The sequence below is a fragment of the Delphinapterus leucas genome, chromosome X, assembly GCF_059928025.1.
Source record: "Delphinapterus leucas isolate spDelLeu-1000000601 "Yukka" chromosome X, BTC_Dleu_Yukka2, whole genome shotgun sequence".
Classification (NCBI taxonomy): domain Eukaryota; kingdom Metazoa; phylum Chordata; class Mammalia; order Artiodactyla; family Monodontidae; genus Delphinapterus; species Delphinapterus leucas.
In genome coordinates this window covers 1,855,022-1,920,949 of record NC_143150.1, presented here as the reverse complement: position 1 = coordinate 1,920,949, position 65,928 = coordinate 1,855,022, and the positions used below count along the sequence as shown (strand labels likewise).

Genomic DNA, 65,928 nt, shown 5'->3' with positions numbered 1-65,928 from the left:
AAAAAACGGATTCTCCCTAGGCTTCTGTTTAGAATTTCTTCCCTAACCATGGTGGACAATTAAAGGGAGTCATATTGTATATGCATATCTTGTTGATAATTTAATTGCATATATATTGGGTAAGCTTTTGTCTGATTTCCACTGTTTGTGATAGTGAAAATTTAAAAAATCATAATTAACTGGACCACAAACTGAATTAATGATCTTAATACAAGACTTTCCCGGTGGCACAGTGGTTAAGAATCCGACTGCCAACGCAGGGCACACGGGTTCGAGCCCTGGTCCGGGAAGATCCCACATGCCGCGGAGCAACAGCCCTTGCGCCACAACTACTGAGCCTGCCTGCTGCAACTACTGAAGCCCGTGCGCCTAGAGCCGGTGATCTGCAACAAGAGAAGCCACCGCAATGAGAAGCTCCTGCTCTCCACAACTAGAGAAAGCCCACACGCAGCGACGAAGACCCAACGCAGCCAAAAATAAAATTAAAAAAAAATTTTTAATGATCTTAATACAAAAATGACAATGAAGACAGTGCTAATGTACTAATGCCACTGAATTGTACACTTAGAAACGGTTACGATGGTTAATCTTGTTATGGGTGTTTTACCACAATTTAAAACCTAATTTTTTAAAAAGGACAATGAAGAGATTTCTGGGTTCAGGTAGGAGTAGGGAGCAGCAAAAAATCCGAACTCCCCCACTTCTAAAAGCACAGAAACATAAAAACGCATGAAACTCCCTCCACCCCCAATTCACGTGTTTCGGGGAACCAGAAAGCACAGACAACTGGCAACCAGAAGAATCTGTACGACCAGAAGCCACTAGGGTGTGGCGGGGCAGCAGGGCGGCAGGAAGGGTCCCAGGCGTCCCCAGGACGCACCGCCTGGGATCCGGCCCATCGGGACACGGCCCACTGCCGCGCGGGGCAGCGGTGGGCAGATCCGAGGGGGCTCAGGACCGAGGCGGTGCGGGCGGAGGGATGGAGGAGGCTCAGAGAGCGGCACGGCCGCGCGGCGAGGTCTAGCTGGGCGCGCGGCACGACGAAGCCAGGAGAGGGCGCCCGAGAGCCGGCGCGCGGGCCCAGCGGAGTCCCCTCCCTCCCCCGCCCGCTCAGGGTCCCCGCGCCGAGAGCTGGCGGTTAGGAAAACCCGAGTCGCTTCACTCGCAGCGAAACCTTTTGCGCGCCAGCGTGGACTCAGAGGCGTGCACACACTGCACTGCTCTCAGGAATTCTGTTCGATGCTCAATGTGTCGCGAGTGTGGCCGGGGGCAGCCCCTCAAGCTGTCTCCCGTGTCCTCTAGCCGGTCCCCTCCCAGCGGAGCCTACCCCGGCTCAGCGCCCCATCGCCGCACGCGCTGCAGCGTGGATCCCCTCCCACGGGAGGTTCCTACAGACCAGATGGTGCCTCAGGTGTGCAGGGGCGGCTCCCAGAAACCCCAGGCGCTTAAGAAGTGACTGGCCCTGGCCCAATGCAGCTTCAAGCTCAAAGCCAAATGCGTGGTTGGCCTGTTTGGAGTGGACACCAATACTTGCGAAGGGACAACACCGCTGTCATAGACCCACACGTTCCCCTATCAGAGACTTCAGTGCCAACCGTTTAACAACTTCGTGTATTTTTAGTCGCAGGGGCCGATGGGGTACACCGTTGCCAAAGGTGACTTTTGCCATTTTAATTTTGTCCTGCAGGAACATACATTCACCATGGATGTGATGTCGCTGACAGTGTCATGGGAACTTAAACTCAATCATTTCTAGATGTACAGTTCAGTAGTGTTACACTTTGTGCAGCCAGGCTCCAGAAAGTTTTCATGAGGCAAAACCGAAACTCGGTCTCCACGAAACATTAACTCTACATCTCCCTTACCCCAGCCCCTGGCCCCTACCCCCCTACTTTCTCTGTCCTTTTGTAACTGGCTTTGAAGAATATCCCTCTTTGAAGGCTCTTTCTGTTCCAAAATAGATAGTTTAATTACAGTGGAAATTCTGTACAGTTTAAGACTTGGCTCTGAACTGGATTATAACTATGGATCAGATTGGAAATAAAACACATTTTTCCAAGTAAAAAGAAGAAAAATAACATTTAAAACACAAGGAAGAAGAAACAAAGAAAGAAAAAGCAACAAAACCCAACAGGTTTTTCTAGAGTAAAATTTCATAATATTGCAAACGAACGAAACTGTGTTTCTTCTCAGTGGTGATCATATGGGGGGTGCAGGCATGACAACTTTTAGTCCATTCAAATTTCGGATATTTGCAGCAAACGTTTTAAGCTATCACTTGTTAATTCTGATGTTGGGGCAGGAATAAAGACTTCTGGGGATGAGCTGCAAAGACGTGGGAATTACTGATGAAGATGATACAAAAAAGTCACAGTCCGGCCCAAAATTATCTGAAGCCTTGTGGGGAGGAGAAACAGAACAGAGGCAGTCCTTGTGGGCAGCTTTGAAGCTAGGGCTTCAATGTCTTCATAGATACAGAGCCCTTCAGATTTTCTATTTCTTCTCGGGCTCATTTGGTTACTTTGTGTTTCTCTAGGAGCTTGTCCATTTCATCCAAATGTTCACATTGATTTGAATCAAGTGATCAGCACGTCCTCTTTGGAATAACTTGGGTTGAGGTGCCGGCCCCTTCTCATTCCTCACATTGGACATTTATGCTTGGATTCCTGACAGTCACACCTTCCCTCCACCAGCCGCACCCCCATTGCCCTGACTTCTGGGCTGCAGACAACTCCATCCCTCTAGTTGCTCAGCTCCCAAGCTATCCCCCAATCCACACCGTTGCCAGGCCTGGGGTCCCTCCCTGCTGGGAGCCTTTACCCTCTTTCACCTGGATGCCCAAAGGGCCTGCCACCCGATACGATACCGCTGCTTCCTGCCTGGCCCCCACCACTCTCAGAACAGCAACCAGAGGGAGTTTGTTAGCATCTAAATCACACCGTGTCACTTTGCACTCAAAATCGTAAAATACTCTCCATTTCATTCATAGTGAAAGGTAATGCTGAAAACGGGCTCCGGACACACAGTCTCTGGCCCTCATCCCCTCTCTGACCTTCCCTTTCTTAGTCTCCACTGGCTCACTCTGCTTCAGCTCCCCTGGTCTCCTTACTGTTCCCCTAACACGCCAGGCACGCTCCTGCCCCAGGGCCTTTGCACTACTTCCTGGGCCCTCTCCTGGGATGCCCTCCTCAGTTCTCCACATGGCTCCCTCCCTCCTTTGAGTCTTTGCTCACATGTCCCTTTCTTGGAGAGGCCCAACAGGCTGCCCTATGAAAACGGGCATCCATTCCCTCCCCAGCCTCCACAACCCGTTCTCTTTCTCTCATTCTCCATCCTACTTATCACAGCTTATTTATTATGTCTAGTGTTCATGTTGTATTCTCCCTGCCCCCAACTAGAATGGCAGCTGCAAGAAAGCAGGGATCTCCATCTGTTTGTTCACCTGGAGCCTAGAACACAGCCTGGCCACCATAGGTGCTTGCTGGGTCGCTGTGGAATGAATCGCTAGAACTTTTCAAGGATGACCTCATTCAAGCTTTCCAGCAAGTAAATGTTATCCCCATCTTCCCGACGAGGACACACCCCCCAGAGATGGTGACTGATGTGCTCAAGGTCACAGAGCGTGGCAGGGGCAGCACTTCGGGAGGCCCGCAGCAGATGGATGGGGTGAAAGTGTGGGCCTGAGGTGAATGTCTGCAGACTAGACTGAGGAGGACCTCTCGGCCAGTTTGGGGGATCAGCCACCTGGACGGGTGAGGAAAATCTGATGCTTGTCGGTTCTGAGGTGAGTGATCGGGGACTTGGTGGGACCACCACAGAAACGGGGAAACAGCCCACCCCTTGTCTTTGGACTTCATATCTGTGGTGCCTGTTTGCAGATCTCCGAGAAGCTTAAGCTGGGAGAACTTTCCCAACAGAAACCAAAAGGGAAATGGAGTCATATTTGACCACATAAACATGAAAATTCAGTGTATATAAATCTTTTCCAAACACAAAGTCAAAGGCAATGGATGATCCTTGAAAATACTGTGCTAAGTGAGATAAGCCAGACACAAAGGACGGATACTGTAGGACTCCACTTGTGTGAGCTGCTTAGAGCCGTCGGGTTCCTAGGGACAGAAAGTAGAATGGGGGCGGGGCACGGGCTGGGGGAGGGGGAGGGGGGCTAGTGTCTAATGGGGACAGGGTTTCCCTTGGGGAAGATGAACAGTTCTAGAGATGGATGGTGGGGATGGCTGCACACCAACCTGAATGTACTTAATGCCGCCCAGCTGGGCGCTGAAAAACTGGTTAACGTGGTAAACTTGATGTTATGTATATTTTGTTACATTAAAAAAAAAAGGTCAGGGCTTCCCTGGTGGCGCAGTGGTTGAGAGTCCGCCTGCCGATGCAGGGGACACGGGTTCGTGCCCCGGTCCGGGAAGATCCCACATGCCGCGGAGCGGCTGCGCCTGTAAGCCGTGACCGCTGAGCCTGCGCGTCCGGAGCCTGTGCTCCGCAACGGGAGAGGCCATAAGCTCCGCATCAAAAAAAAAAAAAAAAAGGTCGAAGGCAAATGGCCAAAGGATTCCTTGCCCTGTAGCTGTAGCAGCCACCAGCTATTAAAGACAAAGCCCCTGGTCTACTGGCCACAGCCAAGAGCTGAATGAAGGTGACGGTCAGCTCCCAGGGCCCCTGATCAGCACCCCCATGTCGAGTAACTTCGGGGCAGTTGGATTAGAGACAAGGCTGACATCTCATCTTCCAGCCTGGGCAGGGCGCCCCAGCTGGAGCGAGGGCGGGTGACCCAGGGCCGAGTGGAGGGCCTGGCCTCTGCCCAGGGGGCCGCTGCCTGACGCACGCTAGCCTCCGGGCTGGGCCCTTTCTCCCCCGCCCCCCTCCTATCTCTCCTCACTCACATTTTGGCCCCACTCACTTTTCTTCATCTCCCTCTCGAGAGCCCCTCCCTTTTTCTCCACGCTTCGCCGGAGTGCAGGACCCGGTGAGCTTTCGCTGGGCCTCGGGAAGCACACGTGTGCGCCCAGGTGCCAGGGGACTTTCCAGGGCAGTAATCTGCTTTTGGCTAAAACTGGACCTGATCTTCTGTTAGCCCTAATCGTCAATTAGCACCCGACTCTGCAGACGGTCCAGGGGAGGGTCCAGGACCCACTGCCATCGCCACCTCGTCCCTTTGCCCTGTCCCCTCGTTCCCCAGGGTCTTGGGGCAGCCCTGCCGCTGAGCTCAGTCATTGGTGCCATGCTGGACAGGGGCAGGCTGGGCAAGCGGTGGGCCAGCTCTGGCTGGAGGCTTCACAAAGGGCTGCCAAAGGGCCCGTGGCAGCCCCGTGAGGGAGGGGGGTAGGCAGGGGCAGGCAGGATGGGTCCTCTCCCTTTAGACAGAAGGTGAACCTGGCCTGAGAGGGAGGGGTCACCCCACTCAAGGCCACCTGGCCAGTCCATGGCAGTGCTGGGAAGCCAGTGCTCAGAAGGGACCAGGTTGAGCAGGTGATCCCAGGGGGGGCCCACCTCCGGCTCTCACATTCTCAGGTGTGCTGATTCTTTGACTCTGGTGGCGGGGGGACAGGCAGAGCCCCCGGGGATCCAGGAAGAGGGAAAAGCATGGCCTTGGAAGTCAGAAGAACCTGGGCTTGAGCTCTAGGCATCTGACCTTGTGACATCGAGTGCCATCACACATGCCATGTTCGCATTGTGAGCCCCTCAAAACCCCTTTCAGTTCTTTTGGTTACGTACCCAGAAGGAGAATTGCTGAATCACGTGGTAATTCTATTTTTCAATCTTTGGAATTGCCAAACTGTTTTCCACAGTGGCTGCACCATCACCATCTAATTTTAGAATAGTTTCATCACCACCAAAGGCATCCCCATCCCCGTTAGCAGTCACTTTCCATCACCCCCAGCCCAGCCCCTGGCACCACCAGTCTGCTTTCTGTCTCTGTGGATTTATCTATTCTGGACATTTCATATACACAGAATCATAGTGTGAGGTCTTCTGTGTCTGGCTCCTTGCACCTAGCATCACGTTTTCAAGATTCACTCATGTTGGAACATGTGTCAGAATTCCATTCCTTGTTATGGCTGAATAATATTCCATTGCATGGATAGAGGGCATTTTGTTTATCTGTTCAGCTGTCGACTCACTTTTGACCTTTTGTGAATAGTGCTGCTCTGAGCATTCCTATTCACCTTGTGTGGAAACACGCAAGGCTGCGGAGTTGGGCAATTAGCAGAGCTTTGCTTTTGAAGGCAAGTCTAGAGCGAGGCTGTAGTCACGGGCAGGCCAAGGAAAGCTTGTCAACTCAGGGGAGGGAGAGTTGAGGTGGGGTCTGAGGGCTTCTGGGCACCCTCAGCTGCTTCGGGAGGGCTGTTGGGAGGGCCTGGCTGAGCTCCCTGGTGACGGAACGAGCTGCAGCCCACGGGGAGCAAGGCGGTGGGGTGAGGGAGAAGCAAGATGCACGGCGGAGTCTCTCCCACCCCAGGCCTGTCCATCCCTTCCCAGGGAAGGAGCCCCACTGGCACGACTTGCATCCATCTGGGCCCCTGAGATGGTCTGACCCACAGGGAGGTTCCAGTTCCAGGCCTCAGCCCCGCGACGTCACTCGGGGAGCAGCCGCTGGGAAAGGTGGGTCTGGGCTTCGGGCTGAAAAGCCCGACACTTGTGCCTGCCCGGCCTAGGAGCAGACGCTGGACGGTAGAAGGGAAGAGAGGACAGGGAAACAGCAGCGAGGGCCCACGGCAGCCTCCACAGCCACCCTGGCTCTGAGGCCAGCTCCCAGCAAATCCCTCTGAGCCGCCCTCGTGGGCTCGCCTTAGGAGCCAGGAGGCCCAGGGGTGGGGAAGTAGGAGGTCTAAGTCCCAGGCCCAATTAAGAGATCAGATGGCGAAAGGTTTGGGAGCTTTTAAGGTGAGGAGAGCTGGGCTGGTATAAAGCACCGTGACCGCCGGGCAGCGCCAGGTCCGCAGGCATCGGGGACAGGGTTTTCCAGAGCCATGGCCCAGCAGTGGGGCCCTCAAAGGTTTGCAGGTGGGCAGCCACAGACCAGCTTTGAGGACAGCACCCAGGGGAGCGTCTTCACCTACACCAACAGCAACTCCACCAGAGGTGAGCGAATAGGTGCCAAGGCTGGGTCACGCTGGCTAGAACGGCCCTCCTGGGACACAGGCCCGAGTGGCCTTCTCTCTTAGCCTTTATGATAACATGAATGGGGGGATCCTCTCTGAATGTAAAAGGACACCGTAATATCGAATATACACTTTCAAACCACATGGGCTTCCCAGACCCTCTGAGAATTCCTGTCCCAGGAAAGCTCATGAACTCTTCCCGTGTGGCCCCAGACTGCTAGTGAGCGCTCAATACACTCATCCCTGAGCTTCCAGGGAGGGAACTGGGCCTGACTCATCTTTGCATCTCCCAAAGCCAAATGGAGGCCACCAGCAGGAGTGACAGGCTGGGTTGGCCCGCAGGAGGGTGAGTGACTTCGAGAGTCTAAGGGGAGAAGAGACCGTGGTGGTGGTGGCCATCTTGTCCCAGTTCACGCCCAGAGCCCTTGGCCTCTGGCGGTACACGCTAGGGAAGAGGCTAGCTCGGCTCCCGGGGCAGCTGTTCTGCTCCGAGCTGTCCCAGTAGAGAGGGCTTTGGCCCAAAAGAAAGCCGAAAACTCCATCGAGGCAGCCCGAGTTCTGCCCTGGGCATGCCAGCCCATCAGAGACCTGAGGACTGTAATGACCCTCAGCCCCTGGCCCCCCTCTCCGGGTCCCTTCTTCAAACCAAAGACCTTCCGTTCCTTTAAGAATGTCTCACGTGCTGCAGTTTCCAGAAGCCACACCAGCTCCTTGACAGCCGTGAAGTTCACCTTGACCTGACTGCACCCCAGAATGTCCTCGATGTAGACACAGCAATGCTCTCCCTGGAGGCCCACGGGGCTTCATCGATGCACAAGATTCCTTATTGTAAAATTTTTTCAAAAGTTCAAGTGTCTACCAAAGTAGAGGGGAGAGTATAATGGCCCCCGGGTATCCATCACTTGTCTTATTTCATCTCTAACCCCCTCCACTAACCACTCCTGCCGATTTCTGGAAGCAGATCCAAGACATCACATCATTTCCTCTGTAAATCTTCGGTAGGTACCTGTAAGAAGAAAGGACTCTTTAAAAACACTACCACAAGGTCATACTTTTAGAGGTTCCCCCTCAACCTCCTTGCAATTTATTTGTTGAAGAAAGCGAGTCTGTTGTCCCCAATTAAGAGATCAGATGGCGAAAGGTTTGGGAGCTTTTAAGGTGAGGAGAGCTGGGCTGGTATAAAGCACCGTGAAGGTCTGCCGGGCAGCCAGGCGGATGTGTCCGGTGTTTGGGCGAGCCCGCTCCATTAGGAGGGGGTCCCTTTTTCCACAGTGTTGGCAGTTGCTGACACTCAATGCCAGGACCCATTAAACCACTGGGGATTTCGAAACGGTGACACTGGGATTCTTCTGACCCTGTCTTCATTTATTAGCTTCACTACTTTGATAAAGAGAAACAGGCTCTCACATGCCATCGGGTTGCCCAGGGATACGGTGTGCGTGGGAAAGGCAGAAGAGATGCTTGAGTCTCCTATTTCGCCCAGTTCCAAATAGTGACTTGGTTCCCCAATGGAGCCAGTTGGGTTTGACCTCTGCGTCTCCTTTCTCTCCCACTAAGAATCGTGTTCTTAAGGGCTGTGGGTAGAGTTGGAATTAGAATATCATTTCGTTACTCATTTGCTTTATCTCAAACACACTCAAAATGGTCTCAGAATGATGACGTCAACACTATCGCCAACAACATCATTACCCAAAGCTTAACCTTTGGACAGGTCTTTTCATCCTTTGGGAACATGCCACCAGGCTCGAATAGGCAAACTAGCGTCTTTTTGAGTCCCTGCGAGTAGCCCCTCTCTACGTGACCATGCCACCGAGTGCATATGCGGTCAGGTCCATTTGTTTTATTTTTGATTTTTCAGGGATTGCTTTTAAAATTTTAATGTTGTTTTATAATTATGGAATAAAATATTTACAAGGCTCCAAATTAAAATCTAGAAAGCAAGGTATACTGGAAGAAATCTTGCTTCCTGCCAGCCCCCATATCCAATTCCCTCCCGCCCTGTATTTCTCAGGAGACCCTTACCTGGGAGTTGACTGTGATACCCTTCTTGCACTCATTTCTTCACAGAACTAGACCTGAGACTTCCAGGAGAAGGGGGCAGGCTGGTGCACCTGCTTTTGCTTCCCATGTTCGGAGCGCTCCTGTCCCTTCTGTGCCACACACGGCCCTCGTCCCTGCCTGATCCAGACTCCATGGGTGGTCCAGGAAGGACGGTTGGGCTGCCTTGTTTCGAAACCGTCCCAGCCCCTCTCACTTGCCTGCACGCCGGAGCGCTCCACACACCTCCTAGTTCCAGATGCTCTGCTCACGCTAACCCATTGGACTTTCTGGGTCAGATGTGCTGGCAACTTGGGGGGTTGCTGTTCTCGGGCCCAGCAGCAGCCCCAGTGCCTTCCCTCTGCTCCCTTTTGCACAGAAACGGGCACTACACAGGTGTCACGTAGTCAAAGGCCTGTTCCTTGGGAGCCCGTGGTATCTAGCGTGGTCACAGATATTGTTGGCAGGTTTCTGGGAGCTCCCTGCGGTAGGGGCGAACGAGGCCCAGGCACAGAAGGGTTCGGGGGAGAGGACCAAGCCAGCCAACCACACTCCAGGAGGCCGACGTGGCATATGGCGGGGCGCAGATCAGACGGGGGCGCGGCACCCGGCAGCGATGATGAGGGGTGCTGCCTTGTTAAGTTCAAGGATGCCCGTGCAGGCATCTAGCAGGCCGTGGCCTCGAGCTTGAGAGACGGGTTGGAGGGAAGGTTGTCTGCAGGCGGGCAAAGCTAGAGGGTAAGACCAGTCGCAAAGGTGAGTGCGGCGGGCGGAAGGCAGGAGGGCTGAGGGGAGATTCTGATGGGGTGAGGGGGGCGGCACAGATGCAGCTGTGCCCTCTGTGTCTCCTGCCTCCAGACCCCTTCGACGGCCCCAATTACCACATCGCCCCCAGATGGGTGTACCACCTGACCAGCGTCTGGATGGTCTTCGTGCTCATCGCCTCCATCTTCACGAACGGGCCCGTGCTGGCAGCCACCATGAAGTTCAAGAAGCTGCGCCACCCTCTGAACTGGATGCTGGTGAACTTGGCCGTCGCTGACCTGGCGGAGACGGTCATTGCCAGCACCATCAGCGTTGTGAACCAGATGTACGGCTACTTTGTGCTGGGCCACCCCTTGTGCATCGTGGAGGGCTTCACTGTCTCCTTGTGTGGTAAGCCAGCCGGGGCCTGGGCACAGCCTCCCGTGCGTAAAGGAAACACTCACGCGGCAAAATCCGCAGGTGTGCCTCTGGGGCGTGTTCAAGGCACATCTCTGAACGGGGACAGACAGATCCACATAATCTCAGAACAGTGTGGGAGGGGAGGCCTCCGAGATATTGAAACTAGATCCTACCAGCCCCATTGCTAATATCTCCGTGGGTTGTGACCCTGTTCACGTCAACTTTGGCCATAAGCACCTGCGCTCCCGGCTCCGTGCTGTAAGGCATCTAGGATGCTGCACACAGGGTCCAAGGCCTGCGGGCCTCCCATCCAGACAGTGAGCACATGGCATCACCAGTAGCCTCAGAGGAGCGTGACTCGGAGGAGGCGGCGACGAGGGAGCCGAATGTCGACTCAGCGGGACAGGAAGGGGCACAGACAGCTGGGCTGGCTGGGTGGCCAGAGCGTGGGTGAGCACACAGCGGGCGGCAATAGGCCCCAGGACGGCACGCTGAGGAGCGGGGAGGAGGGGGCCCCGTGGGGAGACCGGGAGGAGGCTGGCTGACGGCGCGGAGGCTGAACAAGGGAGCGAGGGCTGAGCCAGGGAGAGCAGGGTGTGGGTCTGCACCGGGTGCCCGGCAAGGCCAGGGTGGCGGGGTTTCCTTGCCAAGGGCCCATGAAGAAGAGGAACACAGGCGGGCCTGACAAGGCCAAGGTCGCCTCAGAGGCCCTTGCACCACGTCCCCAGGACAGAACCAAGGGCTGTGGGGTTGCAGCTTGGTGTCCACCCGAGATGACAGGGAGCCCAAGGGCCACAGCACTCACCACGTGCAGCCTGTCTCCAGGCCCCCGGCCATCAAAGCAATGAAGGCTTGCAGCTGCCTTCCCATTTTTCAAGTTTCCCAGGGCCAGCTGGTCACAATGCCTGGGTCCTTAGCTTCCACATCTAACTTGGGTTTGTCTTGTTACCGCCTGAAGTGATCTCCAATTCAGATCCTGAGGAGACGAATGACAGAAAGACACTAGGACTAGAGGGACAGGGGAGCGGGGACCTGGTCAATGACTTGAATTACTAGTGGTGCCAGCTCCACCAGGTTACTTTACCAGGGAAGGTTAGGCAGAGAAAGTCCATCCCAAGTTCCAACACGCCATGCACCTCGGTAGCTGGTGCCTGGCGCCCCTGGGTGGCTCCTCGCTTACGCCTGTCTTGCCTTTGTAACTGCTCGAGGTCTGCTCTCGGGTCACCAGTTTTGGGGACACAGACACCCTCAGCCCTCTGGGGAAGCCCATGGACTCCTTCTTAGAAGAACGTTGGCAAATGTGCACAATGAGATCCATAGGATTACAAAGGAAGCCAATGATACTGAAATATAGTTATCAAAGTATTAAACACTAGTGACATACTCCTTCATTAAAAGTATTAGTATTGGGCTTCCCTGGTGGCGCAGTGGTTGAGAGTCCGCCTGCAGATGCAGGAGACGCGGGTTCGTGCCCCGGTCCAGAAAGATCCCACATGCCGCGGAGCGGCTGGGCCCGTGAGCCATGGCCGCTGAGCCTGCGCGTCCGGAGCCTGTGCTCCGCAACGGGAGAGGCCACAGCAGTGAGAGGCCCGCATACCACACATACAAAAGAAGTATTAGTATTAGCAGTATTTTTAGAAGTATTCGTGACGCCATTCTTTATTAAGGTATCAAATAACTGTATCTGGCCAGACAGTCACTGAAATGTCAAAGTAGTAATGAATATAGTCATATTGGGAAATGTCTGCCACCCCTGTAAAGTGACCAAGTCACGGGCACTGCTAATGCTACCACACCGCAATGGAAGTAAAGAAGGCCAAGTGTCCAGTAGAGCTTAGTGGAAACAAAGACATCATTTTCCCCACCCCAGCTCATGGAGCCCCGGATTCCATCCACAGACCGCTGCATGGTGGGCGGTGCTGAGAGGCCCGGGCTGAGGGGAGGCCTGCCCACTGGCAGGAGGGCACAGCTTCCTGCACACGTCCTGTTTCCTTGCTCTGGGCTGGGACTGCAGTACCTCAGTGTGGCCTCACGTGTGTACGTGGCCATCAGGAGTTGCACTGACCGCATCACAAGAAAGGCTGGTGGCCGAGTAAAAGAGAGATGGGAAGCGAGGTGGGCCATGAGGCCAAATCAGAGAAGGCAAGGGGAGGCGGGTGCAGGCCCAGTGGGGAAGGAGCCGGGAAAGCAGGGGTTAGAGAAAGAAACTGACCAAGAGACCCGCTGCTTCCCGGACCGGAAAACACTTTTTGGAGAATTAGCTTTTGCAGGTGGGGGGGGGGGTGTCCTCTTGATCTTGAAAAGCGTTGACTCAAAGCCCTCCTCTGTCTGCTTCTCCCCCTGCAGGGATCACCGGTCTCTGGTCCTTGGCCATCATTTCCTGGGAGAGGTGGATGGTGGTCTGCAAGCCCTTTGGCAACGTGAGATTTGATGCCAAGTTGGCCATTGCGGGCATTGCCTTCTCCTGGATCTGGGCTGCTGTGTGGACAGCTCCACCCATCTTTGGTTGGAGCAGGTAAGGGTGCCAGGGTGCCAGGAAGGCGATTCGTTTAGAGCAGAGCGGGGAGGGTCAAACTCGTGATTCCCTTTGTGACCTTGGGGCAAATCATTTCCAGTCCCTGGGCCTTTGTGGCTCCACGAGTAAACTGAGGATGGACCTGACTCTCGCTGAGACCCCTTGGAGCGCGCACTGTCTGTGAATGCGTGACTCTGCCTGGCTGCAACGTGGAAATGGGCCCTGTGGTCCCCAAGCCTCTGGAAAAGTCTGTTTCTCCCAAACAGGAGCAGCTCATGAGAACCCATAGAGAAACGCTGCTGGCTGAGGCCACAGGCACGTTTGGATTCCAGAGCCCTCTTGCCTACTCTGCCCCAGGCCTCTTTCTTGCACCTGCTGAGGGGCCCCCTTTCCGAGGCTCCTTGGGTCGTAGGTACACCTGGGCTGTCGGTTACAGTGTCCTCTCCAGGTGGATCCTTTGGGGGAAGTCCCGCATTTCCGAGGAAACGGCTCAGGTGTTTGAGGGGGCTGGACGGGACAAGGCCGTTGCATTTGTATCTTGCACTGCAGGCTGGTGAACAAGTTCTTGTGGTGCCTGGAGAGGGTGTGGTCTTTCTTTGGGAAGCTGCCATCAGTGCGAGGAACCAGGCCCTGTCTGTCCCCTCCTCATGCTCCCGTGCCCACAGTGGCTGCGACTGTTGAACACGTGCTCATTGAATCCTCAGGCACCCTCTTGTCTTAACACCTGTGAACCCCTGAGTAAAAAAAGAAGGGAACGTGAGACCAGAGACGGACAAGGATTTCCTAAGATCCTTCTGAAGGGCTTCCTTTGGGGGTGATGAAAACGTTCTGGAGCTACAGACAGAGGTGGCGGTTGCACAACGTTGCGAACGCACTAAATGCCTCCGAATTGTTCACTTCATGTAACGTGAATTTCACCTCAATAAAAAAGCCCAGCAACCTTACCCAAGTCAGTGGTGTGCTGGGGCGGGCAGGGGCTCGGGTCCCTGCCCACTTCAGGACGGGCTGCCGGCCCTTCTCCCCAGGTACTGGCCCCACGGCCTGAAGACTTCGTGCGGCCCGGATGTGTTCAGCGGCAGCTCTTACCCTGGGGTGCAGTCTTACATGATCACGCTCATGATCACCTGCTGCTTCATCCCGCTCAGCGTTATCGTGCTCTGCTACCTGCAAGTGTGGCTGGCCATCCGAGCGGTGAGCCCCACACCCCCCCAGCTTCACCCCTGCAGGCAGGCTCATGAACGCCAGGGAGGTCTAGGCTGGCACAGAGGACCGCCCAGTCCGCTCTCCAGCCCCAGAACCAGATATCTGGAATTGCCAGAATCTGCCAACGCCTTCGAGGTGGCAGGCGCAGCCCTGGCTCCCTCGGCCTCGCCCCTACAGGGTGGGAAGGGACTGCCCGCCTCCTCGTGGAGGGACCCAATAAGGGACCACAACTGCATTTCCTCCTGATCCCGGGGGTGGAAAGCCAGCCTCTGCCACGGAGTGGAGCACAGCCGGCCAGATCCAGAGGCTAAACTTGCCAGTCAAGGGGTGTTTTGCAAAGGCGGCTACCGGAGCGCTCGCGTCCCGTTCACGTGCCATCTGCCCCCCAGACCTGTACTCCCCCCTCCCCCCGGGAAGGTGATCCCCTGGTGTGGGAAATCAGAGCGAAGCAGGAGAATGAGATCGGGGTCCTGAGCACCGTGCGTACGTTGTCCCTCTGTCAATCAGCTTGCCTACAATCAGCCATCTGTCCCCGTTGGGCTCCTGCCTGGCACAGGGAATAAGAGGCCTCTGGGGCGGCACCTTTCCTCTACGAAGTGGCTTGTGCCCACAATCGGATCAGCATGTGCTTATGAGCTCTTTGTGGAGTGGAGGCCACGGGCTGGAGCTAAGCTCCCCCGACCTCACTGCCTTCAGTGTGTGACCTGTTCCCTCCTCGCTCCCCTCACCGCGTTGGCGGTCAGGGATCGGAAGCTACTTAGCCGACTCCCACAGGTATCCGCACACAGCTGGGTCCGAGTGAGCTCTGGGCTGCGCAGCCCAGGCTCCAGAATGCGCTCCAGCCCTCAGTCACCCCTCGTCCCCATTCAGCTGTCTGCCGCCGGTCCCTGCCCGCAGCAGGTGGCGGCCGCCCCTGTGTCTTCTCCTGCCCGGCCCCTCAGACCTGACCATGGGAGGGGACACTCTGGTAAGGGACCAGGTGAGGCTAGGCACAGCCTCCTTACCTCCTTCACAGACTCCTAACAGGAAGCAAGCTAAGCCAAGAACTCGGCGACGCAGCTCAGGGCTGTCTTAGCCAAGCCCAGCTGTGCCACCTCCAAGCCTGGAAGAGCTCCCACAAGGCTGGCCCCACTCGGGTGGCCCATCTGCTTCTCCCCGCTACCCTCCCTGACTAGCTACCCAAGCAGCAGCAACATGGAATCCCCTGGGGTACGGAGCCCTGAGGGGTCCTCCCACTCAATGTCCCCGGGGCCACTCTCTGTCCCCCCCAGGTGGCGAAGCAGCAGAAAGAATCCGAATCCACCCGGAAGGCGGAGAAGGAGGTAACCCGCATGGTGATGGTGATGATCTTTGCGTACTGCCTCTGCTGGGGGCCCTACACATTCTTTGCATGCTTCGCCGCTGCCCACCCTGGCTACGCCTTCCACCCTCTGGTGGCCGCCCTGCCATCCTACTTCGCCAAAAGTGCCACCATCTACAACCCCATTATCTACGTCTTTATGAACCGGCAGGTAAGGCACACAGTGGACAGAGCAAACTGGAAATGGACCCCGGAAGAGCCCAGGGATGGCCCCCACCTGGAAGCGTGTCTGTGGGAAGACTGACAATGACCCCCAGGACAATAACCGGGGAAGGCTGAGCATGCGACCCAGCCCCAGCCAGCCCTCCCTCTGGATCCCTTTATGATCTGGGCCTGAGGGTGGGCATTTCCTCCAGTGCACTGAGTGCTGTGTGCCCCTCCCCTCTGCTGGCCTTTGGGCGAGCCCGGAGCTCAGACAGCCTAGGATTGCCAAATCGTGTCTATATGTCCCCTAGGCATGCCCTCCTTGATTTCATAGGACACAACTCTTCTCTTGAACTTAATCTTTCCATCTTCAAACGCTAACAGTGACCAGGACACAAGGAGGCCCTTCTTGCCTGGGCTGATCTTTGGCTGCTGTGACTTCATGGGTTAGTTCAGGCAGGACACGCTGTGGTCCTGCTAGATGGCAGCCCACAAGTCCCAGGCCTCTTAGTAGGTTACGGGTGATTCAAGCTCACCATCTTCCAAGTGCAATTTGCCTGATTCGTCCTCGAATCCATCGCATCCACTTCACTAAGGTGCAGCTGTGACGTGACTTGAGGATGACCAGCAAGGTCTGCGGGTCAGAAATACCACCCCCTCAGGGGCGTCCCATCTCACCATGGTAACGTTTAAGTATCAAGTAGGACCGGCACCACAAAGGAGTCCCCAGGACTCCACTGTTGGCACCTCAACACCCAGAGCATAGCTCTACACCTGACCACTGTTTCCTGTCTTTCACATGGGTCTCTTTTTAGGTCTGGCTTTTGGTTGTGGAATCCTAGGCCATCTTGCCAAGTATTGTCTTTACTTGAGCCTTTCCATTCTCTCCTTCTGGAACTCCCCCTCCTCTACAATCATCTGAACTTCCAGACTCTCCAGACTTTCGAACTTTGCTTTCACCCTTTCCACACTGTTATCCCTTCCTGTTGCATTCAAGAGAGAATGTTCTGGAATTGAGCTCCACAAAGACGTGGAATTTTGCTCTTTTTGGTTTGCTGCTGATGCCCCGAGGACACAGTCTAGTACAGAGTGGGTGCCCAGTATGTAGATTGTATCTCCTATCATCACTGAGTTAAGAACAATGCTTTGAGGATACAAGGCAGAGGCATTTGCTGTATATTTCGGGCCTCTTCTCGACTACGTCCAGCTACCCCAACATCAAAGCTCTTAAAAAACCCCATAATTGCTGAAATCAATAACAAGAATGGGGCTGGACAGCAGAACTGACTCAGCTGAAGAGCTGAATTCCTCAGGCTCATCTGCCAGCTCTTCAGCTGAGTCAGTTCTGCTGTCCAGCCCCATTCTTGTTATTGATTTCAGCAATTATGGGTTTTTTTAAAAGAGTTTTGATGTTGGAGTAGCTGGATGTAGTCGAGAAGAGGCCCGAAATATACAGCAAATGCCTCTGCTTTGTATCCTCAAAGCATTGTTCTTAACTCAGTGACGACAGGAGATACAATCTGAGAAGTGAATACAGCCCACGTGCCTTTAGGGGTGGAGCAGTAAAGAGCAGAGCGCTCCTGATGCCAGAAGACTCTCTTGGCTGAAGAGATGATCGTTCTGGTGGCAAGAGATCTGAGATCAAGGTGTGGGCAGTGTTGGTTGTTTCTTAGAAAGAGTCTGTTCCAGGCCCCTCTCCTAGGTCCTGACAGGTACCCGTAACCTTTGGTGTTCCTTGGCTTGTAGACGAGTCTCCCCAATCTCTGCCTTTACCTTCCCTCTGGGTCTGATTCCAAATTCCCTCGTTTTCATGAGGACACCAGTCATTGGATTAGTGCCCACCCTACTCCAGCACGACCTCATGATAATATACATCTTAATCACATCTGCAGAGACTATTTCCAAATAAGGTCACAGTCACAGGCTCCAGGGGTCAGGACTTGAACATATCTCTGGGGGAGCACAATTGGGCCCACAACAGTCACCGTCAACTGCTAAATCAGATGACTTAGATAATCGAATACTCAGGAATAGGCCATCCCCACGTACAAGGAGTAACTGGAGGCTTCCCCCATTCTCCCTGTAGATTGTGAGTGTGTAAGCCATCAAGGTGACACTGAACGAGCGCTTTCCTCGGAGTGCCCCAGCATTACGTTTAGCCTAGCATGTTGGCCCTGCCTGCTCTGCTCAGTAACACTTTCTGTCCTGCAGTTTCGAAACTGCATCTTGCAGCTTTTTGGGAAGAAGGTGGATGATAGCTCTGAACTCTCCAGCGTTTCCAAAACAGAGGCCTCATCTGTCTCTTCGGTGTCACCTGCCTGAGTCGCCTGTCTCCCACCGGAAGACGTAACCGGTCCCACCCTCCGGGGCTTTGGCCACCCCGCCCCTGCCCCTTTTCTCCATCCCTGTGAAATAAATGTAGTTTCTCTTTGCCAAAAGCAACCGAGTCATAGAGGCTGCCACTGCAGTTTTGGGGCACTCGAGCCTCTGAGCGCTGGGTCACTGGGTCGTGAGAGAGCACGTGGGGGAGAGAGGGGCACAGCACCGTACTTTGGAGTTGCTCATCTTTTCTAAGCCTCGTGTCTACAGACGGGATAAAAGGGTCGCAAGAAAGGCGAGCGCGAGGCGGGCGGGCGTCCACGTACCTCTCATTGGGCTGCTGGTGATGGAACAAGAAAGGGAGAGCCGAGAAGCAGCTGCCTGGGGAGGCGGGAGGAACTAGCGAAGCCAGGCCCTTTAAGGCCCCTCTGGTAGAGGCTTGGAATCCCCGGAACACAGTCTCCATCTGGAGGGGACCTGGGCCTGCCAGTCTGCGGCGGGGACGGCACACTGCTTCTGCCAGGCCAGGGCCCCCAGCCCGATGAGCAGGAGCGCGGTGCCCGTGCGCAGGCGCGAGCTGAGCAGCGGCACTGGGCAGGCGCACGCGCTGGAGACCAGGACCCGGAGGACGGTGGCCAGCGTGAGCAGCAGGCGCGCCCAGCGGCACAGGCAGCCCCGGGGCCGGATACGCACGCTCTCTGTCACCTCCAGTTGGGTCACCTGCTGCAGAGCCTCCAACTTGGCTACACGGCTCTTGAACGTGTCCATAACCTCCTGCAGGAGGAAGAGAGTGACGCTGTCACGCCGACCTCCCGTCCCCCGGGGGTACCGGAGCCTCAGTGTGCGAGTTTCCAGATCGGCTAAGCCGGAGCCGGAGCCGGGGAAAGGGCGGCATGAACGGGAACACGGGATGCTGTGGGGCACAGCTTGAGGACCTGCCTCTTCCCTCGGTTCAGGGGTGTCAGAGCGGATTCACTCATCTGCTTCTCTCGTCCCCACGGCCTTCTCACTGGCCGCTTCTCACAAGGTCCCCCTGTGAGGTTCTCACCCGTATCTCCTTGGCTCTCTCGTAGGACAGATAGGCCATTCTCTCCTCGGTGCAGGCCAGATTCTGGTTGAGGTGGTAAATGTTGTCCAGGTGCCCCTGTAGGTGCTCATTCACCTGTCCTTCCAGCTGCACTTGTCTTGGGAGCAAAAGAGAAAGTAACACTCCCTGAGCGCCCGGCCCCAAGCTTGTTCTGGGGCTGAGCGGTCCTCCCTCAGGACTAGACTTGGGTTCAGAATCCACCTTCCTCCTCCTCCTCCAGGGCTGCCTCAGAACACCCCAGGTGCACGTCAGCCACACACCCACAGCGATATTCATGTATCTTTTATATATAGTCACTCTTTTGTAACGGCTTTACAAAAATAGCAATAAACTAGAAGTTGCACAAATCGAGATCTAAACTGTCCGTGAGTGCTGTTAAATTCCATACAGAGTCCCACACCAGTGTTCGGTATGCAGTAGTTCTTCCATAAAAGTCTGTTGATTATAGTGATGGAACAGTCACAAAAGACCACATATTGTATGATTCCTTTTATAAGAAATGTCCAGAATAGGCCAATCCACAAAGACAGAAATAAATCTGTGGTTTCTGGGGGCTGGACGGGGTAGGAGGTGGGGATTGACTGCTAGTGGGGATGGAATTTCTTTTGGAAGCGATGACAATGTTCTGGACTGAGACTGCTCTGTGAATATTTTGCTAAAAACCCTGAACTTTACACTTTAAGTGGCTGAATTGTATGGGATGTGAATTGTAGCTCAATAAAGCTGTTTAAAACAAAAACCAAAATCGGACTGTGGTAACGACTGCACAACTCAGTAAGTTTACTAAAGATCATCGAAACAGTTAAAATGGTGCATTTTATGGCACGTAAATTATATCTCAGTAGACCTGTTAAAAAAAACACAAATAAAACATCACTACCTGTTGTTTATGGCCTCCCAGCCCCAGCCACGCCTCAGTACCTGGCTCCTGGACCACATAGGCCATGCCACAGGAGCCATCCTTGCGGCCCTCGAAGGAGATCTCGGCCTTGCTGGGGCCCTCGACAGCAATGGCCAGGCCCCCGGCGCCAGCTTCCCTGGTCCAAATGCTGAATTCGGCTGCGGGAAGGTACAGTGTGTCCTCACGGAGGGCTGCTCCCCAGGCGAATCATCTTTTAAACTTTTATTTCTTAAAAAAAATTTTTGAAGCAAATATATTAAGACTTGAGAAAGCTGGGGGCGGTCATATAACCTTCATCATGTTCTTCTCTGTTTTTCTCTGCGTTTGGAATATTTCCAAACAGCAGCTCCTAGGTCTTTAGGGAAGAGCCAAGGAAGGCCTGACCTGAGCCAGGGGTGGTGAGGCTGGAGAACGGCTGGGGCCCGGGGCCCTGCAGAGAAGCACAGGCACCGACAGGGAATGGGAGGTGAGCGGGTCAACTAGGTCCTACTTCAGGGACTTGAATGGCGCCACGTGGAGATGGCCCCCAGGCAGCTGAGAATCTGAACATGCATTTGCTGGAGCCAATTAATTAAGAGCCAGTTCGTGATGGTATTTCAAGGACTATTCCATCAGTGTCTGCTTTGTTCCCTGTTGAGAAGAGATTGGTCTGACAATGTGGATGAGGCTACCACCCACAAAGACAGGGAGATGGTGGGGTGTCCGCCCCGAAAGCAGATTCCCCATGGCTGTCCTTCCATTTACATGAAGGATGGAGCTGCAAGGACATTTAAGATACTAACCACGTCCAAGTGTAAATTCATGAATATATTCTTTACAAGTATGAAGTCAACACGTAGATTCTTCATTAATATATATTTATAAGAATGTATGACTAGACTCTTTTTAAAAATTTTATGATTTTTTAAAAATTTATTTATTATTTATTTCGCTGTGTCGGGGCTTAGTTGTGGCACGCGGGATCTTTGTTGTGGCACGCGGGCTTCTCTCTAGTTGTGGCGCGTGGGCTCCAGGGCTCCAGAGCACGTGGGCTCTGTAGTTTGCAGCACACAGTCTCTCTAGTTGAGGCGCACGAGCTCAGTAGTTGCGGCCCACGGGCTTAGTTGCTACGCGGCATGTGGGATCTTAGTTTCCCGACCAGGGCTCGAACCCGCGTCCCCTGCATTGAAAGGCAGATTCTCAACCACTGGACCACCAGGGAAGTCCCATGACTACACTCTTTTTTTTTTTTTTTTTTTTTTGCGGTATGCAGGCCTCTCACTGATGTGGCCTCTCCCGTTGCGGAGCACAGGCTCCGGACGCGCAGGTTCAGCGGCCATGGCTCACAGGCCCACCCGCTCCACGGCATGTGGGATCTTCCCAGACCGGGGCACAAACACTTGTCCCCTGCATTGGCAGGCGGACTCTCAACCACTGCGCCACCAGGGAAGCCCCCATGACTATATTCTTAAACACATTCTTGAAGGGATTCCTAAATAAGAAGATGTTAATTTATAAGACTATTCCCTCCATCTCCCCTTCTCTCCAGCGCCCAGCCTCCTCGCCCTCTGCAAGGCAGCAGCACCGTCCTGGCTTGTGACATGGCTGACTCTCCTCTCTTGTCCCTCCCTTGGTCAAGGACCCCTCTCTGTCCATCTCCTACAGCCGTGGAGGCAAATGCACCACTGTGGAAAATGCTCTTACAAAGACAAAATCATGGTCAGTCAACCAAAATGCCCCCCAAATCTTCCAAAGCTGTTAAGGCCACCCTCTCCAATACAAGTGGTCTCAAACATTATTGTTGTTGCAGGAGAGTATATTCTTGTTCACATCTGAGGATGGGCTTTGACAAACTGAGCTAGAACCTAACAGCCTGAAACTTGGAGGAGAAGTCTGAGGTGGACAAAGAGGTACGAGGGGTGAGGCAGCATGGGTCAGATGGGGTTACATGGCAGGGACAGAGCAGTTCCTCCTGAGCATGTGTGCTATCACACGCATCCTTAGAAGATGGAACAGGCACGTGAAGACCGAGCAGAGGGAGAGGGGAAGATGCTGCCCTTGAAGACTGGAGTGACAAGGCCACAGGCTAAGGAAGCCAGCAGCCCCTAGAAGCTGCAAGAGGCCAGGAACAGATTGTCCCCTAGAGCTTCCACAGGGATACAGCCCTGCTGACACACTTTGCCCAAGGAAAACTGATTTCAGACTGCTCAACTCCAGAACCATGAGAGAATAAATTTCTGTTGTTTACAGCCACCAAGTTTGGCATACCTTGTTAGGACAGCCAGACGAAATCCCTCCAGGGTGCTACTGGCATCTAGTGTGTAGAGACCAGGGACACTGCTAAATATCCTGCAATGCACAGGACGGCCTCCTACAACAGAGAATCATCTGGTCAAAAATGTCAGTGGTGTTCAGGTTGAGAAAATCTGGGCTATGCTGACACAATCTGGAGCTTAGGGTCACCAAGTGACACCTGAATTTAAGGGGCTAAAGTTTCAAAGACTGACCATACCAAGTGTTGGCAAGAGCGTGGAGCAACCAGAACTCTCACACACTCCTGGTGGGAACATAAAATGGTACAACAATGTTGGAAAACAGCTTCTTTAAAAGTTGACTAGGGCTTCCCTGGTGGCGCAGTGGTTGAAAGTCCGCCTGCCGATGCAGGGCACACGGGTTCGTGCCCCAGTCCGGGAGGATCCCACGTGCTGAGGAGCAACTAAGCCTGCGTGCCACAACTACTGAGCCTGCACTCTAGAGCCCACGAGCCACAACTACTGAGCCTGTGTGCCGGAACTACTGAAGCCCGTGTGCCTAGAGCCTGTGCTCTGCAATAAGAGAAACCACCACAGTGAGAAGCCCATGCACCACCATGAAGAGTAGCCCCTGCTTGCCACAACTAGAGAAAGCCCATGTGTAGCAAATGAAGACCCAACACAGCCAAAAATAAATAAATAAAATTTTAAAAATTAAAAAAAAGTTGACTATACCTCTACCCTATCATCCAACAATTCCACATATGAAAGCATATGTTCACAAAAAGATGTGTAGAACAATGTTCATAGCAGCTCTATTCATAACAGCCCCAACTGGCAGCAGATGAATGGGTAACGCACTGCATTCACAGCACAGAGCACTGCTGAGCAAGAAGGAATGAATTGTTTCTGTGTGCAACGTGGATGAATCTCAAAATCATTACACTGGGTTGAAGAAGTAAGACACAAAGGCCTATATAACATATGCTTCCATTCACATGAAATGTCCCAGTATAGACAAATCCAGAGAGACAGAAAACAGATTGCTGGTTACCAGGGGCTGAGGGAAGGCGAATGGGTAGTGGCGGGGTCTCCTTCTAGAGTGATGAAAATGTTCTGGAACTAGATAGGGTGGTGGTTGCGCAACACTGTGAATGCACTTTAAAATGAATAATTTTATGTTTTGTGAATTTTGTCTCAATTGAAAAATTCAAAAGCCCTCTCGAAAGCAAACAGATATAACGTGTAAGAAGTGTCACAGAACTTTTCATTTTGAAACCTCAGTTTGTGACGCACCAGAGAAGACATGACAATTGCAGGGGCCTGGGTAGTGACCACACATTTGTGGACACTGGGTGACACTTCACTGAGCTGAAACTCTGTTTCCCTGTCTGTAAAGTGGGCGTTGAACGCTACAGGTGATCAATGCTACACGCTCCCTGTTGTCACTGTTACTACATTAAGTCTTCTTCAGCCCATTCTCCATTTCTCCTGGTAAATCCGAGTCGTACAGACCTGCTCTTTTGTTTCTAGTGTATATTAATCAGGGTAGGCTAACTGCTGTAGCCAACGACCAGAAAATGTCTGTGGCTAAAGACGATGAAAGCTTATTTCACACTCCCACCACAGTCCAATGCTGCTGGTGGTGGTGATGTGTGAGGAGGGTGGTGGCTTAGAAGTGCACGCTTGCAGAATTCATGCAGAGTCTTGCAGGGAGGGAGGTCTCTCTGCTCCCCTGCATGGCTGGCAGCTTCTGATTTGCTACGGGTTAAAAACTTACTAGAGCACAACAGTCCCATTGGCCTGGGCAGTATAGAAACGTATGAGGATATTCGTAACAGCCATCGAGCTCTGGTCTTTCTTTATATAAATCCGACCTTGGAAATCTTATTTGGACAAAGGGGCTTTTAGGAATCCCAAGATTTCCAATTTGGTTGTAGTGTCCTATGAAAATCACCTCCATAGATCCTGAAGAGATTGGAAAGGAAGGGCAGGGGCTGCAGAAGAGGCCACACATGAGGAGGAATTTCACAGTGAATCGACTGCTCCAGCTCCCGAGGTTACTGCTCCTCAATCTGAGGCCACAGACGCTGATAAAAGGTGCTCAGGAGCCCCCAGTGCCCATCCTGACACTCCCTGCTGAGGACCAACTGGGCCTCAGGCCTCTGCTGGAGTCAGGGCTGCAACTCCCAGTGCTCAGGGCTCTGAATGAATTCACATGTTGACCAGAGGGCAGACAGCAGAAGCAAGAACTACTACAGTCCTGCAGCTTGTGGAACAAAAACCACATTCACAGAAAGGCAGACAAGATGAAAAGGCAGAGGGCTATGTACCAGATGAAGGAACAAGGTAAAACCCCATAAAAACAACTAAATGAAATGGAGATAGGCAACGTTCCAGAAAAAGAATTCAGAATAATGATAGTGAAGATGATCCAGGACCTCGGGAAAAGAATGGAGGCAAAGATCGAGAAGATGCAAGAAATGTTTAACAAAGACCTAGAAGAATTAAAGAACAAACAACAGAGAAGAACAATACAATAACTGAAATGAAAAATACACTAGAAGGATTCAATAGCAGAATAACTGAAGCAGAAGAACGGATAAGTGACCTAGAAGACAGAACGGTGGAATTCACTGCTGTGGAACAGAATAAAGAAAAAAGAATGAAAAGAAATGAAGACAGCCTAAGAGACCTCTGGGACAACATTAAACGCAACAACATTCGCATTATAGGGGTCCCAGAAGGAGAAGAGAGAGAGAAAGGCCCCGAGAAAATACTTGAAGAGATTATAGTCGAAAACTTCCCTAACATGGGAAGGGAAACAGCCACGCAAGTCCAGGAAGTGCAGAGAGTCCCATGCAGGATAAACCCAAGGAGAAACACGCCGAGACACACAGTAATCTAATTGGCAAAAATTAAAGACAAAGAAAAATTATTATTGAAAGCAGCAAGGGAAAAACGAAAAATAACATACAAGGGAACTCCCATATGGTTAACAGCTGATTTCTCAGCAGAAACTCTACAAGCCAGAAGGGAGTGGCATGATGTACTTAAAGTGATGAAAGGGAAGAACCTACAACCAAGATTACTCTACCCAGCAAGGATCTCATTCAGATTCGAAGGAGAAATCAAAAGCTTTTCAGACAAGCAAAAGCTAAGAGAATTCAGCACCGCCAAACCAGCTCTACAACGAATGCTAAAGGAACTTCTCTAAGTGGGAAACACAAGAGAAGAAAAGGACCTACAAAAACAAACCCAAAACAATTAAGAAAATGGTAATAGGAACGTACATATCGATATTTACCTTAAAGGTGAATGGATTAAATGCTCCAACCAAAAGACACAGGCTCGCTGAATGGATACAAAAACAAGACCCATATATATGCTGTCCACAAGAGACCCACTTCACACCTAGGTACACATACAGACTGAAAGTGAGGGGATGGAAAAAGATACTCCATGCAAATGGAAATCAAAAGAAAGCTGGAGTAGCAATAGTGGGGGACTTTAATACCTCACTTACACCAATGGACAGATCATCTAAACAGGAAATTAATAAGGAAACACAAGCTTTAAATGACACAATAGACCAGATAGATTTAATTGATACTTATAGGACATTCAATCCAAAAACCGCAGATTACACTTTCTTCTCAAGTGCGCACGGAACATTCTCCAGGATAGATCACAGCTTGGGTCACAAATCAAGCCTCAGTAAATTTAAGAAAATTGAAATCATATCAAGCATCTTTTCTGACCACAGTGCTATGAGATTAGAAATGAATTACAGGGGAAGAAACGTAAAAAACACAAACACATGGAGGCTAAACAATATGTTACTAAATAACCAAGAGATCACTAAAGAAGTCAAAGAGGAAACCAAAAGATACCTAGAGAAAAATGACAACAAAAACATGACAATCCAAAACCTATGGGACACAGCAAAAGCAGTTCTAAGAGTGATATTTACAGCAATACAATCTTACCTCAGGAAACAAGAAAAATCTCAAATAAACAACCTAACCTTACACCTAAAGCAACTAGAGAAAAAAAAAAAAAACCCAAAGTTTGTAGAAGGAAAGAAATCAGAAAGATCAGAGCAGAAATAAATGAAATAGAGACTAAAATAAAATAAAAAGATCAATGAAACTAAAAGCTGGTTCTTTGAAAAGATAAACAAAATTGATAAACCTTTAGCCAGACTCATCAAGAAAAAGAGGGAGAGGACTCAAATCAATAAAATTAGAAATGAAAAAGGAGAAGTTACACCAGACAGCACAGAAATACAAAGCATCCTAAGAGACTACTACAAGCAACTCTATGCCAATAAAATGGACAACCTGGAAGAAATGGACAAATTCTTAGAAAGGTATAACCTTCCAAGACTGAACCAGGAAGAAATAGAAAGTATGAACAGACCAATCACAAGTAATGAAATTGAAACTGTGATTAAAAATCTTCCAACAAACAAAAGTCCAGGACCAGATGGCTTCACAGGTGAATTCTATCAAACATTTAGAGAAGAGCTAACACCCATCCTTCTCAAACTCTTCCAAAATACAGCAGAGGGAGGAACACTCCCAAACTCATTCTATGAGGCCACCATCACCCTGATACCAAAACCAGACAAAGATACTACAAAAAAAGAAAATTACAGACCAATATCACTCATGAATATAGTTGCAAAAATCCTCAACAAAATACTAGCAAACAGAATCCAACAACATATTAAAAGCATCATACACCATGATCAAGTGGGATTTATCCCAGGGATGCAAGGATTCTTCAATATATGCAAAACAATCGATGTGATACACCATATTAACAAATTGAAGAAAAACAACATATGACCATCTCAATAGAGGCGGGAAAAGCTTTTGACAAAATTCAACACCCATTTATGATAAAAAAAATCTCCAGAAAGTGGGCATAGAGGGAACCTACCTCAACATAATAAAGGCCATATACGACAAACCCACAGCAAACATCATTCTAAATGGAGAAAAACTGAAAGCATTTCCTCTAAGATCAGGAGCAAGAAAAGGAAGTCCACTCTCACCACTGTTATTCAACATAGTTTTGGAAGTCCTAGCCACGGCAATCAGAGAAGAAAGAGAAATAAAAGGAATCCAAACTGGAAAAGAAGAAGTAAAACTGTCATTGTTTGTAGCTGACATGATACTATACATAGAGAATCCTAAAGATGCCACCAGAAAACTACTAGAACTAATCAATTAACTTGGTAAAGTAGCAGGATACAAAATTAATGCACAGAAATCTCTGGCATTCCTATACACTAATGATGAAAAATCTGAAAGAGAAATGAAGGAAACACTCCCATTTACCATTGCAACAAAAAGAATAAAATGTCTAGGAATAAACCTACCTAGGGAGACAAAAGACCTGTATGCAGAAAACTGTAAGACACTGATGAAAGAAATTAAAGATGATACAAACAGATGGAGAGATATACCATGTTCCTGGATTGGAAGAATCAATATTGTGAAAATGACTATACTACCCAAAGCAATCTACAGATTCAAAGCAATCCCTATCAAATTACCAATGGCATTTTTTACAGAACTAGAACAAAAAATCTTAAAATTTGTACAGAGAAACAGAAAACCCTGAATAGCCAAAGCAGTCTTGAGGGAAAAAAATGGAGCTGGAGGAATCAGACTCCCTGACTTCACACTATACTGCAAAGCTACAGTAATCAAGACAGTATGGTACTGGGAAAAAAACAGAAATATAGATCAATGGAACAGGATAGAAAACCCAGAGCTAAACCCATGACCTATGGTCAACTAATCTATGATAAAGGAGGCAAGGGTATACAATGGAGAAAAGACAGCCTCTTCAATAAATGGTGCTGGGAAAACTGGACAGCTACATGTAAAAGAATGAAATTAGAACACTCCCTAACACCATACACAAAAGTAAACTCAAAATGGATTAAAAACCTAAAAGTAAGACCGGACACTATAAAACTCTTAGAGGAAAACATAGGAAGAACACACTTTGACATAAATCACAGCAGATCTTTTTGATCCACCTCTTAGAGTAATGGAAGTAAAAACAAAAATAAACAAATGGGACCTAAGGTAATTTAAAAGCATTTGCAAAGCAAAGGAAACTACAAACAAGACAAAAGGACAACCCTCAGAATGGGAGAAAATATTTCCAAATGAATCAACGGACATATGATTTATCTCCAAAATATATAAACAGCCCATGCAGCTCAATATTAAAAAAAACAAACACCCCAATCCAAAAATGGGCAGAAGACCTAAATAGACATTTCTCCAAAGAAGATATACAGATTGCCAGCAAACACTTGAAAGAATGCTCAAGGTCATTAATCATTAGAGAATTGCAAAACAAAACTGGAATGAGGTATCACCTCACACCAGTCAGAATGGCCATCATCAAAAAATCTAGAAACAATAAATGCTGGAGAGGGTGTGGAGAAAAGGGAACCCTCTTGCACTGTTGGTGGGAATGTAAATTGATACAACCACTATGGAGAACAGTATGAGGGTTCCTTAAAAAAGTAAAAATAGAGCTAGCACACAACCCAGCAATCCCACTACTGGGCATATACCCTGAAAAGACCATAATTCAAAAAGACACATATACCCCAGTGTTCATTGCAGCACTATTTACAAGAGCCAGGACATGGAAAAAACCTAAGTGTCCATTGATAGACGAATGGATAAAGAAGATGTGGTACATATATACAATGAAATATAACTCAGCCATAAAAAGGAACGAAATTGGGTCATTTGTAGAGACGTGGGTGGATCTAGAAACCGTCACACAGAGTGAAGGAAGTCAGAAAGAGAAAAACAAATATCGTATATTAATGCATATATGTGGAACTTAGAAAAATGGAACAGATGAACTGATTTGCAGGGCAGAAATAGAGACACAGATGTAGAGCACAAACGTATGGAAACCAACGTCGGAAAGTGTTGGGGGCAGGGGTGTGGTGGTGTGATGAATTGGGAGATTGGGATTGACATATGTACGTTAATAGGTATAAAATGGATAACTAATAAGAACCTGCTGTATAAAAAAATACATTAAATAAAATTTAAAAAATAAGAAAAAGAAAAAAGAATAGCTTGATGACATTATCAATCACAGTAGACACCCACCTGTAAAGACAGATTAACCGATGTGCCCCCATGGGCTCTGCATTGCCAAGTTTGCTCCCCCAACTCCGCAGCCTTGCAGGGAGGCCTTCCTATTGGTGGAAGGCCAATGGGCGTGTCTTTTGCTTCCGGAGGCGCCAAGCCTTGGGACCTCAGGCCCTCAGTGCGCATGGCTATTGGTGCTTCCGTAGCAAAGCGCCTCCTCACGTGCTCTTCTGATCCAACCACTTTCTCTGTAAAGAGACGTCTAGAACTTTCTCCCTCATCTTCCTGGGGCTTCCGGGAGCACCCGGAAACCCACGTGGCGTTCGCACAGAGTGCCTGGGACAGTCGGCTGCACAGTTCCTGGCTGCTCTGCTGAGACGAGCTCTTCAGCCCCTCGTGAGCGGGACTCCGGAGCCATCCACAGAGTCAGAGCAAGTCAGGAGACAGGCGGGGGCTTTGCCGGGGGCTGGACTCCGCAGGTACCGGGGGCCCTGGGAAGGAGTGGAGGTCGGGGGAGGGCTACGGGCTGCTCGGTTGGGAGTGGGGGAGCGGCGGCGGAGGGTAGCGGGCTGAAGGGGGGCTGAGGGAAGGGTCCCCCAGTGAGCGGGTCAGAGGGGAGGACCAATGGCTTCTGGGGTGGCAGGTGGGGGGCGTTCTGGAGTCGGGGTGCAGAGGGTGGGGCTAATGGCTAAGCGTGGGGGGGGCCGGAGCGGAGGGCTTCCTGCCGGTCGGGTGGGGCCGGCTTTGGGGGCCAGAGGAGAGGACGACTGGCTGCGGGGGTGGGGAGGACGGCCCGGGCGGGCCCCACCCCCGGGGCCGAGACCGGAGGGGAGGGCTAACGGCTGCTGCGTGTGGCGGGAGGAAGGGGGAGCTACTCCTGGCTGAGGCGGGGGTCGATGGGGAGGACTCCCGGGCGCGGGTGCGGTAGGCATTAGGGGAGCTCCCGCCGGGGCGGGGCGTGGGGTGGGGGGGGCGGGCGCTCGTGGCAGTTAGGGGGCTCCAGCTCCCGGGTGGGCGGGGGCAAGACGGGTGGGCTGTGCGTCTGGGGTACGAGAAGCGAGAGCCTCCGGCGCTGAGTGTGCTCGGGGGAGGACTCCCCGGTGTGGGGAGGTGAGAGAGGCAGTCTGACCTGTATGCATGGCGGGGCGCCCGGCTTCCAGGGCCCAGAGCGGAGCGCCACCAGCTGGTGGGTGGGGGAGGGTGTATGGAGGGGATGTAGTGCGAGGGGCCGGGGAGGAGCCTCCTGGCCACTGGGCGCGTAAGTGATGCTGAGAGGGGGAGGCGCTGGGGCTGCTGTGATCTGGTGGAGGCTGTTGGCCATGGCAGATGGATTTGTGGGGGTCCAGGGAGGGGCTCTGGCCCACTGCATGAGGCACCGAGAGCTTCAGGTCGCCTCTGTCCGGGTGGCACAGGAATTGCAGAGGTGGGTGGGCAGGACAAGGCCCTGGCCTCCGCACAGAGTACACAGATTCTTTACGAGGGTGCTTTGCACATTCACCCGGACACGCCATACCAGAGTTGTAAAAGAGTCTCCATAAATTTAGCAGTATTGCAAGTTTACATGATAAGTTTTCTCATCACGGGGGAATTTTATTTGATGGTACTAATGATAATATATCTTCAAATATTGGGAAACCCATGGATCAAAGAAAAAAATCACAGAGGGACTTAGAAAATATTTCAACGTGAATACTAAAAAAGCACAACTTACCAAAATTAGTGGGAGGCAGCAAAAAGCGACAGGAGGAAACTGTATTCCTCTGAATGCTTCTGTTAGAAAAGAGTCAGGACATAAAATCAGTGAGCTAACAGTCCATTTAGAGATGCTAGAAGAAGAAGAGCAAAGGAAACATAAAATGAAGTAATAAGAGAGCTAAGAGAGGAAATCAGTGATAGAAAGCAAATTATGGACACGATGAACAAAGCCATGCGCTTCTTTCAAAAGAGCAAGGAAACCGAGAAAGTCCTAGAACGATGAATCACGGAAAAATAGAAAGAACGCTGATCACCAATATGAGGAATGAAAGAGGGCCAACGTTACGGATCAGATGTACATTAAAAAAGAGGATATAGGGGAATATTATGGGATATTATGCAAATGTTTATGCTAACAAATTGGAAGACTTGAAACATTCCTTGGGAAAAAGGCAGCTTCCTAAAGCTGAGGCCAGAAATGTAGAAAAGGTGACGAGCCTTCTATCTGTCTTTTTTTAAAACGTTATTTTATTTTATTTTATTTTATTATTGTTTCTTGAGTCGTACGCAACAAGTGCTCTTTTGTTATTATTTTTAAATTTTATTTTTACTTTTGGCTGCGTTGGGTCTTTGTTGCGCGCGCGGGCTTTCTCTAGGTGCAGCGAGCGGGGGCTACTCTTCGTTGAGGTGCGCAGGCCTCTCATTACGGTGGCTTCTCTTGTTGCAGAGCACGGGCTCCAGGCATGTGGGCTTCAGTAGTTGTGTCACGTGGACTCAGTAGTTGTGGCTCGTGGGCTCTAGAGCGCTGGGTCAGTGGTTGCGGCGCGTGGGTTAGTTGCTCCGCAGCTTGTGGGATCTTCCCGGACCAGGGATCGAACCTGTGTCCCCTGCACTGGCAGGTGGATTCTTACCCACTGCGCCACCAGGGAAGTCCCTAGCCTTCTATCCTGTAAATAAATGTAATTTATTTAAAAAGTTTCCTAAAGTCAAACAAACCAAACAGGGCAGGGAGGTGCTCCAGGCTGCTGCTGTGAGGGGCACTAGGGTGGGCTGTGTGGCACAAACATGATCCTCTCCTCTTTGCACCCACAGGCCGATTCCCACACTTCAACAGCCTGTGCACACCTGTTTGATCGCTTCCCCCTACCCTCAGGTCCTCGAAGATGGCGACGGCTCTGGCGGTATTGCGGGACTGGTGCAGGTCGATGGGCGTGAACGCTCAGCGATCTCTGCTCATCCTGGGAATCCCAGATGACTGCAAAGACCAGGAATTCCAGGAGGCTGTGCAGGCTGCCCTGTGTTCCCTGGGCAGGTACTGAGTGCTGGGCAAGGTCTACAGAAAGGAGCTGGGGTCGAGTGTTGCCCTGGTCGAGTTTGCTGAGTGTTTAAATCGAAGCTTGCTTCCCCGCCAAATACCAGGCAAGGGAGGGCCCTGGACTGTGGTCTGCCTGCCCCAGGCCCCTGATGGTGATTCACAGGATAGACCCAATTTCCCTGCGCAGCCCCAGAGACAAGCAGTGGTTGGCAGGGCAGGTGAGGCAGGAACTGCAGGTCACTCAGGAACTGCAGGGGAGGAGGAAGCTGCAGGGGAGGCGGGAGCCGCAGGTGTGGAGGGAGACACAGGTGAGGAGGAAGCCTTAGGTGAGGAGGGCGGTGCAGGTGAGGAGGGAGCTGCAGGTGAGGAGGGAGCTGAAGGTGAGGAGGGAGGTGCAGGTGAGGAGGGAGCTGAAGGTGAGGAGGGAGCTGAAGGTGAGGAGGGAGCTGCAGGTGAGGAGGGAGCTGAAGGTGAGGAGGGAGCTGCAGGTGAGGAGGGAGCTGAAGGTGAGGAGGGAGGTGCAGGTGAGGAGGGAGCTGAAGGTGAGGAGGGAGCTGAAGGTGAGGAGGGAGGTGCAGGTGAGGAGGGAGCTGAAGGTGAGGAGGGAGGTGCAGGTGAGGGAGCTGAAGGTGAGGACGGAGGTGCAGGTGAGGAGGGAGCTGAAGGTGAGGAGGGAGCTGCAGGTGAGGAGGGAGCTGAAGGTGAGGAGGGAGCTGAAGGTGAGGAGGGAGCTGCAGGTGAGGAGGGAGGTGCAGGTGAGGAGGGAGCTGCAGGTGAGGAGGGAGGTGCAGGTGAGGAGGGAGCTGAAGGTGAGGAGGGAGGTGCAGGTGAGGAGGGAGCTGAAGGTGAGGAAGGAGCTGCAGGTGAGGAGGGAGCTGCAGGTGAGGAGGGAGGTGCAGGTGAGGAGGGAGCTGCAGGTGAGGAGGGAGGTGCAGGTGAGGAGGGAGCTGAAGGTGAGGAGGGAGCTGAAGGTGAGGAGGGAGCTGAAGGTGAGGGAGGTGCAGGTGAGGAAGGAGCTGCAGGTGACGAGGGAGCTGCAGGTGAGGAAGGAGCTGCAGGTGACGAGGGAGCTGCAGGTGAGGCAGGAGATGCAGGTGAGGAAGGAGCTGCAGGTGAGGAGGGAGCCTCAGGTGAGGCAGGAGCTGCAGGTGGGGAAAGATCTGAGGGTCAAGCAGGAGCTGAAGGTGAAGCAGGAGTGTCAGATGAGGAAGGAGCTGCAGGTGACGACGGAACCTCAGGTGAGGCAGGAGTTGCAGGTGAGGCAGGAGCTGCAGGTGAGGAAGGAGCTGCAGGTGAAGCAGGAGATGAAGGTGAAGCAGGAGCTGAGTCAGATGAGGAAGGAGCTGCAGGTGCGGAAGGAGCTGAGGGTGAAGCAGGAGCTGAGGGTGAAGCAGGAGCTGAAGGTGAAGCAGGAGCTGAGTCAGATGAGGAAGGAGCTGCAGGTGCGGAAGGAGCTGAGGGTCAAGCAGGAGCTGAGGGTGAAGCAGGAGCTGAAGGTGAAGCAGGAGCTGAGTCAGATGAGGAAGGAGCTGCAGGTTACAGAAATGTTGCAGGCGTGGCAGGACTTCTGAGTATGGCAGGACCCACAGGCCAGGCAATGACTGCGCCTGAGGAAGCAGTTGTGACAGCGGCAGGCGCCATGGGTGAGGCAGGGCCCGGGACCCAGCAGTGGAGGCAGGCCTTGCAGCCCGTGCTACACAGCATGGGCTACCAGGAGCTGGGAACCTTCTCTGGGATGGAAGAGCCGGGCCACGGGGAAGAGTCCTCTGAGAGCTGGCTGGAGCAGGCCAACGACATGCTGCACCTGTGGCGCCATGTGTCTGAGAGGGAGAGGAGGAGGAGGCTGGTGGAGAGCTTGCGCGGCCCCGCGCTGGACCTCCTGCGCGGCCTCCTGGCGGAAGATCCCGAGCTGGCTGCCCAGGACTGCCTGGCCGCGCTGGTGCAGGTGTTTGGGAACAAGGACCCCCGGGGGAGCGCTCTTCTGAAGTTCGTGACCTGTGCCCAGCGGCCCCAGGAGACTCTCTCTGCGTACGTGATGCGCCTGGAAGGCCTGCTGCAGTCGGCCCTGGAGAAGGGGGCCATCCACCCGGCCATGGCGGACCAGGCGCGCGCCCGGCAGGTGCTGATGCGGGCCCGGCTGAACGACACGCTCCGGGACACGCTGAGGACGATGCGGCTGACGAGGAGGCCTCCCGGCTTTGCGGGGATACTGCGGCTCATCCAGAAGACCGAGGCCTGGGAGGCCGACCCGGCTAGCAGGGAGCACTTCCCAGGGCAGGAAGAGGCCCGTGTGGACGTTGGAGTCCTGGCAGCAGCCGCCCAGGCCGCCCCGGCCCATGAGGCCATCACCGCAGGCACCACTGCACATGGCACCAAGGCCTCCCCGGCCGGTGAAGATGCCACCGCCCAGGCCGCCCGTTCCAAGGAACGGAGCACCGAGGACCACCCGGCACATGAGGAGGCCAGTGCGGCAGTTGCCGGCACTGCCAAGGCTGGCGAGGCGGCCCCTGAAGACCATGGTGCCGCCAGGGCAGCCCCTGAAGACCATGGTGCCGCCAGGGCAGCCCCTGGCCCTGGGGAGACCAGCAAGGCGTCCGCGACCACTCAGGAAGATGGAAGTGCTGCCGCCCCTGCGGGCCTAGGTCAGGCAGGACCCTCAGATGCCCCCGGAGTCCCCATGCCTGGCCGGATGGGCAGTGCTTCCCCGGTGGCCCCAGGAGGTCCTGGCTGGGAGCCAGAGGGCCTCGCCCAGGCAGCAGGCCAGGAGGCCGAGGAGAGCCCCGAGGAGGGGCTCAAGCCCATCCCAGAAGAGCCGGGAAATGAGGACGGGGCTGCAGAGATGAGCCCCCCGGGGTCCACCTCGGGCCAGTAGGCTCAGCAGGTCCCGGGGCCCCCAGGCTTGCAGGCAGGGGAGGCCAGGCCTGGCAGCCTACTGGCCCCATATTAGGGGCCACTCAAGGTGCCTGGGCCTCCCTCCTGAGAGGGGACCCCTATTCATCATCCCCTGGGGCGGGTTGCTCCCTGTACTGGCAAGCCCAAATGTGTCCCTCTAGGCCCCAGAGGGACCCAGGTGTCAAGGAACCCCCCAGCCCCCGCTCCCCTCCCCCCAACACACACACCCTAGCCATCGCCCCCCCGCAGAGCCCTGAGGTGCGCCACGTGCCAGCCAAGGCTCTGGTCTCTGTGGGCCAGTGTCGTGAGCTCAACGTGTGCTTTCTGGGCATAGATTCAGGCCCAGCGCTGCCTGTTGTTGTGGAAATGTGCATGTGTTCCCCTCTGAGCAGTTCCCCCAAACCCTGCGCGGCGTGGAGACCCCGAGCCCAGTCCCAGGAGCTGGCGGGAAGGACGGGATGGACGAGGTCACAGCCAGCGCCCAGCCCAGGACCTGGGATCCCACCTGGGACCTTGGGAAGGAAGACCTTGACCGTGGCTGCAGGAGGTCTGCAGGAGGCCCCCCAGGGCTTGGGTTCTGCCGGGCCACCCCGTTGTTCCTCGGGACTCCACGTCCCCGGCTCGGTGGCGCGCGCCCTGCTGTGGGACTGTCCTGTGGCCGCCATAGGGCAGGGCCGGGCCCCGGGCATGTGGGCCAGAAATGGAGGGTCTGCCCTGGGGGGAGCGGGCATGGCCGGCGCCCATCTTCCTGGCGAGAGGCCACCCGCGGGGCCCTCAGGAAGGGAGACTGTGGGGAGATGGAGGGCCGCCGGGTGGGGTGTAGCGGAGGCACCTTTTTGAGGACCCTGGGGGGGCCCGGAACCCGTGAGCTCCGGTGGCCATTAGAAGTTCCTCTGTGTGTTGTTATGCCCTCTGTTCAATGGTTTCAGTCAATGTTTCTGTTTAATAAATTTCCCTGAACGTTTCATCTGAGTCTGGCCTCTGCTGTGGGCAATGGAGGGAAAGGGCTGCTGCGGGTGAGGGCGGGGGTCCAGAGTCCGATTCCTGCTCAGCACCCATGGGACACCTCTCCAGGGAGAGGGTAAGGTAGGCACTTTGCAGACCCAGACATCGTGAGGGTTTTTCTTCCAGTTCACAGGTGAATTGTAAAGTTTTAGTGCCCTTAACAGTGGGCCGCGTCTCGGACGATGCTCGTGCTTGAAATCATGGGTGCTGTGTACGGCCCGGAAGGCCAGGGGACACACAGGATGACCTCTGACCTCGTGGGTCACACGTGGGTCCGTGCACGTCTGCCTGGCCCGGGGGCTCTGGGACCAGAAGGCCGTGCCCGGTTTGCACGAGCGCTCGGCCTGTGGCTCTGCACCCGTGCACGAGTGTCTTCGTGCCCCCTGCGATGACGGGCGTGAAGCAGGAGGCTGACATGCTGATGGGCCTGCCCTTTATGATGTCACTTGCTGGCTGGGCTGTGATGTCACCCCCGAGCCACCGGAGCACTTCTGTGAGGGGCTGAGCGGGAGTGTGAGCCCAGGGTGCCGCCGGCCGCGCTGCACTGTCCCGTTTACGTGGCGGAGGGACACGCCGCGCTCCGCATGGCTGCGGACGAGAAGGGCCCCGCCGCGGACAGGGCGCCCGGCTTCGGCGAGGCGCCTCTTCCTCCCGACACAGCGGCTCCGGCCCTCGGCTCAGGGAGCTGCACCCCCCAGTCCCTCGCCCTGGACCAGCCCGTGCCCGCGGGGCAACCCGACCTCAGGCTGCTGCCTGGAGAAGCCGCTTTCCAGGATTTGACGGAAGAGCCTTTGTTGAAAAGGCCTCGCCCCGCCTGCGAGGCCGTGTGGGAAGGCAGCCTGCTCTTCCACCCCTTTCCCAGGAAGCTGTGGACGATCGTCAACAGCAGTCACTTTGCGTCCATTTGGTGGAATGAGGACGGGACTTGCATAGGCATCAACAGGCCGCTGTTTCAAAAGGAGGTTTTGGACAGGGACGGCGTAGACAAGGTGTTCAAGACAGAATGTATGAAGAGCTTCATCCGCCAGCTTAACCTCTACGGATTCAGCAAAGTACACCAGGACATGCACACGTCCCGCTGCGTGACCAACCTGTCCACGAAGGAGCGGCCAGCCCACGTCCTGAGCGAGGTAAGGAGGGCGGGGGACGGCGGGGGAGGAGCCCTCTCCAGGGGCTGAGCCGCTGGGCCCTGGGGTGGGGGGCGGGTGCCAACCCCCGGGCCGCCTGGGACGGCGGCAGGCGTGTCGGGAGAGCTTCCTTTAAAGGTGGTACTTGGGGACCGGCGTGACGGCCGGAGCTGGCAGTGCCGTGCGCTGTGTTGGGACGTTGTTATGGGGGGACCCGAAGCGTTCTCAGCACAGGGACGTCACTTCTCTCCCTCCTCCTTTTCCCTTTGGTGTGTCTGTGTGAGGTGATGCGTGTGAACTGGACCCCCTGTGGTGATCATTTCACAGCACACGCGGGCAAGGCGTCATCCTGTACTCCTGACACGTGGGCAGTGCCGCTCGTGCCTGACACGCAGTCACACCGGGGGACAAGAGGACACTGCTGGCCCTTCCCGTCCTCCTGCTCGGGGACAGTGGCCCGCCGGGGGGAGGGGGGAGGTCTGTGTGCCCCCTTGACTCCCATAGCTCCAGAGCATCACCTGAGTGGGGGCGCAGGTCCCTTCCTGGCAAGCAGTCAGCGTCCCCGGTCTGGCCCCTGGAGGCGCTGGCCAGGGGGCGATTCGGACACTTCCTTAGAAAGCTACCGAACCTTGTTGCAGTCTCGTACCTGCAAACGCCACGTCCCCTTTCGTGGGCCTTGTGCTCATACTAAGGGGCCACGTTCAGTCCTTTTCCAAGGGCGAGAGGTGATGGTGAGTGAGCGAGTCTCGGGGGTGTAAACGCTGGGGCCCAGCGTCCTGCTGGGACCGGGTCCCGCTCTCTGCAAAGAGGCCTTGGGTCGGCTGGGGGAGGGCGCCCAGGGGCCCAGCCAGGCGGCTGCTGCTTGCGAGCAGCTCTTTTGTGACTCGGGGTTTCCTTTCCTCTCTCAACTGCGACCTCAGTTACACTTCTACCACAGTCCCCTGTTCCAGAGAGACTGCCCGCACCTCCTGGTGAGGATGCAGCCGAGAGTGCACACTAAACCAGCATCCGGGCAGGTGGACGGCGAGCCGGCAGCCCCGGGGCACCGCCCGGCGCCCAGCGCCGCGGAGCCGCAGCACGGCCTCCCACCGTATCCTGAGCACATCCAGGGGACCCCGAGCTACCCGCAACTCGACCATGCCTCCGCCCTGGCCAGGACTGACTCTGTCGCTCCGGCCCCTCCTCAGACAGCAGCCGAGCCCCCCGCGCCGCATCCCAGCGCGCAGGTTCTGGTCCCTCTAGTCCCTGTCCTGGCAGAGGTGGCCCAGCCAGCCGAGGTCCCCTGGCTCTGCTGCGCCTGGCCTCCCGCCCAGATGAGTCCTCCCTGGCCCGTGCCGGGCCTGGCCGCCACGCCCCCGCAAGTCCTCAGCCTGCCCCCCCGCACAGCTCCCGGGGTCTGCGCTTTTGCCTCTTGTGCACCCTGGATGCCTGAGGTGGCCGCCAGGCCTGCCGCCTCCCTGACCTTGATCCGTTGGCCGCTGAGCCACTTCTGCCATCGCTGCGTGGGCTCCCACTCTTTCCTGGAATACCCGGCCCCTCCAGGCAGGCCCACAGAGGACCCTGACCAGGCAGACCCTGCAGACACACGGAGGTGGTGACGCGGCCAGAACCTTGCAGGGCAATAAAGAGCACGGGGCCATGAGAGCGATGTTCCACCCAACACGTGTTTGGCGCCTCCGTCCTGGGCGTGGCTGAGCAGTTGAGTCCCCTCAGCAGGAAACGATGACAGGTGACAGCCCACCCCCGGCACAGTGCGGGCACCTAGCAGACACCTGGAGAAGCCCCTCAGACGCCCTGTGTCCACTCACTAGAAAGACCCTTCAAGGGCTTGACAAGCACAAGGAAGGCCCTGGCACCCGCGGCTTCACAGTTGCGGGGGCGTCGTGTCCAGCAGGGTCTCGATTTGACAGATGAGAAGAGCTCAGGCCTCCCCTGGTCAGAGGCCTGAAAAGAGCCCTTACTGTCCTGAGACGCACAGGTGTGGAGGTGACGGTCCCTGGCAGGGGCCTGCGGGTGTTCAGTTTGGGGGTGCTCTCTGGTGTCTGGACAGCAGGATTGAGGTTTGCTTTTCACTGCGGGTCCTGCGTCTGGAGACATTTTCCTGGTTCTCTTTTCCTTGCCTTTCGAGCTAAACCCTTCAAGGGCACCATGCTCCACCACCCTCTGGGCGCTGGGGTGTCGAGCTTCTACCGCGAGTCCTTGTGGTCAGTGCCCAGTGGTGTGTACAGAGCACTGAAGGCCAGGGCGCACCCCCAGCTCACAGCTGCTGCCTCCACGTGTGGGGGATGGGCTGGGGGACCTGGCCAGGACTCTCTGGCTGTCACAGCGATAGGGCGACATCCCCTCCCAAACACTGCTAAGGAGGGGGCGGGGAGCGGGAATTGCCTGGAGTTCCAGGGGTTAGGACTCTATGCTTTCACTTCGGTGGCCCGGGTTCAATCCCTGGTCGGGGATCTAAGATCCCCCAAGCCTTGTGGGGTGGCCAAAAACACAGAAAAGAAAAAAAAAGGTGGGTTGGGGGAGGACGGGAAGTAGACCCAAGGTACCAGGAATGATCCAAGCACCAGCAGCCAGAGGAGCCCCGGGTCTGCCCGGGTGAGGGGTGGCCCCATCTGCCACTCCCGTCTGTCACAGTGCCACAGCTAGTGCACGTCAGGGGGGTCTCTTGAGCAGCCCAACAGCAGTGCCCCAAATGAACGATGCAAAAATGGACAGAAGGGACGGAGGAAACCGGTCTACAATAGAAGTGGGAGACTTCGGTCCCCCCTGTGATGGATTCAAATGGATCCCCCAGCTCCCACCCCAACCATTAGTCCACCTGTTGCAGTGCTAATCCCAAGGTGCATGTATTTGGAGATAGCACCCTTGGGGAAGTCAGTAAGGTTAAATGAGGTCACAAGGGTGGGACCCTAGTCCGACAAGAGTGGCGTCCTTTGGAAAAGAGGAAGAGACACCGAAGATCTCCCTCCCTCCCTCCCTCCCTCAGCCTCTCTTCCACCCTCCCAACCTCCCTCCCTCTCTCTCCCTCCGTCCCTCTCTCTCTCCATCCCTCCCTCCCCCTCTGCCCCCCTCTCCCCGCTCCCTCTCTCTCTCTCTCTCTCCCCCTACCTTCCTCCCCCTCTCTCTTTCCCTCCCTCGCCCCCCCTTTATCTCTCTCCCTCCCTCCCCCTCTCTCCCTCCTTCCCTGCTCCTTATCTCTCTCTCCCTTCCCTGTCTCTCCCTCCCTCCTCTCTTCTCTCTTGCCCTCCTTCCCTCCCCCTTCCCCTCTCTCTCTCTCCCTTCCTCCCTTCCCCTCTATCACTCCCTCTCTCTCTCTCTCTCTCTCTCTCTCTCTCACCCTCCCTCCCTCCCTCCCCCCCCCAACCTGTGCAGAGAAGCAGCCAAGTGAGGGACCAAGAGAAAACCAGCTGTCTGTGAGCCAGAAAGAGACGCCTTCCCTCACCTGAAACTGCACTTTCCAGCAAGTTGAGGTTGGACTTCTAGCCACCAGGACTGGTACCCAGTACATTTCTGTAGTTTTAGCCACCTCCTCTGTGGGACCTTGCTATGGCAGCTCTAAGCAGACTAACACAGCCTGCTTTCATTATGGGTACAGCGACCAGACAGCACCGCAGTAAGGGAATCACAGATTTGAACAGCACTGTACAAAGACTAGGTCTCATGACATGTGTAGACTATTAGCCCCAAGAACAGAATAGACACGTGCTCGTCAAGCGTACCTAGAACGTTCTCCAGGGTACTCCACGCGTCAGGCCACACAGCATCCCTCAGTAAACTTAAGGGGATACAAAAAAAAAGGGCTGAAATCATACAAAGTATGTTCTCTGGCCAAAATAGAGTGAAATTAGACCTCAGTAACAGAAGGAAATGTGGGAAATCTGAAAATAGAGGGAAATTGAGCCGTGTGTCCCCAAATAACCGCATTAGTCTGGGACGATGCCAAATCCCACAGCACAGGGTGAGGGGCTGAAACAGCAGACACAGATTCTCACGGTGGTTCCGACCAGGAGGCCGAGAGGGAGGGTCCAGCAGGGGTGGCTCGTACTGTGGCCGGTCTCCTTGGTTGCAGGTGGCCGTGCTCTTACCGCCCCTCACGTGGTCACCCTCTGTGCACGCACCCCCAGCCCCTGCCTTCTCTCCTTGCGTGTGCTGATCCGCTCTTCCCTCAAGGGCACCAGCCATCTTGGATTAGACCTCATCCTAATGGCCTCATTTCAACCTAAGAACCACTAACTCCAGTCACAGTGACATTCTGAGGTTCTAGGGGATTAGGGCTTCAACATGCAAATTTTGGGGGGACGCAGTTCAGTCCATAACAGTAGCCCAGGGAACGTACAAGACATCACAAGGGAAATTAGAAAATACTTTGAAATGAAGAAAACACATACCAAAGCCCTCAGGACCTATGGCACGCGGCCAAAGAGGCACTTGGGACCTAAAGCTGCAAACACTCCTGTTCCAATGGAGGCGACACCTCAAATCAACAGCCTCATCTTGAACAGGGACAAGCGAGAAGAAGAGGAAGGCGAGCCCAAGCATCCTGACAACAAATTTTCACGAGAAAAGAAAAACTGCGCTAATCCACGTACGCGGGGATCACAAGGCGTTTACTGGTTGGGAATCCTCACAACATGGGGGAGGGCGCATCTTTCTTACACGCTCAGTAACAAGAGCTACATCCACCGACCACTTCATTTGGCCCAGGCTTTTTACAAGCAGGTCACATCATGGGGAAACCCACACCGATGCTTTTGCCTTGTACTATTAGGAGGCCCATTTTACAGATGGAGAAATCGAGGCATAGGGAGTCTCCGTGATTTGATCAGCTTGTCACTAGAAGGACTCTTATTGAAGCTAAGCATCATATGTGTGCAAAGCCCCATCCCCGCACTGGCCTGACCTGTCTCCCCAACAGTCAAGGGAGTTCAGCCGTCCTCCACGGGGTCCTACTACCGGATGCCTCAGGCCACATAATGGAGAAAACACAGGGAAGCCAGGCATTAGTGCCCATGGGAGCCTGACACTGGATTCTGCCCACGTGGCCTCCCCAGCCCCATCAGGTCACCATCTCTCGTGAAATGGACACGAGGGCCAGGGAGGAGGGTGAGGGTCTAGGACTGAGGGCGTGAGGATGGAGAAGGGTCCTGGACGTGGGGGTCCGAGGCACGGCCCTCTGAAGGCGGCTCCTATGCTCAGGCTTGGGCCCTGCTCTCTCCTTCCACTGCCCACTCTGCTCCCTTCTGTCCCAGCGGCGTGGTGGCCCCACGTTCTCCTGCAGGCTCACTTCCCCGGGCACACTGGCTGTCAGGCAGGCGGCAAGCCTGCATTCAAAGCACGGGGACCACCGGGCTGCTGGACTCTCGGCATCCCCACGGGGTGTGAGTGTCTGTGCCCTTCAGCGCCCTGCGGATGCACCTCCTCCTGGATGCTTGCTCACACGTGGCTTTACACCCTGCTGCTGTCTTCTGAATGTCACTTGGCTTCACACCCTGCATCCCGCCACCAACCCAGCCCTATCCCTGTGCCCAGCCCCAGCTCAGGGACCACGGACAGGCACAGGCCCGGGCCCCCGCACTTGCTCACAAAGGCCCCTAAAGCAGCAGCCGGCGATATTTGCCACAGAGGAGGGTAGGCGAGAGCCAGGCAGGAGGTCAGCCCTTTGCCAAGGAGGCTGGAGCTCAGAGCAGACTTTAGCTGGGGCTGGGGAATGGGGGCTTCTCGGGAAACAGGGCCACGGCTGAGACGACTCACACCAGCCCCTCAGGGGGCAGGCTCAGCGCACGTAGAGAACGTCAGAGCTTCCCGCTGACGGGCAGCAGCTCCCGTGTGCCCTGCCCCGCCCTGGTCAGGACTGGCTGGGTGCCGGGGTGGTGTGTGCTCGTCCACAGTCTACTGGGGAGGGTGCTGCTGCCCCCCTGAAAAGTGCCTCCCTGAATGTCCCTGGGGCGCTCTTGGCGTGTCCCGGCCGCTGCTGCGCTGCCTGCCACGGCTGTCCCTGGGCTAGCACTGTCCCCCATCAGTCAGTTCACTGCACGAACGGGCACTAGGAATCCCTGCTTTCCCCTGGCAGTGCCCCACGGGGCTCTGGTCCTGGAGCACCCGTTGTCCCAAGAGCACCCATTTCCTGCTGGGGTCCAGGGCTGCAGCTCACCGGCAGAGGCATCTGCTCCCACCTGCCTCCCCCGGCCAGCCCAGGGCCGGTCAGATGGGATCTGGTGGGTGCTGTTCCTTCCACCTCTCTGGGGCGGCTGACCCTCTTCACAGCCTGCATCACCGGGACCCCAAAGCCCTCTCCTGCCTGGCTCCTTTCCAAACCCTCATGCGGGTCTGCGGGTGGCTGGGGCCTGGGGGAGCGTCCTGGGGACCACCCCTGCCATCTGCTACAGCCTGTCCCTCTGCTCAAACACCCTGATCGGGGACACCAGAGTCCTAGGCGGCTCTGCGGGTGGCTGACAGGACATGCCTGTGCCTCTCGCACTCAGGCTCAAAAACCAAAACCTCACGGTCACATTCAGAAGGCCATCAGTGTACTCAAACATTTGGGCATTACGTAGGGAATGATTTCAAAATAAGTCGGAAGCACAGAGATTCACCCCACATCCCCGCGGCAATGATTATCATTTACCAACCACGAGGAGGCTCACCGAGTGGCTACATCACGTCCTGCCAGCTCCACCCGAACCATGATATTGGTGGGGGGGGGGATGCTTCTCTGGGACTTTCAGATAAACATACATGCACGAGGTCATCAGGACCGGGGCCTAAGCGGCTCTTAGTCGGGGGACAGGCAGGGCAAAAGCCAGGCTGTGCAGACTGAGGCCAGGTTCCGGACAGAGTGGGCGCTGTGAGCAGCAGGGTCACCCCTGAGGGGGACTCGGGGCTGGGCACCACGAGGATGCCCCCGACCCCAGCGGGGCCGTTCGGCAGCTGGCGGCTGCCCTCCTGACAGAGACTCAGCACAGCCCCACGGGGACGGATGGGTGCAGCTCAGGGACCTAAGGGTGCGGGTTGCGTGAGGGAAATGCCCTCCGCCAGCTCCCTGTGGGGCAGCCTCTCTCTGGAACACCTCCAACCCTGCCCAGGGCCTTAAAGGCACAGAGTCTGGCATCTCACATCTAAGGGTCAAAGGTGCAGGACTTAAGACCCTGGGGGAGGAAACACAGTGGTCTGTGTCTGTGTTGTCATGGCTTGAGGACTAACCGCCGACCCCGGTGTGCCTTCGATACAGATGGCCGTGACAAAAATGCTTCTGCTCAGAATTCAGTGGCAAAGGGTCATCACATGACCCCTCCTAAGTGAAGAGGACTCTGGCAGTGCTGTGTCCCCACTTGTGCGGGGAGGAGAGGAAGACAAGATGGGGACGAGCACCTGACGGCTCTCCAATGCCACACTGCCTAGTAGAGGCTCAACAAAAGCAGGGCTTACCATTTGTGATGACAAAATCCCCTTCTTTTCCGGCAGGAGTGTCTGAGCAGGTTACATTGGCCCTGAAATTCTCCACCTTTTCCAAGTGCCCACCTGCTATATGGCAGGTGCTTCAAATCCAGGATCCCACGTAATGTTCACGTTGTCGTACGGCGCTCAGCAGGGAGGGCTGCCTCTTTAGCCCCCGGCGCCGTCTGCACCTCCCACTGCAGTGACCTCCCAATCCCATTAGGCCCAGAAGTTGCTCCTTCCTTTCGATGCCAGGTCACAGCCCAAAACTGTGGGTCTCTGATGCCGCCATATTTCTGCGCCTGCCTGAACGCGGGGACACTGGCGGACGTTGCTTCTTAGTGGCTAGGACTTATTTCTAGTATTATTCTGATCCCAGACTCTGTCCTTCTCTCCTCTGGAAATTGCTTTCTTTTCATGACATCTCAGAGAATTTGCAGCTCCATAGGAAACGGAATAGAAAACCAGTCAAAATTGCTGTTCTGTGTGTTTAACTCCTGCAGGATATATTATTCAATTTGGATGTGTGTGTGTGTCGGCATGGAGGGAAGGGTGGTGATTTCCCCAGCTGGGGGCAGCTCACGCAAAGCTCCCAGGATTCCAGTCACACGGCAACTCCTTTCTACTTTGGCAGCCTCTCTTCTTCCAAACCGCCTATTTTCATTCATTTCATCCCACTGAAATCTAGACCTTGCTCACAAGTGGCCAAAGTAAACTCCAGGTGACTAAAATGGTCGTTTCCATACAGTGGGTAATTGGCTCTGCCAGGGCAGGGAGAGGAGGGCCAGCCCCGGGAATACCGAGCAGGGCTTCAAAGAGCAAGACTCTCATTTCTCTGGAAATCCTTGCAGATGGCGGGTATGAAACACCTACCCCTTCACTGTGGCCCACTGCAATGCAACAAGAGCCAGCACCCCTTCCTTCCTGCCCCAGGGCGAGATTTCTCTCGGCTTTATCCATGACCCAGAAGGACATCTCACAGCAATGTCCCATTTCAGACTTTCCCCTCCAACCCAAGACACACCCTCTGCATGTCTGGCTGCTGCCACCGCCCAGCTTCATCACCATCACCTCCCACAGAAGGAACCCCCACTTCCCGAAGGCCCAAAGTGCCCTGGCTCGGGGCACTTAACACTCCAGGGCTCGCTCCTGGAGCCCCACCGCCTCGTCCCATGTTGTCTTATTCTGTGGGACTTAGGGGACGTCTCACCACCTTCCTCATGTGACAGTGGCTCCTAGACCATCACTCTAGGTGTGGGTGTGTCCTGCTTTTCCTAGCGTTCCCGCTACTAACACAGGCCCTTCCGGAGAGCAGAGGTTCCGTGGAGGTCTGCGGAATAAACAAGCCAGTGGGCAGGGGGCTGATTGACGCCGATGAACCTTCTCCTACTTTCTTAAAATACCCGTGCAAATCCAACTCAACAGAGATAGTTCGTTTTATTTACAGAATGACAGACAAGACAGGGAAGCAAGAATTGGAACAACAATGGCTTTTATTTTTCTATTTCTTCCCCCATCTATATCACTGCTAAGTACTTCCACGTTTCCAGAGCAGTTCTGATTCCAATTCCCTGTTATCTTGTACACGGTCACAAAACGAACTGGGAGATTTCCCAACCTCTCTTACAAAACAGCAAAACTCTTGTTCTTGAACTGAATTAGTGCAAATACCTGTGGGATTAACGTCATACACAAAGTTAGACACTGAAGCTTGTTTAGTCTTCTATTCAAAGAACCAACATCTGAAAAATTCCTAAAGAAAACAGACATGGAAGTCCATGTCAACATACACAACAGGAACCCAAAATGCTGCACACCGGCTTCCCCCAACTCGCCCGGCTCTCACTGCTTAGAAGGCTGACCGCTCCCTCTTCAAACTCAGAGTGAAGGATCAGCCCCCCTTCCTGCCCCACGGGAGAAGCTGCTGGACGTGGGACTGGCTGCTGCTCTGGCTGAGGCTCCCTCTTCCTCATCGCTCACGCTCTCTGCAGACACGGATGGGAAGAACCTGGGATCCATGCTACTGATCCTGAGGAGATGCTGCAGGACCTGCCACTTGCTGGCCTCCGCGTAGGCCCGGGGACCCCACAGGAACTCGTAGCGGGCAGGGTCGCTGTGGGGCACCTGCCGGTACTTCAGGTAGCCCGTCCGCACCCACACTTCGGTGAGCAGCTCCCTCCCGCCACAAAACCCAAGGGTGCCTAGCATTCCCCACACCTCCTCCTCAGGGGCGCGGTCACCGAACAGGGTGACCATGGCCAGGACCAGCACAGGGAGGCTGGCCTCGGGCGTGCACTGCCAGTCGTGCAGCACTGCATCCCAGGTGAGGCCCAGGGTGGGGACCAGGACGTAGGTGCGCTCGCGGGGGTCCACCTGCTTCACGTCCACGCCAAACACCAGCTGCAGGCACTCGCAAACGAGGCTGAAGACCTCGGGGAAGTGGTCCCGATGCTCCCGGAGGAACGTACACAGCATCTCCGCCTCGGAGGTCGGCTCCCCGGTACGAAACTTGAGGAGCAGGAACGCCACCAGGTCAGCCATCAGCACAGCAAGTGCCTCGCGGGGCAAGGGATCGCCATAGGCGGAGAAGGAGGGGGCGCCAGGGGAGGCGGAGGACGAGGGGGATGCGGCCTCCTCCCCCGCAGCCCCCAGCAGCGGCGCCTCCACCGGACCCTGGGCCGGGACTGGGGCCTGAAGGTCGGCCTCAGGCTGGCGGAGCTCACTCATCTCGACCGGGGACCTGATCACTGGGGTCGAGCCGCCCACGGGAGTGTGGGCATGGGTGACAGGCGGGGACCTCATACCTGGGGAAGAGAGGGGGTGTGAGCGGCCTCGGCAGAGAAAGGCACCCTGGGCAGCTCTGACAAAGGCCACTTACAGGTCTCCTCTTAAGGGCTGCCCTCGGGCCTGACAGGGGCGCTCCTCCTGGGCGGCCTGTCCCCTGCCAACCTGAAGAAGGAAATGAGCGGGCTCCTCAGGGTGCAGCCAGCACAGCCCCAGGTTCTGGGGCTGACAGGGCAATGGGGGTGACTTGGATGTTGTGGGGTGCCCTCTGTTCTGGGAGCGGGAGCCCCTGGGTACACGCTCAGGGCACGCACCTCCCCTTGACTTCTGGCGCTGCCTGGGCCTCCTCTGCTCTGTGCCCTGAGGACACGGTCCTCAGACCTGGGCCTTCGCCTCCCGGTTCCTGGAGCCCCTGTAAGAGGAATGGAGGGCGCACCTCTTGTGTAAACTGTGGCACAGCTCTGGGCCTCGGTGCTGGTAGGAGGATTGGGCCGGACTCTGTGAGGTGCCCCAGTTCTGAGTTCTGGGGTGGGTGGTCCCCTCGGGGCTCGCTCGTCGTGCTCACTCTTCCCCTTAAGGGCCTGGACCCTCCCCTTTGCAGGCCGGAGGAGAAACTCAGAACGGGACCCCGAATCTGAACAGAAAGCAGTGAGGGGGCCCCACAGGTGGCCGCACCTGCCCAGGGCCTCCCGAGGGTCCTAGGATGGAGAGATGCTGGGTCCTCACCTCCTCCTCACATCCTGCCTGGCCTCCCAGCGCTGACCACAGGGGCAGGTTTCTGTTGAGGCCCCTGTTCCAGGGCTGGGGGTCCGCTCAGTCCTCCCTCGGGGTCCTGGGAGTCCACCCTCTGCGGACCTGAAGGCTCACCCCTCACACCAAACACCTGACCTCCTGAGGACCCCGACCCAGAGGTCAGGAAACATCTCATCTGCTGACCGTGCTCTGGCGCCTCCAAGGCCCCCGTGGAAGGGCAAAGGATCCCTCCCTGTGTTGGGGTCTAACGTCCTCAGTCCTTCCTTCCTCGTGTGCAGGCTGGACTCTGGGCAGGACCTGGGATTGTCCCGTCTGCCAGTGTGAGTCCCTGCTCCTTATACCAGGTCTCCAGTCTCTCAGAGACCCTGACGTCAGGACGTCAGGACAGGCCTACCGTGCTCATCCCGCCCCGGGGCCTCCCACGGCCACCTGCAAGGGCGGTGATCTGGTGGGTCCCTTTTGTCCTCCCTCAGGGTCCCCTCAGTCCTGCCTAAGGGCCCTAACCTTAGTCCACCAGGGGCCTGACATTTTACCCTCTGCGCTCATGAGACCCCGACCCTTACCCCAGGTCCCCAGCTTCTCTGAGACCCGGATGTCAGGAAGTGCTGCACGTGACGGCCCCCCAGGACCAACTCAGCTCTGGGATCCAGGTTGCCCTCAGTGCTCCCTCAGGGCCCTCACCTTGACTCCACACAGGACCTGGGATCCTCTCCAGTGCCCACCAGACACCCCGCCACTGATACCCCCTCTGCAGCCTCGCTGAGACCCCGCCCCGTGCTCCCCCATTCCAGGGTGTCTGAGACCCGGATGTCAGGAAGTGCTGAAGCTGTTCATCCCGCCCTATGGCCTCCCAAGAGCAACTCTGTTCTGGGGTCCAGGCTCCCCTCAGTCCTCCCTCAGGGCCCTCAACTTGACTCCACGCAGGACCTTGGATTCTCTCCCGTACCCATCAGACACCCCGACCTTTATACCGCCTCCCCAGCCTAAGACCCCGCCCTGTGCTCCCCCTCCCCAGCGTCTCTGAGACCCGGATGTCAGGAAGTACTGCATGTGCTCATCCCGCCCTATGGCCTCCCAGGGCCAACTCTGTTCTGGGGTCCAGGCTCCCCTCAGTCCTCCCTCAAGGCCCTCACCTTGACTCCACACAGGACCTGGGATTCTCTTCTGTGCCCACCAGACACCCCGACCCTTATACTCTCTCCCTACACTCTCTGAGACCCCGCCCCGTGCTCCCCCTCCGCAGCGTCTCTGAGACCCGGATGTCAGGAAGTGCTGCACGTGCACATCCCGCCCTATGGCCTCCCAGGACCAACTCTGTTCTGGGGTCCTGGGTCCCCTCAGTCTTCCTTCAGTGCCCTCACCTTGACTCCACGCAGGACCTGGGATTCTCTACCTTGCTCACCAGACCCCCGACCCATATAACGCCTCCCCAGTCTCTCTGAGACCCCGCCCTGTGCTTCCCCTCCGCAGCGTCTCTGAAACACGGATGTCAGGATGTGCTGCACGTGCTCATTCCGCCCTATGGCCTCCCAGGGCCAACTCTGTTCTGGAGTCCAGGCTCCCCTCAGTCCTCCCTCAGGGATCTCACCTTGACTCCACGCAGGACCAGGGATTCTCTCCCGTACCCATCAGACACCCCGACGTTTATACCGCCTACCCAGCCTCTCTGAGACCCTGCCCCGTGCTCCCCCTCCCAAGCGCCTCTGAGACCCGGATGTCAGGAACCGCTGCACGTGCTCATCCCGCCCTATGGCCTCCCAGGGTCAACTCTGTTCTGGGGTCCAGGCTCCCCTCAGTCCTAGCTCAGGGCCCTCACCTAGACTCCACGGAGTACCTGGGATTCTCTCCCGTGCTCACCAGACACCCCGACCCTTATACCGCCTCCGCAGCCTATCTGAGACCCCGCCCGCCCCCTGTTCCCCCTCCGCAGCGTCTCTGAGACCCGGATGTCAGGAAGTGCTGCACGTGCTCATCCCGCCCTATGGCCTCCCAGGGCCAACTCTGTTCTGGGGTCCAGGCTCCCCTCAGTCCTCCCTCAGGGTGCTCACCTTGACTCCGCGGAGGACCTGGGATTCTCTCCCGTGCCCACCAGACTCCCCAACCCTTATACCCCCTCCATAGCCTCTGTGAGAACCCGACCCGTGCTCCCTCTCCGCAGCGCCTGTGAGGCCCGGATGTCAGGAAGTGCACGTGGTCATCCCACCCTATGGCCTCCCAGAGCCAACTCTTTCTGGGGTCCAGGCTCCCCTGAGTCCTCCTTCAGGGTGCTCACCTTGACTCAATGCAGGACCTGAGATTCTCTCCTGTGCTCACCAGGCACCCCGACTCTTATACCTCCTCCCCAGGCTCTCTGAGACCCCGCCCCTTAGTTCCCTCCCCAGCGTCTCTGAGACCCGGATGTCAGGAAGTGCTGCACGTGCTCATCCCGCCCTATGGCCTCCCAGGGCTAACTCTGTTCTGGGGTCCAGGCTCCCGTCAGTCCTCCTTCAGGGTGCTCACCTTGACTCAACACAGGACCTGGGATTCTCTCCTGTGCTCACCAGACACGCTGACCCTTATACCGCCTCCCCAGGCTCTCTGAGACCCCGCCCCATGCTCCCCCTCCACAGCGTGTCTGAGACCCAGATGTCAGGAAGTGCTGCACGTGCTCTTTCTGCTCTATGGCCTCCCAGGGCCAACTCTGTTCTGGGGTCCAGGCTCCCCTCAGTCTTCCCTCAGGGCACTCACCTTGACTCCACGCAGGACCTGGATTTTCTCCTGTGCCCGCCTGAGACCCCGTCCCTTATACCCCCTCCCCAGCCTCTCTGAGACCCTGCCCCTTACACCCCCTCCCCAGCGTCTCTGAGACCCGGAGGTCAGGAAGTGCTGCACGTGCTCATCCTGCCCTCTGGCCTCCCAGGACCAACTCTGTTCTGGGGTCCAGGCTCCCCTCAGTCCTCCTTCACGGCCGTCACCTTGACTCCACGCAGGACCTGGGATACTCTCCCGTGCCCACCAGACACCCCGACCCTTATACCGCCTCCCCAGCCTCTCTGAGACCCCACCCCGTGCTCCCCCTCCGCAGCGTCTCTGAGACCCGGATGTCAGGAAGTGCTGCACGTGCTCATCCTGCCCTCTGGCCTCCCAGGACCAACTCTGTTCTGGGGTCCAGGCTCCCCTCAGTCCTCCTTCAGGGCCGTCACCTTGACTCCACGCAGGACCTGGGATTCTCTCCCGTGCCCACCAGACACCCCGACCCTTATACCGCCTCCCCAGCCTCTCTGAGACCCCACCCCGTGCTCCCCCTCCGCAGTGTCTCTGAGACCCAGATGTCAGGAAGTGCTTCACGTGCTCATCTCGCCCTATGGCCTCCCACGGCCAACTCTGTTCTGGGGTCCAGGCTGCCACCAGTCCTCCCTCAGGGCGCTCACCTTGACTCAACGCAGGACCTGGGATTCTCTCCCGTGCCCACGAGACACCCCGACCCTTATATCGCATCCTCAGCCTCTCTGAGACCGCGCCCCTTACACCCCCTCCCTAGAGTCTGAGACTGGGATGTCAGGAAGTGGTGGAGGTGCTCATCCCGCCCTATGTCCTCCCAGGGCCAACTCTGTTCTGGGGTTCAGGCTCCCCTCAGTTCTCCCTCAGGGCCCTCACCTTGACTGCACGCAGGACCTGGATTCTCTCCTGTGCCCGCCTGAGACCCCGCCCCTTACACCCCCTCCCCAGCGTCTCTGAGACCTGGACGTCAGGAAGTGCTGCATGTGCTCATCCCGCCGTATGGCTTCCAACGACCAACTCTGTTCTGGGACCCAGGCTCCCCTCAATCCTCCCTAAGTGCTCTCACCTTGACTCCACGCAGGACCTGGGATTCTCTCCTGTGCCCGCCTGAGACCCCGCCCCTTATACCCCTCCGTAGCCTCTATGAGACCCCGCCCTTTATACCCGCTCCGCAGTCTCTGTGAGACCCTGACCCTTATACCCTTCCCTGCCTTCAGCCCTGGGAGGCCCTGGGGCGGAATGAGCACTTGGCAGCGAGTCCTCACTTACGTATCCGGGTCTCAGAGAGGCTTAGGAACAGGTATAAGCGTCCGGTCTCAGGTGTGCTATGGCTAGAATCCCAGGTCCTGCGTGGAGTCAAGGTGAGGGGCTTGAGGGAGGACTGAGGAAAACGTGGACCCCAGAACAGAGTTGGCCCAGTGAGGTCATAGGGCGGGATGAACACATCAGCACTTCCTGACTTCCGGGTCTCAGAGAAGCTGGGGACCTGGGGTAAGGGGCGGGGTCTCATGAGCGCAGAGGGTAAAATGTCAGGTCCCTGGTGGACTAAGGTTAGGGCCCTTAGGCAGGACTGAGGGGACCCTGAGGGAGGACAAAAGGGACCCACCAGATCACCGCCCTTGCAGGTGGCCGTGGGAGGCCCCGGGGCGGGATGAGCACGGTAGGCCTGTCCTGACGTCCTGACGTCAGGGTCTCTGAGAGACTGGAGACCTGGTTTAAGGAGCAGGGACTCACACTGGCAGACGGGACAATCCCAGGTCCTGCCCAGAGTCCAGCCTGCACACGAGGAAGGAAGGACTGAGGACGTTAGACCCCAACACAGGGAGGGATCCTTTGCCCTTCCGCGGGGGCCTTGGAGGCGCCAGAGCACGGTCATCAGATGAGATGTTTTCTGACCTCTGGGTCGGGGTCCTCAGGAGGTCAGGTGTTTGGTGTGAGGGGTGAGCCTTCAGGTCCGCAGAGGGTGGACTCCCAGGACCCCGAGGGAGGACTGAGCGGACCCCCAGCCCTGGAACAGGGGCCTCAACAGAAACCTGCCCCTGTGGTCAGCGCTGGGAGGCCAGGCAGGATGTGAGGAGGAGGTGAGGACCCAGCATCTCCCCATCCTAGGATCCTCGGGAGGCCCTGGGCAGGTGCGGCCACCTGTGGGGCCCCCTCACTGCTTTCTGTTCAGATTCGGGGTCCTGTTCTGAGTTTCTCCTCCGGCCTGCAAAGGGGAGGGTCCAGGCCCTTAAGGGGAAGAGTGAGCACGACGAGCGAGCCCCGAGGGGACCACCCACCCCAGAACTCAGAACTGGGGCACCTCACAGAGTCCGGCCCAATCCTCCTACCAGCACCGAGGCCCAGAGCTGTGCCACAGTCTACACAAGAGGTGCGCCCTCCATTCCTCTTACAGGGGCTCCAGGAACCGGGAGGCGAAGGCCCAGGTCTGAGGACCGTGTCCTCAGGGCACAGAGCAGAGGAGGCCCAGGCAGCGCCAGGAGTCAAGGGGAGGTGTGTGCCCTGAGTGTGTACCCAGGGGCTCCCCCTCCCAGAACAGAGGGGACCCCACAACACCCAAGTCACCCCACCCCCCTGACAGCCCCAGAACCTGGGGCCGTGCTGGCTGCACCCTGAGGAGCCCCCTCACTTCCTTCTTCAGGTTGGCAGGGGACAGGCCGCCCAGGAGGAGCGCCCCTGTGAGGCCCGAGGGCAGCCTTTAAGAGGAGACCTGTAAGTGGCCTTTGTCAGAGCTGCCCAGGGTGCCTTTCTCTGCCGAGGCCGCTCACACCCCCTCTCTACCCCAGGCACGAGGTCCCCTGCCCACACTCCCGTGGGCTGCCCGACCCCAGTGATCAGGCCCCTGGTCGAGATGAGTGAGCTCCGCCAGCCTGAGGCCGACCTTCAGGCCCCAGTCCCGGCCCAGGGTCCGGTGGAGGCGCCGCTGCTGGGGGCTGCGGGGGAGGAGGCCGCATCCCGCTCGTCCTCCGCCTCCCCTGGCGCCCCCTCCGTCTCCGCCTATGCCGAGCCCTTGCCCCGCGAGGCACTTGCTGTGCCGATGGCTGACCTGGTGGCGTTGCTGCTCGTGTATCGCCGCCGACCTCCGAGGCGGAGATGCTGAGTATGGTCCTCCGGGGGCATCGGGACCACTTCCCCGAGGTCTTCAGCCACGCTCGCGAGTGCCTGCAGCTGGTGTTTGGCTTGGACGTGAAGGAGGTGGACTCCCGCGAGCGCACCTACGTCCTGGTCCCCACCCTGGGCCTCACCTGGGATGCAGTGCTGAGCGACGGGCAGAGCACGCCCGAGGCCGGCCTCCTGGTGCTGGTCCTGGGCGTGATCACCCTGTTCGGTGACCGCGCCCCTGAGGAGGAGGTGTGGGGAGTGCTCGGCAACATGGGGGTGTGTGCCGGGAGGGAGCCCTGCATCTATGGGGAGCCCAGGGAGCTGCTCACCAAAGTGTGGGTGCAGGAGGGCTACCTGGAGTACCGGCGGGTGCCCCACAGCGACCCTGCCCGCTACGAGTTCCTGTGGGGTGCCCGGGCCTACGCGGAGACCAGCAAGTGGCAGGTCCTGGAGCATCTGCTCAGGGTCAGTAGCTTGGATCCCAGGTCCTTCCCATCCCTGTGTGCAGAGGGTGTGAGCGACGAGGAAGAGGGAGCCTGAGCCAGAGCAGCAGCCAGGCTCCTTCCAGGCCCAAGTTCACTGGTAGCAAGTGAGGCTGGTCCTTCACTCTGAGTTTGAAGAGAGAGCGGTCGAGTTTCCAAGTAGTGAGGGCCCCTGCGAGTGGGGGGAACATGGTGTGTCGCATCTTTGGGTTCCTGTTGTGTAAGATGACATGGAATATCATCTGTGTTTTCTTTAGGAAGTTTTCAGATATTGTTCCATTTGAAAGAAGGCTTAATAAGCTTCAGTATCTAAGTTTGCAAATGACATTAATCACACATGTATTTGCACTAATTCAGTTCAATGACAAGAGTTTTGCAATTGTGTAAAACAAATTGTAGGATTCCCATATTGTTTTGTGATGGTGAACAAGATAACATGGCATTGGAATAGAAATTTACTTGGAAATGTGAAAGTAATTAGCAGTACAACTGAAGGCCGCCACGTTGTTCCTCGGGACACCTCGTCGTCCGCTCAGTGGTGGGTGCCCTGCTGTGGGACTTTCCTGTTCCAGCCATAGGGCAGGGCCAGGCCCCGGGCATGTGGGCCAGAGGGGGAGTGGCTGACCTGGGGGAGCGGGCATTGCCGGCACCCATCTTCCTGGCGAGACACCACCCGCAGGGCCCTCAGGAAGGGAGGCAGTGGGGGGATGGAGGGCCGCCAGGTGGGGTGTAGTGGAGGCACATTGTTGGGGACCTTGGTGGGGGGGCTGTGACCCCCGGACTCTGGTGGCTGTTACAAGTTCCTCTCTGTGTTATCATGCCCTCTGTTCAATGGTTTCAGTCAAAGTTTCTCTTAGTAAATTTCTCTGAAAGTTTCAGCTGAGTCTGGCCTCTGCTGTGGGCAATGGAGGGAAAGGGATGCTGCAGGTGAGGGCGGGGGTCAAGAGTCGGAGTCCTGCTCAGCACCCATGGGACACCTCTCCAGTGAGAGGGTAGGGTAGGCACTTTGCAGACCCAGAGATGGTGAGCGCTTTTTTCCATTTCATAGGTGAATTGTAAAGTTTTAGTGAAAACTGATAATTGCCTAAAAAGGCAGTAGAGAAGTTAAAATGTAAATGAAAACCTTGATTATCTCAGCAGGAAAAAGGGAACATAGGAGCAACAATAGTTGGACAGACACTGCTATGGACTGAATATTTGTAAACCTCTCCCCCTCATTCACCTGTTAAATTCTAACCCCCAAAGGGATGGGATTTGGAGGTGGGGCCCTGGGAAGTGATTAGCCCATGAGGGGGGAGCCCTCATGAATGATTACCTCCCTTATAAAAGAGGCCCCAGACGGCTGCCTCATTCTCTTGTGCCATGTGAGAAGATGGCTAGTTGATACAACTAGACAAGAAATCAGTCCATATGAAGAAGAGCTTTATTACTATTATTTATTATTCAGCTGTACAAAGGAACGAAATTGGGTCATTTGTAGATGCGTGGATGGATCTAGAGACTGTCATACAGAGTGAAGGAAGTCAGAGAGAGAAACAAATATCGTGTATTAATGCACATATGTGGAACCTAGATAAATGGTACAGATGAACTGGTTTGCAGGGCAGAAATAGAGACACAGACGTAGAGCACAAACATATGGGCACCAAGGTGAGAAAATGGTGTCGGCGGGGGCTGGTAGTGTGATGAATTGGGAGATTGGGATTGACAAATGTACACTAATATGTATAAAATGGGTAACTCATAAGAACCTGCTGTATAAAAAATAAAATACAATTCAAAATTTCAAAAAGAAAATCACGTCCAAAAGAAATCTGAATTCTCACTGGCTACCTTATTTGACCATGGGTTGAAGCTTCGTACTCCTGAACTGCTCTTGAGGGATTTGTCAAGTGGCGTCAATGTGGGTAGGATTTCTTTGTGAAAACAAGACAATTGATTCCCATCACCACTTCCCCACAAACACGCAGATGCTAAAGGGATTGCAGAGTTCTTCCGTGAAAGTGCTGGGAATGTGGGCTCATCTCAGCGAATCCCTCCCTGCCTGGTGAAGCTGCTGTAAGGATTATTTAATGTAGAGGAGGGTGTATGGCACCTCTGAGGGCGGCTGGGACCCCAGGAAGTGTCCAGATAGAAATGGAGGGCTTCCCTGGTGGTGCAGTGGTTGAGAGTACGCCTGCCAATGCAGGGGACACGGGTTCGTGCCCCGGTCCGGGAGGATCCCACATGCCGCGGAGCCGCTGGGCCCGTGAGCCATGGCCACTGAGCCTGCGCGTCCGGATCCCACATACCGCTCCTTGAGGCTCTGATAGGACACCTGCAAGCTGAGGTGGAAGGTCTTGACTTTGATCCACTCTTCCTTCACCTTCTGCCACAGCAGGGTTCACAGCTGGGCCCCATGCTTGGTCTCCGAGGACCTCCCCTGCTGCAAGGCTGGGGAGTGACTCTCTGGAGAGAGGTGTCTAATGACATCAAACAGGTCGGTGGATGGGCAGTGTTCGGCACCTGGCTTGGGGGACTCTGAAACAGAGCCTTCTCGCTGGGCTGCTCGCGGTTGTACCCCAGGCTGCTTTCTGCCCTCAGCACTAAGCCCTTGGGCCTGCAGCCCTCCTCCAGCTCCTGCAGCTGCTGGTGACACCGGTGGAGCCTTCGCTCAATCTGGGCAACGGTGGCAGAGGCACGCTGGTTCACCTTCTCTAAGGCCTGCCAGACATGGGGGCCTGCTGCCGCCAGCTGTGGACACCAGCTTGAGGAAGCCCACAGTGTTCCTGTCCAGGCTGGCCTTTTCCACTCTCAGCTGTTCTGAGAGGTACCGGATGCGGTGCTTGACACTGTCCTGTAAGTTCCGGGCCAGCTTCCCATCTGAGAGGCTGGAGGGGCCACTGGGGCCAGCCTTACTGGATGACAGGGATCTGCAGGAGGGAACATTGGAGGGGAAGTTTGCAGTTGGGCTCTTAGTGTATTCCGCCTGCATTGGGAAACAAGAATCACAAAACAGGTACTTCTGTGAGATGCAAATGGTGGGAGAATTAGACACAAATTGCTCCACTCTATAACAGTACTTATGCATATGCGCAAGTACTTCATTTGCAAGATTTGTGCATCTGAGGTGGGCCCGACACAGACTGGACATTCTCCCCTCCTCTTCAGCACCTGGCTCCTTGCTCTATGGGTGTATCTCACTATGACCTCCAGGTGGCTAGCAACCCCCTCCACACCTGCCCTGTCTGTTCTTGGACTTCTCTTCCAAGAATTACCCAACAGTGGGTCTCGTTTTATAGAGAACTGTTCTTGTAGAGCATGGAATAAACTCATTTCCATTAATCCATACAGCTTGCTGTATTGCTACTGCCAGATGGATAGAAGAGATAGGCAGGGAGATTTGCATCCTAACAGGTTCATTCCTTCATCTAATCATTCATTCAACACATATTTCCTGAGCGCCTACCATGTGGTACAGAAGCCAGACATATTCCTTGGTCTCACAGAGCTGACAGCCTAGGGTGGACAGTTCTGCTGTAACACAAACAAATGAGTCTCTTGCATGGTGAAGGATAATAGTAAGAGCCTTGGAGATAGAGCCCAGTTCAAATCCCGACTCTACCACTCTTGAGACCTTGAGGAAGTTAAGAAACCGCTCAGAGGGTCGGTTTTCTCATCTCTAAAATAAAGATGGACATAGCAGCCTAACTGGAACACAGGGGACCACGGTACAGTGGACAAGGATGAGGTAGGAGAGGTAGGTGAGGCCAAGACAGGTGGAGCCTCTGTTCTGTTTCTACTTTTTAACTAAAAGCACCTTCATGACTGTTTTTTTAATTAATTAATTTACTTGTTTATTTATTTTTGGCTGCGTTGGGTCTTCGTTGCTGTGCGCGGGCTTTCTCTAGTTGCGGCGAACGGGGGCTACTCTTCATTGCGGTGCGCGGGCTTCTCATTGTCATGGCTTCTCTCGTGGAGCACGGGCTCTTGGTGCGTGGGCTTCAGTAGTTGTGGCACGTGGGCTCAGTAGTTGTGGCTCACGGGCTCTATAGTGCAGGCTCAGTAGTTGTGGTACACAGGCCTAGGTGCTCCGCGGCACATGGGATCTTCCCGGACCAGGGCTCGCACCCGTGTCCCTTGCATTGGCAGGCGGATTCTTAACCACTGCACCACCAGGGAAGCCCTTCATTACTGTTTTCAATCTGAAAATGCTCTCCCAGTGGGAAGCAAGGAGTGATTATAGTGTAATAGATATTTTGGTTCTGTGTATTTTATTCTATGCAAATTATTCCTTGATATTTAAAAAAACATGTGATACCACTATGCACCTAGCAGATTGGCAAAACTTAAACTATAATAAATCTCAGAAAGGACATGGAGCAACAGGAACCCTCAATCACTCCTGGTGGGAGAGTAATTGGTACAAATATTTTGGGAAAGCATTTGGTAATATCATAAAGTTGAAGACATCCATACTGAATGGCCCAGCAGTTGCATTCCTAGATATATCCTTGAAAGGCAGGTACAATAATACTCCCAATAACCAACTGCTAGAAACAACCCACCTGGCCTATCATCATAGAATGTGTAAGTGAACTGTAATATATTCAACAGTTTACTGCTATACAACAATAAAAATAAACTACAGCCTTGAAAACATGAATGAACAAGCATAATGTTGAACAAAAGAAGCCAAACACAGAAGAATCCATACTATATATGGTTCTGCTGATATAAAGTTCAAAAGCAGGCAAAATGAAATGATGTTGTTTAGGGATGCATACACAGGAAGGAAGTAAAGCTGTAAAGAAAAGCATGGGGACTTCCCTGGTGGCACAGTGGTTAAGAATCTGCCTGCCCGTGCTCTGCAACAAGAGAAGCCACCACAATGAGAAGCCTGTGCACTGCAACGAAAAGCAGCCCCCGCTTGCCGCAACTACAGAAAGCCCGCGGGCAGCGATGAAGACCCAACGCAGCCAAAAATAAATTAATTAATTAATTTTTAAAAAGAAAGAAAAGCATGGGCTTCAGTAGCATAAACATCAATAGTGGTTCCCACTAGAGTGGGGGAAGGGGATGGTGATTGGAGAGACAAGAGGAGGCTAGTGTACTTGATCCGAATAGCAATTAAATGTGTGTTTACATTATCATTACTTCCTAAACTAAATGTTGATGTTTTCTGCACCTTTATATGCATATGCCGGATTTCACAATTTTTTTAACATCTTTATTGGAGTCTAATTGCTTTACAATGGTGTGTTAGTTTCTGCTTTATAACAAAGTGACTCAGTTATACATATACATATGTCCCCATATCTCTTCCCTCTTGTGTCTCCCTCCCTCCCACCCTCCCTATCCCACCCCTCTAGGTGGTCACAAAGCACCGAGCTGATCACCCTGTGCTATGCGGCTGCTTCCCACTAGCTATCTATTTTACATTTGGTAGTGTATATATGTCCCTTCCCCCTCCCCATATCCTCAAGTCCATTCTCTAGTAGATCTGTGTCTTTATTCCCACCTTGCCCCTAGGTTCTTCATGACATTTTTTTTTCTTATATTCCATATATATGTCTTAGCATACCGTGTTTGTTTTTCTCTTTCTGACTTACTTCACTCTGTATGACAGACTCTAGGTCCATCCACCTCACTACAAATAACTCAATTTTGTTTCTTTTTATGGCTGAGTAATATTCCATTGTATATATGTGCCACATCTTCTTTATCCATTCATCTGTCGATGGACACTTAGGTTGCTTTCATGTCCTGGCTATTGTAAATAGAGCTGCAATAAACATTGTGGTACATGACTCTTTTTGAATTATGGTTTTCTCAGGGTATATGCCCAGTAGTGGGATGGCTGGGTCGTATGGTAGTTCTATTTTTAGTTTTTTAGGGAACCTCCATACTGTTCTCCATAGTGGCTGTATCAATTTACATTCCCACCAACAGTGCAAGAGGGTTCCCTTTTCTCAACACCCTCTCCAGCATTTATTGTTTCTAGATTTTTTGATGATGGCCATTCTGACTGGTGTGAGATGATACCACATTGTAGTTTCGATTTGCATTTCTCTAATGATTAATGATGTTGAGCATCCTTTCATGTGTTTCTTGGCAATCTGTATATCTTCTTTGGAGAAATGTCTCTTTAGGTCTTCTGCCCATTTTTGGATTGGGTTGTTTGTTTTTTTGATATTGAGCTGCTTGTAAATTTTTGAGATTAATCCTTTGTCAGTTGCTTCATTTGCAAATATCTTCTCCCATTCTGAGGGTTGTCTTTTGGTCTTGTTTATGGTTTCCTTTGCTGTGCAAAAGCTTTGAAGTTTCATTAGGTCCCATTTGTTTATTTTTGTTTTTATTTCCATTTCTCTAGGAGGTGGGTGAAAAAGGATCTTGCTGTGATTTATGTCATAGAGTGTTCTGCCTATGTTTTCCTCTAAGAGTTTGATAGTGTCTGGCCTTACATTTAGGTCTTTAATCCATTTTGAGTTTATTTTTGTGTATGGTGTTAGGGAGTGTTCTAATTTCATACTATTACATGTACCTGTCCAGTTTTCCCAGCACCACTTATTGAAGAGGCTGTCTTTTCTCCACTGTATATTCTTGCCTCCTTTATCAAAGATAAGGTGACCATATGTACATGGATTTATCTCTGGGCTTTCTATCCTGTTCCACTGACCTATATTCCTGTTTTTGTGCCAGTAGCATACTGTCTTGATTACTGTAGCTTTGTAATATAGTCTGAAGTCAGGGACCCTGATTCCTCCAGCTCCATTTTTCGTTCTCAAGATTGCTTTGGCTATTCGGGGTCTTTTGTGTTTCCATACAAATTGTGAAATTTTTTGTTCTAGTTCTGTGAAAAATGCCAGTGGTAGTTTGATATGGATTGCATTGAATCTGTAGATTGCTTTGGGTAGTAGAGTCATTTTCACAATGTTGATTCTTCCAATCAAAGAACATGGTATATCTCTCCATCTCTTTGTATCATCTTTAATTTCTTTCATCAGTGTCTTATAATTTTCTGCATACAGGTCTTTTGTCTCCTTAGGCAGGTTTATTCCTAGATATTTTATTCTTTTTGTTGCAGTGGTAAATGGAAGTGTTTTCTTAATTTCACTTTCAGATTTTTCATCATTAGTGTATAGGAATGCCAGAGATTTCTGTGCATTAATTTTGTATCCTGCTACTTTACCAAATTCATTGATGAGCTCTAGTAGTTTTCTGGTAGCATCCTTAGGATTCTCTATGTATAGTATCATGTCATCTGCAAACAGTGACAGCTTTACTTCTTCTTTTCCAATTTGGATTCCTTTTATTTCTTTTTCTTCTCTGATTGCTGTGGCTAAAATTTCCAAAACTATGTTGAATAAGAGTGGTGAGAGTGGGCAACCTTGTCTTGTTCCTGATCTTAGTGGAAATGGTTTCAGTTTTTCACCATTGAGGACGATGTTGGCTGTGGGTTTGTCATATATGGACTTTATTATGTTGAGATAAGTTCCCTCTATGCCTACTTTCTGCAGGGTTTTTATCATAAATGGGTGTTGAATTTTGTTGAAAGCTTTCTCTGCATGGATTTCACAATTTTTTAAAGTTTTTAAATGTTCAAGAGATGGTTTTAATCACAGATAAGAAATGGCTGGAGAATTAGTAAATTGTAAAACAGAACTAAAGAAAGCATCCAGAATGCAGCACAGAGGCATAAAGAAATATAAAATTTGAATAAAATTGAAAAATAGGAGACACAGAAGATAGAATGAGAAAATCTAACAAAAAATCTAACTGCCATGCCTCAGGAAGACAGACTAAGGTAACAGCAAGGTTTTAAGAGATAGTCACTAAGAATTTTCCAGGACTGATGACAGACATAAATCCACAAATTCAAGAAGCCCAAGGGACTCCCCTGGTGGTGCAGTGGTTAAGAATCCTCCTGCCAATGCAGGGAACGTGGGTTCGATCCCTGGTCCGGGAAGATCCCACATGCTGCGGAGCAAATAAGCCCGTGTGCCACAACTACTGAGGCTGTGCGCTAGAGCGCGCGAGCCACAACTACTGAGGCCTGCATGCCTAGAGCCCGTGCTCCACAACAAGGGAAACCACCGCAATGAGAAGCCTGCATACTGCAACAAAGAGTAGCCCCTGCTTGCCGCAACTAGAGAAAGCCCATGCACAGCAACGAAGTCCCAACACAGCCAAAAATAAATAAATTAATTATTTTTTTTAAAAAAGAAGCTCAAGAGATCCCAAACAGGATAAAACGGAAATAGATCCACACTTAGACACAGATCTTAGAAGCAGCCAGATTGTAAAAGCTGATTACCTTTAAAACCATGACTTTTAGGCTGAAAGCTGCCTTCTCTAAGGCATCAATGAAATCCCGAAGAGTTGAATAATATCTTCAATATGCCGAGAGAATAACTGTCAGAGAGAAAAAAAAAAGGTCACATTCAAAGAATCAGAAGACAGAATGTCTTCAGCCTTTTCAGTGAAGCACTAAGAATTAGAAAACAATGAAGTAATGCCTTCCAAATTTGGGGAAAAAACGATTTCCTCACCTAGAATTCTATAACCAAACTGTCAATTTTTAGGTTAAAGGCGTTTTCTAACATAAAAGAACTCAAATAGTTTACTTCCTCTGCATTCTTTTTCTGGAAGCTACTAGAGAAGACGTGCCACCAAAACCAGAGAGGAACCTACGACAGAGGTAGAGATGGGATTTATGAAACTGGGGCCCCAAGCTAAAAGAAAGGCAAGTGCAATCTCCAGGATGATGGAAGGGGATCCAGGCTGGCAGCTGGGCCGTGGGCCTGGAGGGCAAGTCAAAAGGCTCCAGGAGAGAGTGCTCCAAGTGAATGAAATATGCAGGACATCTTTCAGCAGCTGGAGTGGAGATATAGCCAGTTTGGGGAAGTGCTGACCTATAATAAGTAGTAGAGAACAAGCAACACGGGGTGGGGAGAGACAAGTGTTAACTCTAAGGAAAACAAAACATCAGGAGAGAAAGGAAAAGTCATCAGAGTTGCTGTAGACTTGATAACGTGAACACCAAAGAATCATCTAATGCAGGTGATTGTATACTGTACTAGAAGGATGGGGGTGGTGAGAGAGCTACATCCTCATCTTTTACTGTGAGAAGTCAATCAATAATTCCCAAAATCTAAAAAATAAAGAAACAGCACTATAAACAATTTATTTACAGAACTAGAGGTAAATGCCAAAAGAAACAGCTAAAAGGGTTGAATGTGGTTGATTCTGGGGCATGGATGGACCACTGTGGGTGGAAGCAAGAGATTGCTATTTTTAAAAAATATATATTTATTTGGCTGTGCCAGGTTTTAGTTACAGCATGCAGGATCTTTAGTTGCAGCATGCGATCTCTTAGTTGCGGCATGTGGGATCTACTTCCCTGACCAAGGATCGAACCCGGGCCCCCTGCATTGGGAGTGAGGAGCCCTGGCCACTGGACCACCAGGGAAGTCCTGTAGAGATCGCTATTTTTTGTAATAAACCTTGTAGAACCATTTAACTCTTTGAACCAGGGGTTGGCAAACTACGGACTGGTTTTGTACAGGTGTGAGCTAAGAATGGTTTCTACGTGTTTAAATGGTTGAAAAAAATCAGAAGAAGGGGGATATTTTGTGGCATGTGAAAATTATATGAGATTCAAATTTCAGTGTCCACAAAGTGTGACTGGCACACAGCCACACTGATTCATTTACATATAGTGTATGGCTACCTTTGTGCCACAACAAAGGTCTAGTTGAGCAGCTACAACAGAGAACATGTGGCATCAAATATTTACTATACGGCCCTTTACGGAAACAGTTCGCTGACCCCTGCTTTAAACAGTGTTCATACGTAGCACTGATAAATGAAAGAACTAACTATTTTTAAAGAAAGTAGTTAATAGGGAAAGTTAAAATTTGCTAATGACTTCTTCTATTGAGGAATTTTATAGATATCATATAAAACTCAAAACTGACAGAAGAATATGTTGGTGAAAAAAAATTCAAGGCAACCAGTAGAAAAAAGCCAGGTAAATAACATCCAAATAACCAAGGGCAGAAAAAAAGGAACTTGATTAATCCAAAAAAGGGAAGGAAAGGAGGAACAAAAAGAAATGAGATATCAGGTTAAGTAGAAAATACAAAATAGGATGGCAATAAGATGTGATTATCAATGGCTGTATACCATGTTCTTGAGAAGACTCAATACTGTAAATATGTCAGCCTTCTACATATTAACTTATAAATTCAATGAAATAACAGTTAAAAACCCAATGGGAATGTCTTATGAATGTTAGATTAGCTAATTCCAAAATGCAAAAGAATAGCTAAGAAATTTTGGGAACGAAAAATAAATATGGTCTTGGGATACTTGGCTATCTGAATAAAACTAGAGTGCTACTTTACATCGCATACAATAATAAAGTCGAGACAGAATAGAGAACTAAACATAAATATGAAACTCTAAAGATATCAGAAGGACACAATAGGAAATGTTTTTATAATCTCTCTGTGGAGAACACCTTTTTGAACAAGTCTCAAACCAAAATGCCATAAAGGAAAAGATTTACATATTGTACTACAGTTTAAAATCTTTAAACCTTCTTATGGTGAAGGAAGCATAAAGTTAAGAAGCAACATTTCGGTTTTGGTTCAAACACTTGCGTCTTCTTAAAAATAAAGTATCTCCATTAACATTTTTAAAGAGCAACAGATTAAGAAAAAAAGATTTGCAATTATCTCTAAGAGATAAAAGGCTAATCAACATAATATATAAAGAACTCCTACAAATTAGGAAGCTAAAAACAAATCATCAAACATAAAAACAGCAAAGGGTAGTAACAGACAATTCAGAAAGGATGAACTATGAATACCAGTAAACATATGAAAAACGTGCAACTGCAAGGAAATCAGGCAGACATAAATGATTAAAAAAGATGTTTTCGGGCTTCCCTGATGGCGCAGTGGTTGAGAGTCCGCCTGCCGATGCAGGGGACGCGGGTTCGTGCCCCGGTCCAGGAGGATCCCACATGCTGCGGAGTGGCTGGGCCCGTGAGCCGGCTGGCCGTCTAGAAAGTTCTAGAAAGAGAAAGAAGGTCCGCGCAGAGACGCCACACTGCCTCAGAACGCTCAGGCCGCCTCACTTGCTGTGAAGACCTCCCAACCCCCACTGCCGGGGGCTGGGCTGCTAAGGGGCTGGAGGGAGGCGGCTGCAAAGGGGAAGATTCCAGCGTGGCTTTTTTTATAGTGTGAGGAAGTGCGCAAAACAAACTGCACTATTGTATCAATAACTCTTTTAAAGCCTGTGAATGAATCGGCCCTCCTTTACTACAGTCACCACATCGCGCAACTATCACACCATCTACTTCCAGAA

The 65,928-nt window shown here is 53.6% G+C and overlaps 6 protein-coding genes across 6 annotated transcripts; 4 read left to right on the top strand and 2 right to left on the bottom strand.

Moving 5' to 3' along the window:
* The first annotated feature begins 6,713 nt into the window (after positions 1 to 6,713).
* On the top strand, positions 6,714 to 17,863 carry OPN1LW (opsin 1, long wave sensitive). Its single transcript, XM_022565932.2, has 6 exons — positions 6,714 to 7,098; positions 10,014 to 10,310; positions 12,666 to 12,834; positions 13,860 to 14,025; positions 15,309 to 15,548; positions 17,753 to 17,863. Exons 1-6 carry the CDS (start codon positions 6,987 to 6,989, stop codon positions 17,861 to 17,863), a joined length of 1,095 nt encoding a protein of 364 aa, XP_022421640.1. The 5' UTR covers positions 6,714 to 6,986.
* Positions 17,864 to 18,137: 274 nt separating this feature from the next.
* TEX28 (testis expressed 28) lies at positions 18,138 to 62,881 on the bottom strand. Its single transcript, XM_089903952.1, is given in 7 exon segments — positions 18,138 to 18,634; positions 18,909 to 19,069; positions 46,396 to 46,415; positions 56,865 to 57,099; positions 57,102 to 57,292; positions 57,294 to 57,541; positions 62,870 to 62,881. Coding segments are annotated over 7 exon segments (1,224 nt in total). The 3' UTR covers positions 18,138 to 18,277.
* LOC149744126 (uncharacterized) lies at positions 31,984 to 36,535 on the top strand. Its single transcript, XM_089903951.1, is given in 1 exon segment — positions 31,984 to 36,535. A coding segment is annotated over 1 exon segment (3,024 nt). The 5' UTR covers positions 31,984 to 32,082; the 3' UTR covers positions 35,107 to 36,535.
* Positions 36,716 to 39,054, top strand: LOC149744125 (heat shock transcription factor, X-linked-like). Its single transcript, XM_089903893.1, has 2 exons — positions 36,716 to 37,261; positions 38,017 to 39,054. Exons 1-2 carry the CDS (start codon positions 36,716 to 36,718, stop codon positions 38,854 to 38,856), a joined length of 1,386 nt encoding a protein of 461 aa, XP_089760019.1. The 3' UTR covers positions 38,857 to 39,054.
* On the bottom strand, positions 46,092 to 47,467 carry LOC149744124 (melanoma-associated antigen 8-like). The gene has a single exon (XM_089903953.1). It carries the CDS (start codon positions 47,417 to 47,419, stop codon positions 46,571 to 46,573), a length of 849 nt encoding a protein of 282 aa, XP_089760079.1. The 5' UTR covers positions 47,420 to 47,467; the 3' UTR covers positions 46,092 to 46,570.
* On the top strand, positions 54,002 to 54,960 carry LOC149744123 (melanoma-associated antigen 10-like). Its single transcript, XM_089903954.1, has one exon. It carries the CDS (start codon positions 54,083 to 54,085, stop codon positions 54,629 to 54,631), a length of 549 nt encoding a protein of 182 aa, XP_089760080.1. The 5' UTR covers positions 54,002 to 54,082; the 3' UTR covers positions 54,632 to 54,960.
* Positions 62,882 to 65,928: the final 3,047 nt, after the last annotated feature.

Bases quoted from the DNA above. Each gene is read 5' to 3' on its own strand.
- OPN1LW (XM_022565932.2), top strand. From the start codon at position 6,987: ATGGCCCAGCAGTGGGGCCCTCAAAGGTTTGCAGGTGGGCAGCCACAG. The intron at 14,026-15,308 runs GTGAGCCCCACA...TGTCCCCCCCAG, and splicing joins TGTGGCTGGCCATCCGAGCG to GTGGCGAAGCAGCAGAAAGA. The intron at 15,549-17,752 runs GTAAGGCACACA...TCTGTCCTGCAG, and splicing joins ACGTCTTTATGAACCGGCAG to TTTCGAAACTGCATCTTGCA.
- LOC149744125 (XM_089903893.1), top strand. From the start codon at position 36,716: ATGGCTGCGGACGAGAAGGGCCCCGCCGCGGACAGGGCGCCCGGCTTC. The intron at 37,262-38,016 runs GTAAGGAGGGCG...TCGGGGGTGTAA, and splicing joins CAGCCCACGTCCTGAGCGAG to ACGCTGGGGCCCAGCGTCCT.
- LOC149744124 (XM_089903953.1), bottom strand. From the start codon at position 47,419: ATGAGTGAGCTCCGCCAGCCTGAGGCCGACCTTCAGGCCCCAGTCCCG.
- LOC149744123 (XM_089903954.1), top strand. From the start codon at position 54,083: ATGCTGAGTATGGTCCTCCGGGGGCATCGGGACCACTTCCCCGAGGTC.